This window comes from Grus americana, chromosome 19 (genome assembly GCF_028858705.1).
Source record: "Grus americana isolate bGruAme1 chromosome 19, bGruAme1.mat, whole genome shotgun sequence".
Lineage (NCBI taxonomy): Eukaryota > Metazoa > Chordata > Aves > Gruiformes > Gruidae > Grus > Grus americana.
This window is the reverse complement of record NC_072870.1, coordinates 7724919-7797007: the sequence shown is the minus strand read 5'-3', so window position 1 is coordinate 7797007 and position 72089 is coordinate 7724919. Positions and strand designations below refer to the sequence as shown.

The 72089-nt window shown below is 41.3% G+C and overlaps 1 protein-coding gene across 1 annotated transcript; it reads right to left on the bottom strand.

Moving 5' to 3' along the window:
- Window positions 1–37581: 37581 nt before the first annotated feature.
- MYL10 (myosin light chain 10) lies at window positions 37582–59792 on the bottom strand. Its single transcript, XM_054847925.1, has 7 exons — window positions 59551–59792; window positions 51721–51807; window positions 48822–48897; window positions 47263–47367; window positions 43654–43732; window positions 38589–38637; window positions 37582–37825 (listed from the first exon to the last, which is right to left on the bottom strand). The coding sequence occupies exons 1-7, from the start codon at window positions 59551–59553 to the stop codon at window positions 37727–37729; spliced, it is 498 nt and encodes a 165-aa protein (XP_054703900.1). The 5' UTR covers window positions 59554–59792; the 3' UTR covers window positions 37582–37726.
- Between the last annotated feature and the right edge of the window lie 12297 nt (window positions 59793–72089).

Genomic DNA, 72089 nt, shown 5'->3' with positions numbered 1-72089 from the left:
AGTGTCAACCCCAGGAGAAGATAAAGGGCTGGTTTTGGTGGATGTCCCTCACAGGAAAAGTCTGGGATACCCTTTATTATGTATAAGCTTTGCTGAACTCAGTCGCCCCTGGGTAAAGAGCAGAAAAAAAAAAAGAATAAAAGTAAGAACCTCCGGGGGTGCGGTCCCAGTCCCCCTGACACGTACAAAACAGCAAGAGATGTACACCTCAAGGGGGCTAGCCAGGACGAGCAGGACTGGCCACCACAGGGTACAACAGAGCAACACCTTCCTTTTCCAGTGGCAGACCATGAAAACTAGCTTGTGCCAACTCACCTCACACGCTCACTTATTTCGCCTGCCTGCCTCCCTCGGCAGCTCCCTTCCTGTTCCTCGGGAGCAATCAGCCAGGTGAAAGGAGCACATTTTTTAGAGAGTCCCCTGCTAAAATACCAACAGTGCATTCTGGCTGCATTTCAGATCAACTTCCTTTCCACCTCTCACCCCCAGCCTTTGAAACACTAAGGAATAATGATTCACTTGCAGACACCTTTGGATTTCCATTATTAAACACTTATTCCTGTCTGTCCGTGGAGTGGTACAGAAATTACTGCAAGTACACACACACCCCAAGACACTCACACACTTCCGCAAGAGACACCTCTACTAGGAGGCACACGAACTGGATGGGAGAGCAGAGGGCTGCAGACTGTGGCAATTACTCAGAATAACAGAATGTGAGCCTTGGGCTTTCAAGGGGAGCAATTTTGCATTGGTGCAGCATTTTCCATTGTGGCTGAGAAGGAAATCAGTTGGAAAACCAAATAAATCGTCAAGGCCCCATCTGCACAGCCTCAACAAGGCTCTCGGGGCAGGACTTCTACCAGGTAGATGAGAATCTCCTGGAGTCTCCTGTGCTGCTGCGACTACAAAGCAGCTTTGGAGCCCACAGCGGTGCCAAGCAATCGGCAGAGCATCGCTGGAGCCTTGGTGACAAGCAGCTGATCAATGGAGCAGCACTACTGCCTGTATCATTGCCAGGCAATTACTGGAGCTGCACTCGGCAGTATTACTGCAAGGTGCTCTATGGAGCGGCACTGGTATTTGTATTGCTGCCATTTCACCAGCAAAGTGGCACTGGAGTCTGTCTCCCTGACAGCTGATCAATAAGGAGGAATATAATAATCATAATGTGGTGTTTTACAGGATATGAGCCTTTAACCCAAGGACCTCGAATCCCTTTTCAAGATGTTCATTAAGCTACAAATTCCACACACATGGAGATGATCACAAATACGCAGATCACCAAGGTACTGCAAACTCATCTTTGCTCCTGTTGTATAGACGGGTGATCTGAGATGCCATGGACGGTTACACGTCCTGGTTTAATTCCCAGCGACACTAAGGGCAGGTTGAAAATAGGTCCTCAATACAGAAAGTCTAAACCAGGATGGATTCTCCAAAAGGCTTTCCAGAAAACCCAGCTAGAAATATCACAATGAAAGCTAAAACATGCTGAAAATAAAAACACACCTGACACCAGGCTTGCAGGTCATTCTTTTTAAATCCTGAGAAGTCCATGACAGACTTCAGCACACAAACAGAAATGGGGAATGCCTTAGTGAAAGCCAGCACCACCGATGCCTCAGCAGGGCCACAGTCTCACCTTCTCTCTGTTCCCTCACCACGAAAGTATCCTCCGACTTCAAAGAGAAATAAAATTCTGGTGTATAAACTCCCAGTGCTGCACCATCCAAATCTTTCACGGTGCTTTTTCCAGCAAGTCTGTCAAAGAGCTTGGCTAAGGTATTATTTTCCTGAGCTTCCAATTCAGTATCACCATGCCTAAGCAAGCTGCTCAGCTCAACAATTCTTGTTTCAAAGTTATAGAGGCCAAGCCTAGCTAATCTTTCTTTATAATTCATTCCCCAAATCCCTGAATAACTTTGGTTGCCCTACGCTGCCCCTTCTGCATTCTCAAATGTGCGGCACGCTTCCCATAATAAGGTAACTAAAACCGCACACAATAGCCTACGTGTTTTATTTCATGTTCCCCACTGATTAATGCTGAATGCTTCCACACAGTATATCCACACGCTTTACGCTTAATGCTTCTATATATATATATAGTGCAATAACTTCGTTGCTTTTACTTTACAGCTGCCAATTTGTGCAGATGGCCATAGTGTATTAGTCACCACCAACACTCCACTCCCCTCCTCCTCCTCCCAACAGTCTTGTTCTCGGTCAGTGTTTCACATGGCATTTCCTTTCAAGGTATCTATGGCTATTTTTGGCCCGAGAGTTCCTGGTATATTAAACGCAATGAGCCACATCCTCAGCTGGTGTAAATCTGCACAGCCCTAATTCAGTCAGTGGAGCTCTGCCAATTCACATGAGTGGAAAGAGTCCCATAAATCAGTTATCAAACCAATACATTAAGGCCGCTTACTTAAACCGCTTCTGCGTTGTTTTTTATTTATTTACAGATAACCCATGGCATGTAAGGATGATGGTCCTGCACCACAAAGCCCACAAAGTATGGGCTGACTTGACCGGGAATAAGGACAGACACAGACAGGTCAGCTCAACTTACCATCGCACCACCACACTCAAGCGCTACTCTGAAATTAGTGAAAAACCTTTTCTGTTTGGTCTCCTTTAGCCTGAGCAGCAATTTGTTTCGAGCCTAGAATGGGCAAAGACCATTTTTATATATGAGGGAAACAAAAGTGCAACTAAAATTGACCCTTGCCACACCTCCCCATCCTGAAGTGTTTCCTGGCTGTGACATCCTCTATTTTCTGTCCAAAAGCCAATTGTTAACCAGTCTCTACCCGGGCTTTCCAGAGCAGTTTGTTTCATACAAAGTCTTCCCAAACGCTTGATAATCTGGCTCAGCAGCAGCTCCACGTACCGTGGTTACAGCCTTGAGACACTGGAGAGGAACAAGGCACAATGGAAAAAACCCAACCTCTTAGACTCCTGCCTCAGTTCCTTAATGTTTTGAGGTGAATGATTGAGGCTCTAAGAAAAAGCCTCCTGACAACAAGATCTATTAGTGTATGGAATAATCTTCCAAGGGAAGTGATGGAAACATTGCTGCTTGGCACACTGCTAGTGTTTGTCCAGACTAGTTTTTAAATATACAATCCTGAGCTGGCAGAGGAGAAGTCTAGCCGAGGTAGTTGCTCTTATCTATCTCCATATTCCAGGATAAATCAGGTCATCTCCTTTGTTGTAGTCTAAAAATTGAGGAATGCACTTAAAACAATTCATGCAGTTTTAATCAGCTATGATCTCCCTTTTATGATCCACATGGGTTGTATCTTATTAAATTAGATATATCTAGCTGTTTCTTTTTAATCATCGAGTTTTTCTAATATAAGGCAGCAGCACTGTCTAGCACAGCTGGCATGAACCAGGGCTGTGAACACCTTCAGGTCTCTTTTTGGCTATGCCCCAGGCTCCCAAGCAAGTAAATAAACCCATAAAATAAAATATAATATAATAAAATAAAAATCACTCCCTAATTTGTTTTTGTCACTCAGAGAGCCTGGGACTGACTTTCAGAGGATACGAGTGGTCATGGCTCTGGTCAAAGTCACTAGTTGAGGGGATGTGGGGTAAATTTATGAAAATGAGGAAAGGACACAAAGGCATTTAGATACCACAGCACTTTATGTGGTATAAAACCACAAAAAAAGACCCATACTACAAGACAAATTCAGATTGAAAAGCACTGCATCCTGCAACAGAGATTGGGAATTCTGTGAGTGTAAACGATAGCTATAATGCTCCAAACTGGAAAGCAAGACCAAGTCCTGCAGTCCAGTCTCCTGACTGACAGCTAGAGAATTTTGCTTTCAGAAAGATCAGTAGCCAAAAAAAAAAAAAAAAGGAACTATGAACATATGATATTAGGGATTATACACATGATGTCAGTAAAAGCAATGACTGGAGGCCCCTTCTACGTTGTTCGTGCATCAGCCAGCTGGATACGACACAGAAGGAACACAAGAACATAGCAAATTTCTGCCCTTTGCCCTCCCAAGGACTTTGCATGCAATCCTAGGCGTGATACATGACCATACAACAAAAATGAATGCTGAAGGGTATGTAGATACGATTTTCTTTGTTTTGTACAGCAACCAGCACTGCGAGGCCCTGATACTGAACAAGGCCTCTTGGGAAGGATTTGTACCCATCACCCTCCGGCACAAAGAAACCTCAATATGATATATCACTAACTCATTTGGCTGCCCTTAAAAAATTTGCCCCAACAGAGGAAACTTCAGGTAGGAGGCTCTATGAGATTTTGTCCATTTGTTATACTCTAACTTATTCCTTGCATTCACTGGAAAGAACATTTTAGTGATACAAAATTGTTTGAGAAGCAATAAATATACATTCAGATGAGTGTAAAAAACCAATAAATAAGATACAGAGCAGCCACTCCAGCAACCATAAATTTAGCCATATTTTTCCTTCCGAGGCCTCTATATCAGATCTTATCTCCTGTAGGAGACTAGTTTTCTTTCCTTCAACTCCCAAATGCTCATCTATTGTTTTGAAAATGAAAAGCCTGACAGCAGAACAGGACGTCCTTTTAAGAACATGTCTGATACTAGAAAGTCACAGTAACTCTGGTATTGCTTAAGATTCAAACCACTGTTACTTACTTCAGAGTCTGCACCGTTACTCAGTATGTTGTACAAAACTGAGTAAGTATGTTAAATTTGGGCAAACTGTGACTGAAGAGGGTGTAGCAGGTCAGAATACAGACAAGATGCAATGGATTTAATAGAGGGCACAGTCACATTTGGGGGCACTGAATAGTTTTCTTGAGGAGGATTGAAGAATCGAAAATAATGCATGTTTTCTTGAGCAGTTGTTTTGTAATTACTCCTAAGGTTGGTATGGGTTTGTGAGCTTCTTATAAGTACGACGGCAATGGGACTTTGTCAAGCATATTAAAGCAGATGAAAATCTTTTGGTTATTATCAATTCTACTCCACAGATGCTCCTTGTGCAAAATAACTCATTCTTAACTTGATACTCAGAAGGACAAATTTACTAGTCTCACCATTGAAGACATACTCACTGGTGTTTGCAAGCATTGCCTGCTCCTATTTTCTATCTGGAGCACCACTGGGTTTAGCAAAGTAGTTTTACCCCTAAAAGGTATACATATGGATCTTAAAGTTCTCTGGAAAGCCAAAGCTATTGGGGGCTTCCTGAACTACTTGTTATCGCTTTGAAGCATCTGGCTCGTGGTCAGCTGTTTCATGTTACTAACTTCTACATTTGTTTCTGAAGAAATTAGCACAGCTTCCTTCAATGCTACATTCTGCAGCGGTTTTGGTTTTGATTGTAACATCTCGTTGTTCATCTTGAAATCAAAGTCATTTATGGAAGCTGCAGAATTTTAATGTTCCTCAGACTCAAAAGCATTTGTTTAACCACCACCAGACAAGGAGATGAATAAGAGAGACTGTCTGCTCTTGATTTAGTGGGACCAGATTTTTAGAAGAGCTTAGCAACCAGTGTATGTCTTCAACACACTAACTTCTTTGGACAGCCTAGGTATTTATTACAGTGCTTAAATGAGAACAACTCTCACAAAAACCATGACCTTAGTGAACTGGACAGTTAATACACACTATACATTCCTATATTTCCATCTGAAGGAGGGGATTTATTCATAACTTCAACCTGCAATTTAAAAGCAGCTTTTGATTCTCATTATTTCTGCATCTGTTTCATTGTTCACCCAAAAGGCCCATCTATGCAATTGTTGAGCTACGAGCTGTGTTTAAGAATCACTGCCTAGTACAAAATGATATGCAGGACAAAAACAAAGAGACAGTATCTTCTTAGGTTACTTTTGTTTAAGCCCTACACAGAGAACAGAATAGATTAAAGCAGTGGGAAAATAAGAGATCGAGTCTTGTGATGTGGCATAGGGTGCTCCTTCCAGCCAACTGCACTTCATTTTTCTCCACTGATGCTTCCAAGTGGTTTTCTAGGATACCCCTGAGCAGAACTCATTGTAATAACTGGAGGAAATAAATTAATGGAGAATTACCACAAGGTTCATCTAAGAGAAGTTTTGATAAACAACACTTCCAGGCTGAGATATTCAGTGCTGCCTGAGGAATGTGGACTTTCCCACTCCTGTCGAACTGAATGGGTATCTGTACCTCTGAGTCAAGCTGGGAAGTGGCTGCCACAACCACCAAAAGCAATTCTGGATTTCAGGTGCAGAGATCAAGAAGTGCCTTTAAACTGAAAAATTCTGACAAAGAAAAAGGTGAAACAAAAAGCGTTTGACCTATCCAGCTGGCATCACTAGCAGACTTAGTCTCAGCAAGCAAACTCTTCGGTGAGTTGCAATCTCTGCGCTCTGAGTCAAGAAAATTGCACAATCTTCAGATGGAGAAGAGGAGACAGAAAAATGGACAACAGTGGAATCACAGCCCAAATGCCACCACAGACACAGAGAGATGTCCCACGCACGTGCAAGCCAGAACAGAAGCTTATAAAAATCTAGGCAAATTAAATATTATCATATTGCTTCTATCTAGATTGTTCCTGGGCAAAGCCCCCCCTTGGCAAATGGGCTCACCCCTGAGCATTATTTAAGTCCTTTCCAGACCAAGACTTAGGCAAACCTTAATTGGTGCATGGGCTTTAGGCCGGCTGGCTGTATGGACAAAACATTTTCCACTTGAAATAGTTTTGAAACCGCTGCCGACACCTATGCAGCCACAGATACAGCAGGTACTTCTGTATCTTTAAAAAGCAACACACACACACACCTGGCACTCTGAACTCAGTTTCTACCTCATTTGTACCCATGGGATGCTGGTGAAGTCATCATGATTGCACAGGATAAACGAAGGTTGAAGTTGGCCTGGTTAAATTAGGATTTTTTTTTTTTAAACTGGTATATTCTTCCCATTGCTAAATCTTTTACAGAGGCTACTAAGGTAGAGAGCTGCTGAGCTAATCCTCTTTGACTCCCTGCCATCCTGGCAGGTACAGCAAAGCCTAAGGTAAAGTGGAGCATCAAAAGGAAAATTAATGTCTTCTAACAGCAATTAGAGGAAATTATTTAGATATAAATCTTGTTTTATATCTTCTCATACTTGTTTTTCAATCTTTCCCCTTTGATTTTTTTTTCCTTTCAGGCTTTTCAGAAAGAAACATTTAAAATCCATCCTGTAAACCAGTGGCATAATTAGCTGCATGTTACACCTGGTATTTTACTCTTCTACAGAGTAATTCCTTTGAGCTTTCTTTTTTACTAAGCCCTGAGGTCTCCTGAAACTGAATCTACTTGTTCTCTCATTGCAGGCTGACAGGAGTTTGAAGGGAACCAACACCCGGGCAGGGACTGTGGGGTGCCCTCCCACTAGACTCCCTCAGCTGCTGCAGCGGGTGACCGGAGGTGCCAGGCGCGGGCAGGGCCTCCCATGGCAGGCGAATGCACCTCCCAGTCACCCACACTTGGCCTGCGCCATGAAGCAATGCATGTAACCTAATTGTATTCTGATAACATCAAACAAAGTCTCTCTGATCCAGCACCTGGCAAGTCGCCACTCTATCTGGGGTCCGATCTGACAAGCTTGCCGATTGATCAAATCATTATCTGGTAGTGTAGGTGTATCGTCTAACACGAGCCAAATTCCTTCAGTTGCTTCTTCTCTTTTCTAGAGAGGATACGAGGCTCCAGCAGGCTCCTTCCCCCTGCAGTACATGATTGATGGCTTCAGCAGCATCTTTTACGAAATGCAGAGAGTGGCTCACATTCACCCAAGGGAGGCTATGCTGCTTGCTTCCCAAATGTAGAAGAGTTACTTTGCCCATAGTATTATCATAGAAAAAAAAAAAAAAAAAAAAAGGAAAACAGTTAGCTCTTCTCAGTGGCACAGCAGTCTACATTTCCAGAGACAGCCAGGCACAGCTAAAACTGCAACCCTTCATTTTGAGCAGCTTTGCTTTTATTCCCATGCCAAGAGGGTGAGTAGAGCATGGTGGGATCCAAAGTCTCAGATGGGCATTTCTCAGAGAAAAAGGGTGGCAGTCAACCACACTGCAAAACTTTGCAGACACTACTCGTCATTAAGCTCATGGTGAAGCCATTCAGTTTGTGACATATCCCCCCCAACTAATGAGTCACAAAGGAATGAAGACAACACAGGTGGATGTTTTTGCTAAGAACTCTTTTCCTCCTTTTGTAATCTTCATCCTCAGAGGTAAAGAAAGGGCTTGGCAGGGGCAGGAGATGGTATCCTCATTTTAGCACCACCGATTCAGGTCAGCATTTAATCTGGCCACCTTGTGGTACCTCCCAGAGTCCTATTTCAAAGTAAGCTATCCAAGGTAATTTATTTGGTTTCTATGCTTTATTTTATCCACATAAATAATGAAACAAAGTCCACAGGGAACAGGCACTCCATACTTATCATAATATGTAACTTAGTTCCCCAGAGACTGAGTATGTACAGAACAGCTAATAAATGGTTCAAAAAAAACTGGGTCATTAAATCTTGTTTTATATCTTCTTGTTTCCATCAAAGTATGCAGGAGTGGAAATTCTCTTTCTAAGACAGGCTCCTACTTTTCAGCCAACTGGGAATAGAGCCAGCTGAAAAGAGAGAACCCCACATACAGCACTGACAGCTGTGCACAAAATTCATGAGCTCAAGAGACAGACTGCTGCAGAGACAGGTGTCCAAGATCTAAGTTTAGCTTGAAAGATTAAAACAGCATCTACAAAGAATGCATTTATTCTAATCCTCTCTGTGCTAGGAACTACACATGCATCACTGATCTACACATCCTGGAAACATTTGAGATATGTCTTTCTCCTGTAGGATTTCATCCCATTGTGTTCAGGGATAAAATAGGTTAGTGTTAAGACCACAGAAATGCACAAACCCAGCAGAGAGAGATGTTCCTGCTGTCTGAGGAGGGGTGGCAAGTGGTCAGGATCTACAGTTACAGAGGAGGTAGGAGTCAGGCTTGCGCGGCAGTGACGGCTGCCCACCCTGGCAGCAAGCAACCCCACCCCAGATGTTCTCAACACAATGAGGATGTCTTATGTAAATAAGAGCTGGGAGGCAGATCAGGTGTGGTTCTTGCAAGACAAATGTGCTTGGGAATTATGTATGATTCCATGTTTAGCTACCCTGGTATAAATCCAGAGTAATTCTTTTGATCTTAAAGCAGCACTGCTCTAAATATACATTAAATGGAAGAACATACCCACTATCCTCAGAAGAGCCAAAGGTACAGGAGGACTCAACCTTTCCACCTTCCCAGTGTAGCTACAGGTTTGAGAGAGACTCTCTTCCCCTCGGTGGCATAACTGGGTGAAGAATCAATTTCCTTGTAACAAACCATAGATACAGCACAGCAAATTTTGATGCTTTAAGCTTGTAGTGTCTAAATTAGAGACAGTCTGGGAAGGCAGGAGACCCAGTTTTTACATTCACAAGGAACAAAGGATGAATCACTCAGTATCATGTGATATAGTGCAGTTGCATATATAATTGTCTATCAATACAGATAGAAATTATCATATGTTAATACAAAGAGAATTTGATAATCTGGAGGACATCAAAGTAATGAAGTCAACAATAAGACAGGCTCAATAAATTCACCTCCTTCACTCAATAAGACAAGGGGCAGATGCTCACCTTTGGAAAGCCACAGAGCAAAATTCCTGGGTTGATAATAAAAGATTTATAGATTCTTTTCGCTCTGTGATACAGAACATATTGAACCATAATGCCAGAATTTTTAGAACAATTCTCACTCCCAAAGAAACAAGAATAACAGAGGGCAGGGTAATTTAAAAGGGCAGTCATTCTTTAACCACAGAATTCCTCTATATATCTAATTTCCACAGATTCAAGAAAATTCCCCAGTTTTGTTCAGGGAATGGAATTTCACGGTCATGAAAATTTGCAAATACTTGTTTAATTCAGCACTTTCACAGGGAGACAATGTATCATTTCTAAGATCTCATGGCAAAGCTGCTCCTAAGGCTATCACAGAGATTATTTAGTTGGCGCCAACCAGCACAAAATCATAATACATGGCTGGAACTGCCACGCAATTCTTGCAAGCAGAAGTAATCCCTATCCTTGCATCATCAGCTCTACCAAGCAGGAGGTCATGTGATGGGTGCTCCAGACAACGTGGGGGAGGACAGAAGTAGGGAGGATGTTTTTCATTTATGTATTTAACATATCTTTAATGGGCACCTGAGAACTGAAGCCACAGAGTAACTTTTCTGCAGCCTCTGGGAAAACCTCCTGGTGAATTGGCTGGACAGAGAGGGGATGCAGGGGAGAGGAACAGAGCACAACTGCAGCTGGTAGATAAACCTGCCTACAGAGGTAGTCACAACCACACACAACTGCTGCATTTATAATTTTGAACATCCCCACAGCATGCAGAAAAACCTCTTGTCACTGGGGAAGAACTCCCCCATACCCACTTTACTGATCACTCAAAATTTGGTGACATTCTCCCACCACTCCAGCACCCCAAACACCTAGGAAATAATAATAAGCATCACCCCTGCAAAACCCCTGCGTGGTGGGGAAGCACTGGCTGTCCCTGCCGTGCAGAGCGGGACATAGGGTGCACAGACTAAGCATCTTGCCTCAGATTTCCCCAGTGTGAGTGTGGCAGACTTCCAGAACGTACTGCTTTCACAGCAGGATCAGCTTTCCACGCCGAAGAACGGTTTGGAGGGGGAGCAGTGGGGAACTCCATGGGCTGTACGTCAAAGCCTCTTCCTAGGGCTTTCCCACAAGCAGATGGCAAACTGACTCCCAGTTAGCAACTCATCACAAAATGAAAAACATCTTCCCCTTCCATTCTCATTCAGGGCAGGCTCATGTGTTAACTGTTTAGCTTTGTTTACAGGCTCCTTTGGTTTTTTGCAGATTCTTTCCCTTGTACAATAGCAGATACCAAAAAAAAAAAATTATAAAAACCCATCAGTCCAACACCGAAATTCATGAACATCGCTCGGGTTTCTGACAACCCGAGCATCTTGGCTTTGTTGAGATTCCTCAGTAATTCACAGCTGCTTCTTCCCTCTCCCTGGCTTGCCCCTGGGATCCCAGGCTCTCACAGCCTCACCACAGCTTCAGGACACAACAGGCCAGGCAAGGTCCCATGCCTCACAGCGGTCAGACCCTCCAAGAAGTGGTCTCAGAAGTACGAGATGAAAACTCAAGGGGAAGGAGCACTAACATTTATTTGAAAGGCAGAAAACCAGCCCGGGTAGCAAATCTAACAACTTTGTCCCAGAGTTAAACCCCAAGTTGCTCCACATCAAGAGCAAATGGTTGTTTCTTCCTTCCAAGGCTGGGGACACCACTACCATCCTGCTCCACCCATCCCATGTCAACACAGGAAACCCATATCCAATCCCGCCACCAGACTCATTCTTTTCTCCTCCTACTCAGTAGCATATTACAAGGCCACTAAATTAAAAGGAATGTTCTTTAATTCTTCAGCTTTCAATCCTCCCCTTCCCAAGCACTGCTTCTTCATAGATGTCAAACCAGTTTGACAATATTACAGTTATTTTGGTGTACATGTGGATTTTGGAGCAATATTTAACTAAATTAGATGTATGTGTAAAACATACACAAGAGCGTCTAGATATGAGGTGGGGTGTTATTATATAAAGGCAAGAATAAAGGCGATTTATATTACAGGATACAGATTTGTGCACAGGTATGCTGGTTATAAGTGAACTAATAGCTCAGGCATTTTATGCAGCATTATTCATGACTTTTGTATTAAGCCATCCATATTCTTTTAAATTCTATTTTATGTTACCCATACTATTTTTAATCTGTGCCATTTATGAGGCCTTAGTGGAAGAGGTCTGCTGTTATGTTGTGGTGAAGCCTCTGTAGCGTGGCTACAGACGTGTGTGGTGCAGGACTGCGCCATTATGCTAAGCAGCCAGCCTTGAGCGTATGCTCCAAGTACAAGATCATCATTGCTTCAGACAACGCATAGCGTAGCATTAGCTCAGTGTCCTCATTGTCTGTCTATGTTCCTTGCAAGCAAGAAGTAGCTCACTGGCCAGAGGCCAGTGCTTTTCAAACCAATCTGCAAATGGCCTAATCAGAGCTGTGATCTGTTCTGTATACTCAATTTGTTGAGTCACATCAATTTGTTGAGTTTCCTCTCCCATTAGAAATACATGCAAGTGCCGTTTTCTAAACATATTAACTCTCTTCAGGCTATTTTGTTGTGTAAACAGAGAGACAAGTGACTAGGCATTGCAGTTAAAAAAACGACGTTCATCACGGCCTAAATTCTTTACAACTTCACCAGTTTTGTTATGCTAGCTTTATGTATCTTTGTTTCATGATACCATTTTAAGAATTGTGCTGTGCCCTTTTCCCTCGACAACTCCAGCTTAATTGCAGTTAGAAAATAAAACAATACACTATGCAGGGGAAGGACGCTCTTCAGTTAAATAGAAAGAGTTGCACCTTTTTCAGCAATGCTCAAAGACCCACCCAATACCCAGAACACCAATGGCAATTAACCTTGAGGTTGCTAAAGCCACAATTTACCAGTGGTCCCGCCACGATCCTGGGACCTTTGCTCAATTACAGATCAGAGATCTTCCCACCACTGCCTGTCCTCCAACCCTGTGCTCTCCTGAACCACGTCTGGAGCCAGCACAGGCTCAGGGCACAGTAGCCAACCCACAACAATCCCACCGTTCCCACTTCTCACCACTCCTCCCCAGCTCTGCTTCTCTCTACTGCCCATGGGGAAAGGTAAGCTGGCCTCAAAACAAGTCCTAGGAGGGCCCAACTTGCAAATTAGGAGGGCAATATAACTGGCTTTGCTGCAGGCTGCCAGAAACAACACAGAGACTGGTTAAGGTAACTTCAAGGTCAACATCAAGTACTGCTGTAGACATACCCTTTCTCTTGAATTTTCTGCCAGTATCTTGTCAGCCTCTCCCCATCACTTCTGTGAGGTACAGTCATCTTGATTGCTGTTGTCCATCCCAGAACCGGCTGATTTTGGATAGGGCTCTGTACACGGTGAAGCAAATCATAAAATAGGATTATTCATAGGCTGCTGCTTCACAGGATGTTTTCCATGCTGCCATGCACGGCTTATACAAAGGTAAAGATTTTCAGCTTTCTTCCCTCTGTACAGTAAAAACTTAAGACCAATATTTGTTCCTTTTTGTGTTACAAGATCACAACCAAGCTGCCAATCACCTAGCCAAGAGGGTTATGCAAGAGTCAGGTTTACAGTAAAGTTGTACAAATTTTATAGCACCACAAACACTTTAACTACCATGATGCTTAAAACTCAAGAGCATTTGGAGAACAAGGAGAGTTATTCAAGCTCCACACCATTTTGGCTGCATGTTTTCCAGGTGTATGATTTCACCACATGGAAAAACACAGCCATTGCCAAAGTGAACTCATAAAAACCTTTGATGAGTAAAGTTTGGATAAGCACAAATCATTTGAACCGACAGTTGGTCCAATTCTCAAAGGGGTTTGGCAGACATAATATAATTCGTGGTTTCACACACAGGCCATTTTTCCCCTCCCTTCTCCCCCCCTCCCCCACTCCCCCATCTTCACAAATTCGGAAGATGTTGTTCTAGAAGGTGCACTGGGTTGGGTTTGCTATGTTTTTCTTTTCCCCCGAAGGGTTAGGCACAACGCTATTGCAACTCAAAGCCATTTGGGGCTGTGAGTAAGCTAGCAAACAGGTTTTCCAGAACTGTGTTTAGATAGTTGCATGATCTGCCTAATAGACATTTTAAAAAAAAAAAAAAAAATTAAACTCTAGGTCTCTCACCACCCATTTGCTAGCAGGCAGGTAACATAAGGCAAACGCTTTAACAATCTCTTCCTCTGACACATTTGGACATGTTATTTCAAGATGTGTGGCGTCATTTAAGGCTGTGCCATGAGATAACACAGTATTTACATCTCTAGGCTGGGAGCAATATTGCTACAGCTTTTAGACATTATTGACATAATATTTTCTTTGATAAACAATCTATCAGGAAATTGTCAAAATCATAACTGAGGTAATGCCAGGGACTACGCAATTCTACACGGTCCAAGAGGCAACTAGAAATCACATTAGAGAGCATAAACACAATGAAAATTACTCCTGTTCCAAACAGCTTTTGCTAAACCCTGCTATGGAGAAAAGCATTCATTTACAGATCACAGAGTCTCCTCTCTATCCAAATGGGATGACTGGATAGACAGTGGAGGTATTCCCGATTAACCTCTCCATAAGCAAGAGCAAAACTTGCTTGCTCCTCCAGAACTGGAGTGAAACTCCCATCCAATAGAAAATTTGCCATTTACCAGTAATTAGTAAGTTTGGGATACTCAGATGTATTTGAGCCATAAGAATTCTGCGTTTTGCACTCCACAATACAAATGAGGAACAGGTAGAGATTACACATTTAAATTCTATAGCATGAATTATAGTTCTCAGTAGACTTTATGCACCTCATCTTCAACAAGTCACTATGTCATCTAATACCTATGTGAACAGACTTACAGCAAATAAGTAGGGCTTTCCCCCCATTCATTTTATGATTTTTTTCCACAGTTCAGAATAATTTGTAAACTGATGCTTGCCATTTGTAACTTTCTAACATAGACACCAAATCTAAAATATTCAAATTGCCTAAGAAGAAACTTTGAGTGGTCACATGAGGTGCCTCTGTCCCTTGCTCAGACATATAAAAGAGAATCAGCTGCAGTTCCATAGCACAGATTTTTGAAATTCACTCTACATGCAAGCTTTGCCATATTTCCTTAGAAGCTTTTCCAATGAATGCTCCTGAAAATTCATGCCTGCACATTCACTGGATGGAATAATCAGGGTAAGCATATGCAAAATGAGAGGTAAACTGAATCACCTTTTTGTTTGCTTTTTTGAAATTTTTAGTTTTTGCACAATTTGCCATAATCCTCCCCTTTTCTTTAACCCTCATAAACAAACAGTATCTCCTCCTACAGGAACTCCAGGGATGTGACAGAAGTTGCCCTCATGCAAGTCAAAGGCAAAAAGGAACCAGAAGTATGCACAACAATCTCAGAACATCACCATCTTCTCACATCTGCCTACAGTGAGGTCCAGTTTTCCAAGGAAAACACATGTATACTGGTGTTACAATTGCCCTTCTCTTTCAAAACATCCATGTTTGGGACCTCAGATGTGCCACTTTATCGTGTACATTAACCCCTGGGCCATAGCTGGCGAGGTTGCAAATGACCTGGGCCTTCCCCTCCTTTCCATAGGACCCAATACTGACATACTCCCCTTGACTTCAATCAAGCCCCTAAGTCATAACATGCTTCCATGTTCAGCTTCTTGGTTTGTTTTTAAGTGATCAAGCTCACACAAGTCTAACGATTCCCTTCAGTTTTACAAGCATATTCATGTTTGCTGTCAAACGCATGAGTTAGTTTTCTGCAGGCTATTGCAAGAGAGCAACCATTAATTACTGCAACAGCACAAAATGCCTTTTTATTTAGAAATGTATTTCAAAATGTTTTTGGTGATTATACCATCACTCTCCCAAACTAGGTAGTGACTAGTAAACAGTTTATCTACTCTGATTTTGTAGAAGGTTGGTGTATTTTGATTTCCAATAGAATAATATTTCCTCTGCCCTGCCATTTCCCTTGTGCGTGAACTCATTTTTACCTTTTTTTTTTTTATTATTCTGTGCCTTTAGGGGCTTAATAGAAGATTTCCAAACACAAGGAAGTGTCTTAAAGGGTAAGAGAAATGCACATTTACTCGTTACTGAAGCTTTACAACACAATTTGTTTCAGCAGAGAGAAGCTCAAAAACATGGCTTCCACCAAAAGCCCTTGGGAAAGGCGCTTCCCTTCATGTACTCATGATGGCACCAGAGCCGATTGCTCAGAAGTTTAGTTTGCAGTCGGATACCTCACAACTGCAGCTTTCAGAAAATTCTCAACATTATTAAATGCTACTTAGGATGATACATGCTTTTGATAATCCAACATTTAGCTAAGTTGAGTTCTGAACTCCTTCCAAAAAAGAGTTCTGCCTCTTTCAGAAGAGACCCCAACCTTCCAGCTTTTTAACAAAACAAAAAGTAGTTCAGGAAGCAGAAGTGTAAGTTTCAGTTAAGTAGTTTCCTTCATGAAATGAAATTAATATGTATTATTACATGTAATATATATTCATATATGTATTTATATAGTTGCATTCAAGTATTATATATTAATATACTATACGCATTATATAAATTTTTAATATATATTAGAGAAAAATTCTACGGTCCCCCAGTAAGTTATCCTTTCCAATGAGTCCCATGTTTGCACTCCTGCCAGCTATTTCTTTGGACCCCAGTGAGGACCGTCAATAGGACTTTTCCCAACATGGTAAATCATTACAGGCTCAATCCTTGAGTGACACCAGATTTCACAGATTTAGAAATGACATAAAATCATATTTCTCTAATTAGCTATTAATCAAGCACCAGTGAGTAAACATTTAAACAGCTGAGACCAGATCCCCCTTTTAGAAAATTGCTTCTGCTGACAATTAGTGTTGTAAATTTTTCCTATTGTCCTTTTGCAAGAAGAAAATACTGTTGTTATTGACAACTTCACCTTTTCGTCCCTGGTTATACAGAGGCAATAAAGGACCCTTTATTTTAGCAAAAAGAAAAGGCTCAAAATTTTTCTGTTTCAAGTTTGAAGACTGGTTACTGGGCAACTGAGACACCATTTTCACTGCTGCTTAGAAGGTGAAGGATGACGATAGCCTGGAAATGGTGGTTTTGAGGTGTCAGGTCTCCTACATACTCTGCTGCCCCATGCATTGCTAACTACACACTATTTTATTTATGCAAATCTCTAGCTCAGGTAACTCATTCACCGCTTTTATGGACACTTCTGAGACGTGAGAGTCATGATAACACCTTACATAGCGACAGGCTAAATAAACCAGCAAACTTTATTCAACACATGCTATCACTAATGCCTTCTATGACAATAACCCTGTACTTTTGGCTGGCCAGAGGGTTTTAAGCAACACCATATCGTCCGGTTGCTTTCAATTTCACTTTTTGTTGGTTTGTGTGAAATCCTCAACCCTGACAGCGCACGTACTGGCTTCCTGGGTTTCATTTCCATCCAGTTGTCTTTTTATTTATGAATGAAAGTATCCTTAGGCAGAAGGTGTTGTCCAGATTAGAAGCAGGCAGTTTCTCAGCTGAAACTTTTATCCCCGCCCAAAGAAAACAGGCACATTTGGATCCACAAAAACATTGCCAATTTATGTTGGATTTGTCACTTCAGCTGAAAAAACAAGAGCTATCAGCCTGAAAGTGCTTACACATTTTTGAACTGAAATTAATAAATTAATTTCAATTAACAAGAAAAGATTACAGGCACTTTAATAAAAGGAAGCATTATGTATCAAGTCAAAGAAAATATTTTATTCAACCTGAATTGTTTCCCTTTTTTGGTCCTTTCACTAGTATCATCCTCCTCTTCTGAATCCAGGGGGCTTTTTTTGTCTTTGAAGAAACATTTTCCTTGCAGCTTTTTGGAGCAAATGGTTCAGCTTGGGTTTTTTTCCCCTGCAGCATTTCAACTCCTTCCTGCCCCTTCCAGGACTATTTGTGCCTACCAGTATCAAGACTGGTGTTACTTAGAAACCAGAGGAATTCTTGCTAGCGAGAACACTCTCCCATGTGCTGGCAAGATCAGGAACAATCCAACAGGTTATAAGGCAGGGGTAACACAACGCTGCAGTGGAAGACAGCTTTTGCCCATACCTATCCTGCCAGGACAGGAGCCTGTGAACACACACCATCCTTAGCCAGGAACTTTTTGACTCATTCCACCCAAGCAAATGTTCCTTAACATTAAATTAAAAAAAGGTCAGATCCCCCTCAGCCACTGTCACCCAAGGGTCAGAAACTACTTAAAATCTATAGATGGATCTGAAGGAGTTTAATGGTCTGCAATGACAGATACAGAGACCCTCCAGCTGCATGTCACAAAAATTAGAGGAAGCGCTTTACAAGGAGATGTGGGAAGAGGGATCCCTTCACTGATTCTTCAATTAGAGATCCAGCTAATTACCCGCCAGATAGATGCTAACATGCTCAGAGGGGCTGTTGCATTGAGAGGGGGTGTTTAACACACCCTCCCCAGATACCCGGGACTTATTAGTTGCTGTCCCCAGCCAGTGCTTCACCTTTGATTCCACATGAATGCTCAGACTAAAGATGCCCAGCTCTCAGCTGGGACGCAATACGGACCCATTGGCCATTTCAGCAATGCTCAGGGACATTTCTACTCAATGATTTGCTCTTTTAGCAGCAAGGGACTGGCCAGTCTGCCCAGCTAGGCTCTCTGGCTTAACCAAGGCACCCTCACAACTGCAGCCCTTGAATAGTGAACCTTCCCTTAGAAGCCGCAGTCTCCTGCACAACCATAAAATGCAGCCTCTCCTGGTTGGCACAGACTCCAGACTTGGATAGACAACAGAGAGGGACACGTGTTTGAGGAGGTTTGGCCCACAACGAGTCAAGGAGGGGGAGTACAGACTGCTAATGTCCATTCACAAGCCTTTTCAGCTTGCAACCCATGAGAAAAACACAGGGCATTATTTGCCTCCCAATGCTTCTCTATACCTCTCCACCTCGCTACTGCCTCTCCAGCAGAACTGGTTGGGATTGCTTTCCTGGAAAGAGCTGGGAGATGCACGTCCCCTTTCTGCACACTGCAGCAACCACCTCTGAAAGAAAACAAGCCTCATTTCTGAAACATTAAATGCAGGGACAGTTATAGATGTTCAGAAGCACATGAATGGTTTCTTTAAGGTTTGCGACCCTATGGGAGTATTCTCCAGGAACAGACACTACTACAGAGACTTTGCAACATGGCAGATGTGATCAGACCAGCCATGGTGTAATCACCCTGGCAGGAGCACAACAGAGCACGGAGGAACGTCTGCATGTCAAGCACAGTTTTGGACAAGATTACTTGCAAATCTGATCTGCATAGTCCTACTCATTGCTTCTCAAGAACATCTCTTCATCAGAGAGAAAAAACAAGACAGGCAGAAATTCTAATACAAGAAATATCTCTGGGCTCATTCTTACCACTTCCTCCTGTCCTCCTTATAACCAGCCCATATCTCAGCCACTGCTGCCGTGCAAAGCTGCATCACACCCTGGTTTGTGGGATTACAAGAGACCACGTGTGAACATGAAAAAACCCTCCCAATCTTAATAAACACCTCACCCTCTCACCAAGACATGGTTTGGACTGGCAAATTTTGTCCTGTTAAACTGAGCAACATCAGAAATTACAGTGTGCAAACATTACTCGAGACCACACCCTGGAAGAGCGAAGGGAATGCACGTGCAGCAGCGTGACAGAGCCGGACAGTGGCAGCAAGACAATTTCTATCACATAACAGCTGCAAATTGGAGTTTAACTTGTATAACCAGCTCCTCTACATCACATCAATGACACAAATCTACTACCACCCTGGAATTTGTGCTCTCAGGTCTGCGTTCCTGGGTTGCCAGCATTTAATGCTCAGGTGGAACCTGCAAAAGCTCTTGTAAAATTGATCTTGGCCTGCACGCACAGACCTAAGGTGGTAATTCACCTGGACAACTTGCAAATGGCAGGTTTGAGGACTGGCATGGTGGAATGAAATTTGCTTCATCAGAATCTGCAGGTGATCAAATTCAGATCCCTGTGCACAGTCTGCATGGACCCAAGGAAGTCAAGTGGAGTCACTGAAGATTTGGGACAGAATTTGATTGAGGACAGTACATATTATTATTTCTGGAAGCAGCAAGTTTTGCTGGAATTCTACATAAAGACTAACCTTGCAAACAGGTGTTGTGGGACACAGAAGACACAGGAAAAGCAGCATGGAAAAACTAGCATGTGATCTCTCATACAGATACGATACCCAGAAATACAGAGGTGGATAAGAGCTCTACTACAGGATGCAAGAAACTATTCCAGCCACACCTCATCGCTCACACTCGAAACACCCTCCTTTAGCAAGGTATTGCTGACTAAGCTTAGAAGTTTAAACACCAGCCATCCAGGTAGAGGCCAGTCTGGCTCAATGGCTCCTGATGTACTGTTGACCCAAAGCTAAACTAATTAGTCTGTTTCCTTTTAAAGTGTTCTCAAATGCCACTTGGCCATGTCACTCCACACCAGAGAACTCTGAAGCAGACTAATTACACCAGCAAATGTTTGATTGAAAATTACACTCAAACGACGTAGACTGCAAGAGGTTACCTCCCTCCCAATAAAAAAGGCCTGATTCAGGACTCTGGGGCAGCTCTCCTTTAAAGTCAGTATAATTCTGCAAGTCCAGGAAGCATGGTAATAGAGAAAAAATAAACTTATTTTTGGCACACAGGCCAGACTAATTTTGCTAGCAGTCCCCCTCTGATGCTGATGCAGCCCAAAAGTGGCTGATGAGCCCGTTACAGCCTTGACTAGCTCAGATGTGGGCAGGAGGAGGGAAACACCAGCATTATTCTCCGTTGGCAACAACAGCCCAGAGGCATAGCTCAGTGAGAATGTTAAGTAGCTAAAATGCTAAGCATCGAAGTGAGATTCTGTCCCAAAACTTCCTGTGGGTTACATTTGCACCTCAGTTTCTCTACCTGTAAAATAATAATTACCCAACACACCAGTTCTTGTAGGACTTAATTAGCACTTGTCAACCTCTTAGAGCTCCTCAAGGGAAGAGGAGCTATGCACCACAAAGTACTAATTAATGGAAGAATCCTTTGGAACAAAGTATACGATTCTGTTGTTGTCAGATCTAATACAGTCATAAAAAAACAGGGCTGGAAGGGATATCAAGAAGTAACCTAGGCTGTTCCCCTGCCCTGAGGCATGATCACGTATATCTAAATCGCTCTTGATAGATGAATACCCCTAAATCTTAGGATGCTCAAGCTGCAGATTAAAATAGATAAAGATGGACTCCTATTACATGTACGCTGCACTCTTTGGCTTTCCTGAACACAAATAAATACTCCCTCACGTGTGGCACACGGGGCCTCTCAAGTGCTCTCTGCACTGGCCCAAAAGAGGCTTTACTGCACCCGCAGTGAAAGCGTACTGTGAGATCTACTGATCTTTCCAACTTATTATTATTATAGCTCATGCAATAGAAAGCCCCATTGTAGCACACAATCCCCAAATCTCAACATCGGAATTAATGAGACACACAAAATGTGAAAAAGACTTCCAAACAGGGAATGAAGCAGAGAGGTGTTAAAGCATATACTCATGGTTATGCAGGGCTTCAACAAGAAACAGAAATTTAGTGCAGATCACCCAAGTCTCACCCATGGCTGAATTGCAAGACTTCCCTTCCATAATACCTTCAAATCATTTTTGTTATATTTATCCCCACTTCTTTCCAATCCCAATGGTCAATCTAAAGTACAATTTCACCTAACATATAATTCAGATGTGGCTACTGAAGCATTGCACAGTGTTAAGATTAAAATTTCCTTTTTTTTTTTTTAAAACTAAAGTTAGGTAGGTCAGGCCTGGAACATTAGCTACACAAAGATTTTTGAGAGGGGTTTTTTAAAATGCTTTAATTGTAAAAATGCGTCAGTTCAAGTAGTCCTTCCAAGACATACATGCAAAGTACAGTAGGAGATACCTTTTATTTGATTAACTTCATACAGGAAAGCTTTTGAAACTTATACTTTTTTCATCAGGCTAGTGGATAAAAGCTAAGCCAGGCAACTGATACAGCACTTCAGAAGTTTATTAAATTAACCAATTAAACTGAGGCAGTATACAATATACAGAGGCCAAGGCAAACAATAGAAGGTGGAACGCACTCCTGGGGCTGAGACGATAGTGTTGTGTCAGCATTTCCATTATGAAGCTACTTCAGAGTTATTGTGGGAGGTGTGCAATAAAAAAAAAAGCTTAAACCACTGAATTCAGTCATTCTAAGGGATTCCCAAACATGCCCAGGCGGATGGAAGAGCAAAACATAAACCAGTTTTTCACTAATTTTGTCACTTGAATTAGAAAGCAGGTTTGGCCTGGAGAAACAGGTTGGCACACTGCACAGGAAGCAAAGAAAGGCTGGTTCTCTGGAGCTGCACAGGGCCCAGCATAAGGGAGCCCTGTTCTTGGTTGCTTGAAAATACAACCATAATGAACATGATTAATCAAGTACAGCATGCTTGCACGTTTGTGTCGGCTGAGACAGAGTTTACTCAGTAACAGAAGGTCTTTTGCGGCAATGCTGGCATCTTGTATAGCATCTTACCCTCAATCACAGCGTCCCTACGTGGCAATGTAATGCAAACTGTAAAACAAGACAAATCACAAATACAACAAAGGTGTTTGTATCGGCAGAGTTGAACCACAGAAGCGTACCCGACTTGAAGATTTGTCATCTCTTCAGTGCTAAACACGAACCAAAGTGAATATTTTTCACAATAGGGAGAAATGAATCTGAGCTGAACTCCCCCAAAATTTTAGGTACTCAGAACCAGGTTCAGATCCCATTTTTGAAGGTTGCTCCTTCCCTGTACAAACCATGCAGATTCTTCGGGTAACAGAGAATCAGTGGTTTCACGTTACATTTTGCAGCACATGAAAACCTTTTAATGAGGTGCAAACTTTTTCACACAGCCCCAGAACAACTTGTTGAGAAAAAAAAAAAAGAGACCAATAATGGAAACACTGACACAACATTTACTGTAACAGCACGATCAGCAGCAACTATAATTCTTCTTCAGAAAGTTACACCCACACTGCTTTCTTTGGCCCTATACCTTGTATATTGCCTTGGTCTAACTGGTTAATTTAATAAGCTTCAAAAATATTTAGTTGCCTGGCTCAAAAAGTTGGACACGATTTAAAACCGGGTAGCCTAGTTTGTGACCACAAGTTGTTCTTGGGATAGCATAGCCACAGTTCAATACAGCATCCCAGCTCCGCTCTAAGGACAGTTCTGCTGCGCTCCATTTCCCCTCTGGAAACCTAAGAAATCCAGCTCAGTTCCCAGCAACACAGAGCGGCCACATGGCCCTGAATATGAAAGCAGCTCGACAAATGAAGGTTAAATTGAATTAGCTGAACCCACTTAGTGTTCCAGCTCTGCGACAGAGTTTGAGAGAGGCTGGGGAACGCTGGGAAAGCACACGGGTGTTTTTGAAGAGACTGGATGCCATGGTGGATAAGGACCAGCCTGGGACCCAGGAGACCCACTGCTATTCCTGCCTTTGCCAGTGACCTACCGCATGACCCTGAAGAAGCCACTCCACTTCATATGTTTTTCTTTCCCCTCTTGCCCTTTTTCCTGCTTTGATTATAAAGTTTTTCAAGTGATTGCATCATTCTGTTTGTACAAAATATGTATTTGCATAACATCTCGCACAACAAAGCGAGATCTGGTCACAGCCGGGGCTTCTAGACACAAGAGTTAAAGAAAAATATTAGCAAATTCAATGTATTTAAATGCCCATTATGGTTATTTTGTAACCAACATTTCTTCGTTAAAGATTCTGTTTTGCCAAATGACACAGGATAGAAGAAGGTCCTGTGTGGAAGATGTTGGTTGATGCTATCCCTTGCAGGTAGAACCTGAGGGGCATGCCAGAGGTGGAAAAGGCTAACAGCAAAAATCTAGAGCAGCTGCGTAGCTCTGACAACCTGACAAAGACATTTTTCTATCCTGAGCTCCAGCTTCACTAGATCCCTTCACAGGATGTTGGTGCCTTCAAACTCAAATTCATTTGTTTGGCCTCATGTGGACACACAACTCAATCCTAATCTAATCAAAGACTGTGACTGAAAAAATGCCTTTTGAATCATTCCCAGAGTTAACAAGTAGCAACCAATCTTCCACACCACAGGTTTGCAGCTAACAACTAACCAGAAAGCTGCAAAAGAGGCATCTGAGCCAGCAATAGCATCAGCAGGAGCTGAGCTGGAGCCTCAAGTTCTGGCAGTAGCAGTGGCAGTGCCCCAAGAACAATACTTAGAAGGAGTAAGGCCAGTGGCAGCAGCCCCTCGGGCTGTCCAACAGCTAGGATCCCCATCTCTTTCATTGGGGACAAGTGCAAGATTTCTGGATGCACACAGAAGTCTGGCTTTGCAACCTGGAGGAGGGAGGAAAACCAGCTGCAACCTCAATCCCCTTCCAAAGCACCACATATCTCCTAAAAACAGAGACAGGAGAACAAGACTGGAAGTGCATGCTGTTTAACAGCAGGAGAGAAACAGCAGCAGCATAGATGCTGCTTTCCCATTCCCAAAACTGGGATGTTTGACCACATTTGCATGTTTGTGAACTTAACACGCAAACGGGGTTTGAACGAGGTGATTCCACACAGCCCAAGAAACAATAACGGATATGCAACTTATCATCATCTACCCAGTAATTCCTGTGCATCTTGAAGACTCCTTCTGCAAAGCACCCACCCGTACGGTGCCAAGAATCCCACCAAAGTGCCAGGACTAATCCAAAGAGAATGAGATGGGCAAGTGCAAACCAACTTGCTCAAGAGTTGCTTGAGCTTGCAAGCCAGTGACAGACTTTGGCTTTATTAATCTTCACCTGGTATCCTACATCCCCACCCTTGATTCCTCAGTGTATCTTGCCACGTTGCCAGACAGCACAATTCAACTGAGAGAGTCAGTGCTGACCAGCTCCTGCAGAGCTCAACGGAAGTTCTGCCCCACTTTCTGTGAAACTTGTGATTTAGGTTCTTGCCAGCCAAATCTGTCGCATTTTTTACACCAGCATCATAGCACAACTACTGCATTAATAGCACTCACAGTTCAAGAGTTGTAACACATAATGCTGTGCAACATGCAGGTACTCCAGCTGTCCGGAATAAACCCTTTTGTGTTGAACATTCCTTCTCTACATGCTCCAGCTGAATTTGGATGTTCTCTTCTTGATCTCAGTACCTGGGTTCATTTTGTTTTCTTTTTCTATTTTGAAATTTATAAAATTAAAATGCAAGGGTTTGCCCTTTTAAAGGGAAAAAGAGGCTGGAACAAGTGAAACAGCCTTTCCCTTTAATGATCTGCTGCACAGCCGGCTAGGACAAAGTTGGATATGATGTCAGATTCCTGGTGCTTTAACACAACAGGGCTGTTTCCCCTAAGTATTTCTCTAAGCAGAGCTCAAAGGTTTCCCTCTCCAGCAAACACCTGAGCAGAAATGACTCACCCACTGTGTCGGCAACTGGCACAGATCTCTCAGCCCTAGTGCCAAGCCTACTTATATTGTTGAAATACCAAGAGGGAAATTTTCCTTCTGTGACTTCCAAAAATGTTTGTCCATCTATATTTTGCATTAAAAGTAGCCTTATGCCTGTTTTTGTCAAGGGGGGCAAGAGATGAGTTGGGGCAAAGCATATTTGTAAGACCAGCCATACAGCAAAATTATTTTTTCAAGCTCATGAAACATAATGCATCCAACTCTAATCAAATCACTTTTTATTTTTTCTGCCTGAACTCCTTCAAAAATAATGCATATATGATCATGGTGTGCATGAGCATGCATCTCTAATAACTTTTGAATGAGTTGGTTGCTTTCAGCTCAATTTGATAGAGAGACAGGAGTTTCAGAACTGTCATGTTGCTACAAGTTTCATGAAAATAGGCAACTGGATAGAAAAGACAGATCCAGAGGCTAGAAAGCTGCAGCACGAGTTCACCCAGTGTCAGGCACCAGAAAATGACATTGTAAAGGCACTGACACATGGAATAGCCTCAATGGAAGGTTACAGTCGGCCAAGAGATAGAAAGCCACAGTACACCAAGCACTACCTGAATATTTACTTTGAAGGACATTGTAACAAAAGTCACCAGAAAAAATGAATGGCCTTCGAGATACAGCACTCAAAAGAGCAGACGAGACAGCTAAATACTTCAAAGGAAACCTACAAGCAAAAGTACTATTAATTTTAACTAAATCCTGAGCTGGACACTCCTCTTAGAGCCGTGTAATCATTAATTTCAGAAGAGTGACTTCTGATATACCCCACGGTAAGCCCCAGATCATACAAATCCACTCTTTATTGCCTGAGTAGCACTGTTTAAAATCAATAGGATTACTCATAGTGGTAAAGTTAAGCACCTGTGAAAGTGCAAGATTGAGGCCTAAGGCCTGGTCTAGGCACAGCCTTTGTACTTGAAGAACTGGTTCACTTAAAGGTTTGTTTTGTTTTTGGTTTTATTTTTAAAGAAAACAACAGAATAATTAAAGCCATACAACCACTTTAAAGTGGACACGTTTTTATTACTATAACGGGAACTTCCAACAACACAGCCGTTCCCAGGTCAGCGATGCTGCTCCAACTCCACTCACACTGTAGGGAGTTGTGTCAATGCCATTAAGAGCAGCCCCAAGGGAGATGCCAGCCCACTCTGTCTACTCAAAGCTCTCCAGGTAATTCATCCACAGAAAACACCTGATGGAACAAGCAGCATGGACAAACCCATGTTTGAAGGCCATTTGGTTTAGTCTGGAGTGTGTCAAAAAGTAGGATAATTCCTCCCCCCACCTAATCTTCCTGTCCTCTGTGTGTGTACACCCACGGGGGAGGGGAACCAACACACACCTGAAAAACTTTAGAGCTCAGAATTAATGTGAAAAAGGTCAAGATCACCTCACAAGATGATGACGCAAAAGGAGTGCCCCTTCTAAGGGAAACACCCCAGACTTTAGGAGATGCTAGGAGGAAGAGGGGGTGGAACAGTGAACTAACATGTTTGGATTGCTAAAAGGTTAAAAAAATTGTCACACTTTCAAAGAAGATGAAAAAGACAAAAGACATTAAGAGTAAACAGGAAATTTGGGAAATCTATTTCACTCAAAGTAGCAAACATCTGGAATAAATTGTCAAGAACTTAAGACCATCAAAGCAAAGTATTAATGAGGTTAAAAGGCAGCTAGACTGGAGGAGGAGACTGAAGAATACAGTGACAAAGGAGAGAGGTGGAGCAGAGATAAACCTAGAGGCAACAGGCTCATTAGCCTAAAGGCTTTGTTTCTCTCTCAGCCCAATATTTCCTTATCCTCTCATTGCTCTAGGGTTAAAAAGTTTTGTTGTTTTTTTTTTTTTTCCTGCAGCTTTTTGGTTTATGGAAAGGCAACAAAACTCTTTTTTTCCCTAGGGATTCCATGCTGGGATCTGTGATATGGTAATTCATTGCTGAGCCTCCAAATTTCTAAGTTTAACTCAGAAAAGTACAAGAAAACTGAATACATACTACTCCTTCCACCAAATAGAGCCTTCTGAAGTCTGGAGTCCTCATTCCTCCATTTCACACTTCAAATTAAGAATAATTCTTACTTTTGTTACAGAATGTTTCTGAAAGAAGAAAAACGTCATCCTTTTAATCAAAAGGATTTAGTAAACATCTCCATGGATTCAAGAGCTGGTTTTTAAAAGACTCATTTGTTTTAAAGTAATTCAAACCAGGCTAAACAACACCTTTAAAGATGACAAAAAACAGTAGGCATAAATGAATAAGGAGTCTAAAAAGGAAATACTTAGCATGACTTATCCCTTAATATCCAGATCCCTTTCTAGAAGGGATAATCAGAAAGCTATGTTGGCCCTTATTCAAAAGAAGGGAACAGTCTTCCATCTCTGCCTGGACTGTTATTAACTATATTGGTTACATTCATGGTCATTAACATCCTTTAAAAGATGATCTTGGGATTTCATTTTCCACCTCCCATTATTGAGCAATGGAATATTCATAAAACAGTAGACTGAAACAACTCAGAAGAAAAAGAAAAGAAAGCCTCCAAGTTCCCATCTCTGCCAGTTAAATTAAACTAAACTGAGGATTCAACATGAAATTGATTCAGGAGCAGCAGTATATATGCACACACATTAAAAAAGCACACTGGGGGGGATATAGAATAATAAAACATGCGCTTGCTTGTCCTCTGTTCTAATAACCACATGCAAACTTCAGCCAAGCCTGACAGAGTGGGAGAGGTTTCAAAGATAGGAAGTTCCTGTGGGTTTCACAGTATAGGCAGCTGGGTAAAGGATGAAGATGCACTTAAGAGCCTCACCAAAGTAAAGTGCTTATTAGACATAAGAGAATCCACACCAACCTTCATTACTCGTCTAATAGCACAGGGCCCGCTCATGCTGTTTGTTATCAGCCAAGCACCCACATCTAAGGAGTCAAAGTTTTATTGGGAACATCTGCTCTTGTCTTTGCAAAAGGCAGCTGAAGCACCACTTCAGCCTTGACTGCTTCTCCATTAGCTGATCCCAAATCCCTATCTGCACCTTTCCAGCCCAAGAGGAGCCTACAGGGCTGTTGTGGAGCCACCCCACACTGGCAGGGGCACAGGGAGGACCAGCTGACACTTGCCCACAGAGAGCCCGTGTTGCCCCACAGCACTGGGGTTTTATTTTTAACCCGAAGCAAAAGAAGTATGCCTTGGTACTTGCAAGGAGCAATGAATGTGACAAGAAGAGTTTTAAATGACTGCATGCATTCAAGTTACCCAAATCCATTGGTGAATTTAGCTACCAACTAACACAGTGGTCATGAGAAGAGGGGGGTCTGCTCCAGGAGCCAGTTCAGACCTAGTTCCTCACTTCAGAAGTCTGAAGTGTCCTTTGGGCCATCCCTCACTAGACTGAATATAAAGAAAGCACTGAAACCCCAATTCTTCACTTCAGCACTTAGATGCCATGAATATCCACAGCAGTTAAACTGGCCAAGGCCTCTTATTTTTCTCCCAGTTCTAACATGGAGAATCAGACCATGGAGAATTGAGAATCTAACATGGAGAACTGAAGCACTCCATTTTTCTCCACTGTTTTTACCTTGCCATTAAAATATAACTAGAGGAAACCATCTAGAAAAAAACAGGATTAAAAGTTTGCTCTGTCAGCCAGGTATGTGGACGGGCAACCTGGCCAGACCCTGATGGTGAGAGCACACTGCCCTGCACCTCAGTCCCCAGGCCTTAACCAATACCAGCCAGGCACAAAACACAGGAGACCTTTAATACTAAAAGCAGGCAGTTGTTTTTTCAGTGACTGAGGGGTGCTTTAATGAGCACACTGTGTTGTAGTGGCTGGAAAAAGGTGATAAGCTTTATATGTTATATGAAAAGCCAGGGGGTTACTTTATATAATCAGACACAGCTGACTAAACAGGGCACTGAAAGTCATTCACAGCCAAGGTAAGACAAAACAAAACAACAAAACCCTCACAACCTTCCTGTCCCACCTCCCCCAAAGAACCAGTTCCCTAGGCACAAACCAAGGGTTGATCTGAGGCCTCAAACTCTCAAATTAATATGCTGCTCAGAAAAAAAAACACTGGCTTACCTTGGCATGCCAAGGCCTCACCTCCATGTTGGTGGTGCAGAGACCCAGTCTGTGCATAGCTGCAGAGCAGTCCCTGTGACTGAGGCCAGAGCCTTCCCTCTCTCTCCTCCTGCCCCTCCTCTGCCAGTGCTTCCTGGGGGCAGAGAGCCCCTTAGCAGTAATCCCCCACAGCTGTGGGAGCACTCAGAGCCGCCCTCCTGGCCCCACACAGGTGCAGGGAGGTTCCAGGTGTCAGCCACGCTGGGGAAGGGCCCTGAGCAGCAGACCTCAGCTTGGGGCTGTAGCACTACATGGGAAGGTGAAACTCTGCCGGCATTTGCAGAGCAGGGCTGCCGTGACCACCGCGCTTCACCGGTGAGGCCATGGCTAAGGGAAAGCTTGGCTCCCCAGGCCCAGCTGAGCTGCACATACCACCAGCGGCCAGGCTGCAAGAGGCTGGGGTGTTTGCCCTGCTCTAGTTAGCACGCTTGCATGCATGTACGTGTTTAACCCAGGAACAAAGCTAAACTCTTCCATCTTTTCCAGGAAAAACAGGGCAGCCGCAGGATTTCAACGTTACCTGCGTGCTGCTGTTTGTACAAACTTGGGTGAACTATAACACCAATTTAAAAAGAAATCACTGATATTTCCTTAAGGCTTTTCACAATTCCAGACAAAATATGGATACTTGTACTGCTTCAGCACTTGATTCACACCAGTATTATTTTTCCAAGCATTAAATTCCGTCACAGCCTTTACACCCTTGGCCCAGTTGGGAGGGCAGAGATCCTTGCTGAAACTAGCTAATTCCTGTTCTAGAAATAACTTTCTGGCTGCTATTTAAACTGCATCCTTTTTATATATGATAGCTTAAAGGCAGTAGCTTACCAGTAAATTAATGGAGATTCATCTCTTTCTGGCCTGTTGGGGGAAGCTCCGAACCCTGCTGTCACTGTAATGAACTTTCTACTCACCAGAGCTGTGGTGGTACTCGCAGCTTCCAAAACTGAAAGGAAGAGGTAGGAGAAGTAAGGTTACCTGCCATCCTCTCCAGTTTTTGGTAAAACAACATCTTTTTGAACCATGTGAGCCTGTGACACCCTGAGCAACGCCAGTCTTCAGTACAGCGGGGGTGGGTTCAAGCAGGAGGCCATAACCCATACAAAGCAGGAGTCAAAAGGCTTTCAGTAACACTGTGCAAGTCAGGTAAAGGAGAAGCAGCTTCCTCCCTTCCTGAGTGTGCGGTGTGATGCAGTTTATCTGTGCTTTACAGGTATATACAAACCAGCTGCTGCTTGAGCTTGGCTCACAGCTATCCAAATAACCACATTTCTTCTCCAGAGATGGCTTTTTTTTATTCTCTCCAGTAGTGAAAAAGAGAAAAGCTGTAGCACCTGCGGCACATACCTGACCAAGCCTATCAGGAGATTTGTTGGGAGTCAGCTCACATGCACAGCTTTGCAGAATCAGCATCTGGAACAGCAAAGTAACCAACAGCTCCTGGTCAACAGAAGACATGGCTGGTCCTAACTCTCCCTACTTGCTACATCACCTCAGCCAACACAGTTCATACCTTACTTGTTCCCTCCAGCCCTCTGGCTGTTTGGATCTCCTTTCACTCGTGTACATAGGTTCTCTTACCCTGTAAAAGGGCAAGCTACTGTCTTCTCACCATTATAACAAAAAATTTCTGCCTGGCCTAGCATCTGAGCTCTGTATTCCAAAACCTGAGCTTGCTAGTATATTTTGCAAAAAACCCAGATGTTCCTTGGGTCAAAAGGCACATTAAGCAATCATTTAAACTGAAAGGGCCTTAACAAATGGCAGCATTTGCCCAGATAAGGACCGAAGAAGGTACTGCCATGCTTGACCTTAAATACCCGAGTTAGCATTCCTAGGCCCTGCTTCATAATCAGCAGAGTCAGACAGATGCTTGCAGAGGCTGAATCAGAGGGGAGATGAACTTAAGTGCCCTGAAATGCCTATTCAAGGACCTCTCCCTTCAGTCACTGAAGAGAAGTCCTGCAGAGATAAGCCTCCTTGAATATACACTAGATTTAAGTGGCCGAAGTTAAGTCAATACACATGAAAATTCCCCAACTTTTATATAACTAACAAAAATTTCCAGGCTTGCATGTCAGAAAGTATTATTTCAAATTTTGTGCTCACATGTGCTTGAAGGATCAAACATCTGGCTTCTTCAATGCAAAACCCCTCTTACACCTTCCAAAGTCCTGAGTTTGGAAAAGGGCATAAGAACATGTTGAAAGACAAGGGACTGCAGATACTGCAGTTGTACAGACAGTTCTGCAGAGCATCAACACGTGCAGTTGTGATCCCCAGCCACATCATCAGAGCTGTGGGAGCTGGAGTCTTCTCTGGTGCAAGCCATGGGCTTGTCTCTAGGAATCCAGGTGGATTTGCTCTTGCATATAAACCAGCTTTGCTGAAGTTGGTTTTCCCCCATCCATAGTGGGAAATACACTCTCATTGGGTATAAGCTTTATCATAGGATGACTTAGAGAGATGTGTCTGTCTGTGGTTCATGGATAACATCTTGCCAATGACCACCTGAATTTAAATAGACCAATGGGGAAATGAAGCAAGGCCCACAGGTGAGAAACTTTTCCAGTATAGTTGCCTACAGGCAGGTTAAAGAGCAGTGACCTAGCATACAGTTAAAAAAATGTCCAACATGAATTATCACTGCTAAAATCAGAAGGCATTTCAAGGATGACAAGGGAGAAGGAAGAGGAGGAGAAGACTGTCCTAGGGTCAGACACTGTCAGTATTAATAATTTGGAGGGCAAAACAGAGAACGCTTATACAAAATTTGTGGATGATGGACAGTAAACTAAGGCGATTTATGTGGAGTTTGGAGGACAGGGATAGAATTCAGAACAGCCTTAAATTGAAGGGGAGATAGAAAATCAACAAGAATGAATTGAAGATCAGTGCAGATTGTTACATGTTAGAAGAAAGGCACGAGTAAAATTTGGAGAGTAATTGGTTAGGCAGAAGTTCCTCAGGAAAGGATCTGAGGTTCAAAGTGCAGCACAGATTGATCATATGTCAACCCAGTAAAAGGCATGTGGCATTGGGGCTGTATGAGCAATGCTGACATACATAACACCACAGATTTATTGAAGTTGGAAGGCACCACTGGAGATAGTCTAGACCAGACCTCCTGCTCAGCACAGCATTGGCTACAGTAAGTTTTCCAGGACCATATCCAGGTGGGTTTGGGATGTCTCCAGCGATGGAGACTCCATGACCTATCTGGGCAACCTGTTCCAATATTTGACCACCATCACAGTGAAAAAATTTAAATGGAATTTCCTGCATTTCAATTTGTGCCCATTGCCTCTCATCCTGTCAGTGGACACCACTGGGAAGAGTATAGATTTGTTGTATTCAGTCCCAGCATCCAGGTCATTAATGAAAATGTTAAACAGTATTGGCATTACATTTTCACATAGAAAAACTCATACTTCAGACAATCTGCACCTTGTTAACATTAGTGAAAACTGAAGGCATGTCCTTAGATAACCCATGCTGGCACATTACCAAGGTAACAGAGGCAGAGGGGAATCAGATCCAAGGAAGTTTCTGGGATAGACAGAACAGGCTACAGTGGGATCAGAAGCAAGCAGTTACTAAGACAGACAGGTCTGGAATAAACTTTTCCCCACATTCCCAAGAAACATACATAACCTTCACTGCTGCTGAATCACAGGGAGCTTTTTTGGTTTGTTTGGTTTTTTTACAGATAACCAGCCTCTGAAATAATTATTCCATCTGGCTGGTGCTGGAATTTTGCGTCCAACTTGGCATACCATGTTTTAAGAAAAATATGCACAAATTTAAGGTAATCCTAAAGAGAGCAAGAAGAATTATAAGTGTAGAAAAGATTGCTGAGAGGAAAAGTTGGAAAAAGCATGTTGGAAAAAAGAAAACTAAACAGTCTTCCAGTGTGCTAACATTCATTACAAAGAGGATGCAAAGGATGAAATTGGCTTAATTTGCAGACAGAAAGATTTAGGTTAGATGGTAGGGGGAAAAAAAAATGCATAAATGCAAGGCTAGCTTTGGACTTGAGGCTACCTAGAAAGTTTAGACAGGTCAGACAAACATTTCTAACAACGATCCTGCCTCCAAGCAGAACAACAAGCTGGGGGAAACGCATGAGAACCTTTCTCTGCCTTTTATGACAGTGCATTTCAAAGGCTGCTCTACCCATTCACAGAGGTTTACAGGATTAAACCTTTAAGAGTTAATAAAACATATTATCAATTCTACACTGTTTCTTTGTTTTTTCCCATCCAAATAGTAATTGTTTGTGAAAGGGCTGACACCAAAGAGCAACTGCCAGGGTTCATGCAAGTTCAATTCCCATCTGATCATTTTAATGATGCTTGGTAAGAATCTGTTTTTGTGGAATTAACCTCAGCTCTTTGTTCCCTTTAGTTATTTGAATTTACATCCAAAACCCATAAGCACAGTTCTATGTCCCCAAATGAAAATGGAGATTGAAATGAAATTGGGATTGATAAAGTCTTAGAACAAGCCTGTAATATTTTCATTATATTTATCTGAACATCTGTCCTTCCCCCTTATACAAGGGGAGGGTTACAGCTCCAAATTCTCTTGCATGATGGTCCAAGAGTCCAAAGTGCAGAAGTCCAAATGAACAACAAGCTTGGTGGTGAACCCCAACCCAAAGATCTCTTCAAGCAGTGTGTCATAGGCACATATCTGCTGCACTGCCCTTGAAGTACAGTAATTCCGGGGAAGCAGACAGGAAAAAAAAGGAGAAATGGATTTTGAACAAAGAGGAAAGTGCACCAAGACGAAGGAGCAGCAGCACTGCAAAAAAATTGAAGGCAAACAGGTAGAGTCTCATGTAACTTGGGGCTTTATATAGCCCACAAACCACTTGAGAGTGTCATGAGAGCTCTGGTGCATGAACATTTGGTAGCTGCTGGAGGACCACACAGCCTGCACCCTGGTTTGGTCCCCATCACTAACTGGCAGGAATTTGGACTAAATTTCAAGCAGAGCCTTTGGTTTCGCTTCCTCCAAAAAAGCTATGTAGGTTGCTCAAGGTAAGTAGGGGCAATCAAGTGATTTGCTTCAAAATTGCACAGCCCCAAACCAAATTGCTCATCTAGACAAAGCCTAGCTCAACTTAACCTGCACTAAGGTGGTCCTGTTTTCCATCCTCCCCACAGCTTCATGCTCCTGTCCCATCTGCACCTGCTAGGGAGCAGCAGGGCATGGTAACATGGCCCACAGGAAAGCAGCCTCACCAATATCCAATCAAGGCAAGCCCAAAGATGGTAGTCAGGTTCCAGATCATCATGCAAGTCTATGATGATGAGGCAGGTCCAAGATCAAGCTGAAAAGTCAAGCTGCAGATCAGGGTTACATCCAGTGACAGTTACTAGAGTCATACACAATTCAGTGATTGCTAAGTAGGTCCACAGTGCTATGGAAGATCCTAAGAGTAACGTATGTTCAAAAGCATAGCTCAAGAAACATTTGAAGGCCCTGGGCTGAGCTTAAATGGGGCTTTTGGGCCCACAGACAGCAGGTGGGGGTGGAGGTTCCAGGTGAGACTTGTCAAGGCCATTAAGGCCTGTTAGTGCACTCAGGGCCCTGATAATTGCAGACAGGCAAGAAAATTTAGGGAGCTGATGTGACTGAAGAGCAAGAAGGTTTCTTCTCAGTCAGCACTTGATGTGTATGTATGAGCTCTAGTGCTGACGGACGGATGGACGGACGGAAGGAAGGAGTGAGTGTGCGTGCGTGCGTGCGTGCGTGCGTGCAGCCAGGGGAAGGGGAGAATGTGGAACTGCTCAGACCAGATTTCCATCAGCCTAAGATGCCACAGAGCTGCCCTTGAAGAAGTCATGTAACTAGGCAGTAACAGATGAAAAGGACCCATGAAAAAGTGCGTATGCTTTGGTGCAAAAATGTGACCTCATCTTTCAAGAGCACTATCCTCAAAGTTTTTGCCTACCAGCTTGCATGAGGAAAAATAAACCTCTCTAGATTGAAGGCCAAAAGTAAGCCTGTATGCCATTTTATCTAGTCTTCAGTCTCATTGTGAAATCTTTAAACAGTGCAAAAATCATAAGCACCATCTGACATCTGATGCCTGCGTGACTTCAGCTCATATTATTGGAACAGTCAGTACTCATTTGCTTGGGTACACGGTTTTGTGGAGCTCATATAAGGTAGCATTAGACTTTGCACGAGCGTTTGTGCCATACAAGAGCATCTTCCAGCCCCATCACTCAAGCAGTTTCCAAATGAAGTCTGTAAATGAAACATCCATTTTGCAGCCCTCTCCCATAAGCAGCTCCTTTCTTTGCTGAGAAGTGCTATCACTTGTTTGGGTCTGCAATAAATCATCTTTTCTACTGTGTCACCAAAAATCCTCTACCTCCATGACCTCCCATTGCCTATCTACAATTCCATCCCATAAGCAGTGGTCATACACCTATGGAGAAAAACACATTCCGGGGAGAAAAGAGCCATCGTATGAAACAGATGTAAGAATTGCGCTTGTACAGGAAAGCTCAACTTCTGGTGAATAAGCCATGAGGTGGTAAAAGAGGTCCTGTAGACTCTTGCGTTGCATGAAGTTTTACTAGTCCCCAAAGCCCAGTCAAGCTGCACAACTTGGTGGGAGGGATGGGTCTGGGTGACCATGCATTGTTTCAAACGTTACAGGAATGTACAGCAAGAAATGCTAAAGCCCTCTCCACATCTTCAGCAAGTTTCATTCAAGCAAAGGGTGAATTTTGCTTCTAGCTGTGTCCACTAATATTTTTAAGAGAGATAATTACTGGTAGATACAATTGGGAATCGCCTATCTATACTAGAAAAACATTGCTGTTCCAGGAATATGCATAGTGCTTCTGGACGTAGGGGCGAGGGGTGAGATTTATTATATCAACTCTGTGTCTGCTAAGACCCTTCTTATTCCAGGTGCTGTATGTTACTGAAGTGCACTGAGTGCAGGGTTTTACTGGAACAACAGAAAATGCAGGTGAAGGTGAATGTCACATCCCCAAGTCATGCAGATGTTACAGCTTTTTCTTGTAATTTCTTCCCCTCCTGATGAGGGCAGAATTTGACATCTTGCCATCAAGTTCTCTTTCTACAAAGACTAAGTTGGAAACAGAAAATAAGAGGCTTGTTACTTCCTCTCAATGTCTGTGGGACTGTGGTGCCAACAACACTGATGCAAAAGGAAACCATTTCCATTAGTTGTTAAAACAGCAGAAGCTTGTTTTACTTTGGCTGCAACATCCTTCTGACTCCCACGCAGGAAGTATTCATGCAATATTCCACATAGGCAGAATATGTCCAGTTCCTAGAAGTCCAAATACAAGAAACTCTAGCCCATTTTAGAAACTACACTGATCTTGGATTATAAAAGTGAGAGGTAGTCTGCTTTCATGTGTAACCCTGGCCTACAGTTCCTGCATTCTTTTCTCATCTTTGTCTCTAGAGTTTCAACAATCTTTGGCAAACACATCCTTCCAGTGTGTGCCTCACCTGTAAAACAGGGCTCATGACCAGCAGGTGAAAGATTAGGCATTATTGTTATTTCATGGTCAACCTCCTACACATAATAAAGGCACCTCTGAAGGGGGAAATTCGTTATTACTGGTTTCTAAGTGCACCTAGGTAAATTTTACTATGAGAAAAATAGCCATTATTCCACTATTTCTGTTCTTTTGCATCAAAGCAAATGGGTCAAGTGGCTTATGAAACTGGCCACATCACTGAGATGGAGAGGGCACACTGCATATTCACAAGAGCTTAAGATTGTTTTATTTACACTTTCATTGCTAGGGGCTGTGAAATGGAACAGAATTCTATTTACCAAACACACTTCCTGGTGCATTAAGTTAGAGGATTTCTCAATTAATACATGGAGCTTATGTATAAAATACAAGAGGTTAAGCAACACTGCAGTGCCCAATGGACCATCTGGTGAACATTAGGATTGTCAATAAATCACGAAAGCACCAGTTCATCAAGAAAATTCCATTTCAAACCACTGACAGAAAAAAAGAAAGGATGGGAAAAAACTCACAAAATTGGTATTTTCATCTTTTATAAAAACAGGAGCATTAAATAACTTTAATCTAATTTCAATTGTTTTATTGGTTCTCTTCTGATGACCACATGGCTTCACATACTGAATGTTTAGCCCTTTGTCTTGCACACAAAAGCATTATGAAATAACTTGGTGCATCATCACAGGAGAAGCTCATCTCTTTCCTCTTAGTCTTTCTCCTCACCATGGGTGATAACGTAACAGAGGTTCTTATAGTCAAGATTACCAGAGACATCTGGAGGGAAAGCAGCAAACATCTGGTTGATCTGCCAAGCAAACAGGAGATAAGTGTTACAAACATAGGACTGTGGGACAACAACATGTACTGCTTCTCATTTTCAACCCAGTTCAGCTCCCTTCTGCCTTGATCTGTTAACCACTATGGAAAATTTTTCTTTAGCTTCAGTAAAATTGAAATAGGAATTAGGACACACCTAGTTAACACAGTCCCACTAGAATCCCAACAAGTTCCCTGTCAAAAAGAGCTCTCCCTGAAATCCAGGTGAGCCTTGGCCAAATAAGGTACTTCAGTCTGCATGCCAGTCTGTTCTTGCCACGAACCAACTCCACTCAATCTCCTCTTCTGAAAATAAAGTCTCTCTAAATTCCTCCCAGCCAGCAGAGTCCATGTTCAGTCTCACACAAACCACAAAGTTAGTACCTCATTTCAGAACTCATTTCAGATTTCAAACAAAATAACTCTCAAGAAATGGAAACCAGATCACAGTCCCCACCCAAACCCACTTGAACTCTAGTAAATTCATTGTCCAGCTCACCATAGGAAAGAACAGCAAGAGATAGGCCACGCTTAAACTTGGATGGAAGTCCAAAGAATCTGTTTGACTTCGATTTAGCCATGGAGCTATTCAGAAGAGATGCTTTGAATTGTTCCTAATTGCTAGAGCTGGCATCAAACTTCTCTCAGTCTGGATTTCAGCTGAATTCATGCATTTAAAGAGGGGCAAATACTTATTGCTGAATAGTAGCTGGAGATAGATTTCTATTATGAATAAAGAAGAAGGTCCTTACCTCTTCTTGACTGAACCGGTCTGCCTGTGTCATAAGCATTTCTTTGATGCTGTTCAAATAAAACGAAATAACCTGATTAAAGGGTGGTAATGGCACATGACAATTCAGATGGCAAGATCTCTCCTGAAGTTGCATGAAAGAAAATCTGTGTGACTGCATAAATTAGAGCTGTTAATCCTTACATGATATTGTAAGAGATTTTCTGTGGGCACCCATCAGTGTCAATGCCTCGCTCTGCCAACTTATTTTGCTTTTGTGACATTTTATAGAGGTTTAAAATTGTTTAAGGTTATTACTCTAATTGAAATACAGCAATTTTGTATGCTTATCTTAACCTAAAATGGTAGGTTTTCTCACTTGCTGTTTAAAGTTTGGATCACTTAACAAAACCAAAAGAAAGAATATTTTCTGTAAAATCTGAGGATGAAAGGAACAGAGCATGAAATGAGAAAGAGGACTTGAAAGAGAACTCCAACAGCTATTCCGAATCATCATCTGAGAATCCCTTTATTTGCATGCAGTCATTCCCAGAGGAGACTGTGAAACTGCATGAGACCTGTTGTATTTCACGGTACAATGTCTTGATCTGGAGTTACAGCACTGTAACAAGGAGCTTATCCCACACACAATCTGCATCCTATGCAATTACATCAAAGAGAATATTTTTGGGACAGACTCTCAGCTGATTTACCCTCTGTTTTCAAACCCTTTGTGGAAAGTCAGTCGAGCATGTAATTTTTTTACCTAAGTTTATAGGTGAATAGAAAAGCCAGGAAGAATGATTACGGTTTCTAGTCTCACCTCTTTAGATAAAATGTCTTTATATTTCACCCAGTTACTCGTGCTGAGGGCAGTACATGCACAATGTGCTAGAACACCCACCAGTATAAACTCAGTTATATCACAATAAACATCCCTTTCACTTGCACTAATAATTTCCCCTTCCTGTAGAAGAATTTCTATATTAATCTCAAAGAGTTTGCATTCACACTGAAGAGGCAGAGTTGTCTTCTTTTGTTACTACCAAAGGTATTTATAGATTATCAGGATTTTTTTCTAGAGCAGTAAAACAGATAGATGAGCAGTCTGTTGTACAAAAACAAAACCTGAAACAAGTATAGAAATCTGTTTTAGTTTGTAGATTTGAAGAAAAGGCTGCTTTTTTTGAAGGATTTGTTGTGGGGAGAGCAATAGCTTTTCCGGAAACAGCCCTTTCTGCTTTTTAAAGTGAATATTTAAAACTAACTATTTATAATAGAAATCATGCCTGCACAGGAACACTTCCATATGAGCAAAATTCACCTACTGTGGATGCAGATGTGCAGGCAAAATAGTAAAGCTTTCCTTTCTGCTCCCTACACCATGCATCTCGAGTGAAAAAAGTCACACAGATAAAAGTGCAGTTTTGATGGCAAAGCTACAACTGTACTTCCTCATATCTCTGACACACATATTTTTTTCCAGTAAAAGGCTACAACAAAGACATATCCCAATTTGCATAAGAGGCATATACACTTCTGAATCTCTTTCTTGTTGATGTGAAGTGCTCATTTGGAAGGACAGAAAGGGAAAACTGAAAAAAGTAGTTTCTGGGTATTGAATAAGGATCTTACCCAGAAGGATGAGAGTAAAAATATCCATGCAATTTTGGGGAAATACTCTGAAGTCACAGAGGGAGTTTAAGCTATTGTATATATTTTCCTTGCATTACTTTACTATTCTCTTTACTTACCAAAGTCTTTCTTCATTTCTTTCTCTCATATTGCTGTTTCTGTTTTGTTGTCCTGGCCATTTGTTATGTGACTGCATATTTTTAAGTGGAATTCTCAAATGATCAGTGGGTGCAAGAGAAGAGAGATCATTCTCATCAGCATGAATTGATTATTGGATATATGTGCACTGGGGCAAATGGCATTAGCAAATGTAAATAGGACGCATGATCCAGGAAGAAGCTTGGTGAATAGAAGGAAGCACTCACAGCAATTTTGTCAGAAGTCACAAATAAACTTCATCACAAACAGGACTGAATTAAAAAGAGATCTGGGCACTATGTGTCTTCTATTCACATGCTTAAAGTATTTAGGGGAAAAGAAAAGATCAAATATCTAATTATAATCTTCTGATGCACAGCCCAGTAGGCTCTGGCACACTCATAAGGAAGAAGGACTCAGTTAAGGATCTATGCACATTTTCCATTATTTATTTTATAGGGAAACGAACACTCATGATTTCCAAAGCTAGAGATTATGCACTTATTTCTTTGTGTGTCTTGTTTTCTTTTTTAAAGACTATTTGCTTCTCTTAAAAAAACCCCACAAAAAACCCCAAACAAAGTCTTCTGGGCAAAAAAAGAGTATCTATTTACCTTGAAGTAGGAGTCTAAATCTTCTCTCTTGTCCTGGCTGACATCAGTTCCTTCTACAGTTACAAGTACCTTGTTGCATTCTTATATTTTCAAAACCTTTTTTTAAATTATCTGTGAAATCTCTGGGACATTTTTGTTTCCCACTGGGTTTGCCCTTTCTACAGAGGTCTCTTGGAGAAAACCAGGTGAGTTGAAATGAGCAGTGCACCACAACTATGACAAGAAACATCACTAGCTCAGCCAAACTAATCTCCAAAGGTCCAGAATGCATGTAAACTCCCTGGGTCCTTTTTCATCTGGTACAAATCTGAAAAGTTTTGTTGGCATCAGCATTAAACACAGTTGATGTTGGCCTGACTCACTTTGTCTGATGAATGGCATTTAGGACTGAATCATCTAACCTTTCCAAACACTATGCCAGTTTACACCAGCTGAGAATGTGACCTAAAGCATTTTCTGTTTTTGACATCATGCTATAGGAAGGATTTTATGTGTGGTATAATGATGCAGACAAACAAAGTCTGTCACTGAATTTGGAAGTAAGTTATAAACTCCTGGAGCTTCTGGAAAGGTTAGAAGACTCCATCCCAGCTACCATCAGATGGACTAAGTGAGTCATTTCCAGACTAGAGGTGAAAACACGCAGAGGGAAGAGACATAAAAATCCCCAGAAGGATGTTAACTCCATGAACATAAAAAGAAGTTCTGATTAAAAGGTCAGCATGGCTGGGTTTGGAGAGAAGCATTCCAGGATTTTTTAATATGGAGAAATATTATTTATTAACATTAACTGTCATATTGAAATGGCTGTATGAGCCAACATAAAAATTATTTCAAAACCTTCAAATGTCTAAATTTTGGAAGCATATGAATAGAAGTTAAACCTCAAAGACATTCACAGAATTGATTTAATGGTTTGTTCTGTAATGATCAACATTACCCTCGGGTCTAATAAGTAAACATTATGCTCTGTTGTGGTGATGAACTAAAACAATTGTCTAATGTTAGCAGTGCAGTGGGGGTGGGGACAAGGTTGACCTTTTGCATCAAGGAAAAATAAAAGTATTTCTCTCTCATCTTCATGTTGGAGTGTGATACCACATTCCTAATTTGCCCCAAACTCCAACTGGCTTCCAGCATCCAAGGAATGTAGAACTGGACACAGGGTGGCAAGCTGCAGATTTTGTATGCAGTATACTGTTACAGATAGTGGTGGGAAATATAACATTTCATGGGTTTTGTATTATCAGAAGGTTGTATTTCATGGTTGTGATTTCATTACCGTGTGATCTGGCCTATTTGGCAATAGGCTACATTTTATTCTGATTATTTGAGTCACTTCTGATGTATTTCTCTGACTGTTCTTCCCAAGCTGTTTGGATAATGTTAACCCCAAAATAATCAGAACAACTGTTAGCCCCCAGTTCCTTCTGATTGATTGCTACATCCACTTGTGTTTTAATTAATTTGGAAGTTCTTTAGTGAAAATACTGTCTCTTTGCTATAATTTTGCATATTGCTTACCATAATAGGAGTCTCATGCCCACTGAAGTACTGTCATAGAAAAGCATATTGGTAATGGAAGGAACTATTGTACCTGAATTTTGTATTTTCAACTAACTATCATGAGACATTGATAATTGCAGATAATGTCATGGAAAACTCTACCTTAGAGGTTCTGGTAAGAGGTTTAGTTTTCATTTAACTTATCAGAACATTAACAGAATTAGGTGATGCAAATACAATTTTGTAACTCATGGTTCCCTAATAAATTTCCTATACATATTAAGCTTTATAAAATCTATCTGAAATGGCTGCTGCAGTAGAAGTATAGACCCTGAATTCACCATGGAATTTAAGCATGTGCATAAATCTAGACAAAGCATTTCACTGGAGCCATGGGTCAGACCTCCTCATCCACTGCCCTGATTTGATATCATTTATCTCATTTACCTGTAGGCCTGCTTACACCATTCTGGCAGTGCAATGAGGGTTTACATTTGTGCAATTAGCACTTAAAGTCCTTTTACCCTGCTTTGTTGGTGTAACAGGTTATGAATACAAATTAGGTCCTGCCTCCTTATTTAAAAAATAGTCATATTGACCATAATTGCCATATTATTAATAGTATTATTTGGTTTGGCTCCCACCATAGCTAGTGAAATTTTACAGCAAATTATTGTCTAGAATCAGAAGGCTCCAACAGTAAACACATAAAAAGGAAAATGTCCTCACTAAAACCATGTCCTGGAGTTAATTAAATTGATCACTTTTTTTTTAAAGGGGACTAGCTTTCCCATTTTAGTCAAGCACTCTGACTGAGAGTTAGGCACCAGACATTCATTTTAATTTTACATATGGAGTTAATCTACAGAGAATCATGTGTTGATTTATATCCAGACCTTCAAAAAAGGCTATCTAATGGCCTACATGTGATTATATTTCCGTTGCCTCTTGCAATGTCTGAAGACAATAACATCTCTTTTTGGTATACAAATACATTCATACAATAGTCCAGTCTTTTAACTCTGGCTTACAAAGCGAAATGTTTCTCTGCCTGACAGTTCCTCTGGCTCTTAAAATACTGTGAAAAATATATCTTTTAAGCAGTTCTTTAAACTTGTGCTGCTATTATTATTATTATTATTATTATTATTATTATTATTATTATTATTTTAAAAGGATTTGAAATAAACTTACTAGTCTGCCTTTATGTGGCCTTTTCCTTCTGGGTCGAAAATCTTAAAAGCATTCAGAATGGTTTCTTCTGGGTCCGTGCCTAAAATTAATGAAATATAATTTAGAAGCCTGAATGTATTTCTATAGCTGCCGAATACTTGCTAAGTAATTGCATTCACTTGAAAACAGTGCAAAATGGAGAATTCTGCAGTTGTAGGTTTGAAGACAAAGGTTCCTTAAGTTGGCAGCATTTGTCATGTCAGATAAACAATAGAGGTGAATAGTTCAATGCTCAGAAGCTTAAAAATAATAACTCATATCTATTCTATGTCTGCAGGAGAGAAAACTTCCAGGAACTGGTCTCCAATATCAGTACCCAGAGGATTAGTGGCTTTCAGAAATGAAAATATAACAAACTGTTTCCCTCGCTGGCTTCCTTTAATCTTGTACTGTACGTTCCTTGTAAAAACACTTTTTGATGTTACTCGTTCTTCACTATATAGAGAAGAGGTTATTTCTCTCACTAAAGGAAACAGAGCTGATCATAAAATCAGAATGTCGATGGAATGTGATGGAAACAGGATGATCAATGTAAAATGGTGATCTGCAGTTACATTCTGTAGTGCACTTCCACTTAAGTATCTCTTCATTAAGTGTTACTTACAGAAACAGGATGGCTTAAAGCACTAGACTATGGCTCCAAGATTTTGCTTCTGCTTTTAGCTGGGCCACAGACTTTTGGTATGACTTTAATTTCCTTGCTCCTCTGTTCCCAGCAGTAAAATGATAGTAATAGTGTTCCTTTTCTTCCATCCTTTATCTGTCCCATCTATTTAGACTGGAAAAAATTTGGGTCAGGGACTAGCTTTCTCAGCCCCTAAATCTTGGCTGGGGTTTCTGACTGTTCTGTAATACTGCAGATTCTGAGTATATTCACAGTCAGTTTCAACCCACACCAAAGGATACGCTATATACTCTGTTTCTGACAATTGCCCAGTATTTCAAAATATTATGGTAATATATGTAACACAAATCATTATTTATAACTGTAGGAAACCAAATTTACAAGCAGGTGGACTGACCCATGGACAAATGAAGCTACTTAGGATGCTGAAATGTTGAACGCGTGATTAAAGAAAGGTAATAACATGAAGAATTGCAGTTTCAAAGTTTGTTTGAAAGTTTGGCAGAGGTAGAACCATAATAGAACCCAGCCAAGGTTCCCTGCTGTAATGACTACATACACTCCTGATGCCACCTTAGTTTTCTTTGTTTAAAAGGTTTCACAAGAATTAGTAGTAGCATCTTAGCAGACATAATAGTGAATAAACCTAAGGCTATATGGCCTTCTTGTCAGGCACTGGCCATGTATACTTTTTTGCCAAGCTGTAGGCAATGTATTCGAACTGCAATGAATATATGATCAATACAAAGAGCATTGATATTTAATGAGTGTTTTGATTGTCCCATGAAGAGAAACGTCTTCCAGCTCCGAGGAAAGGTCTGCATTTTAAGTAGTCACCACTGTGTGGGGGATTTTTTTTTCCTTACTGTGTTTTACATTTTCTACTCTGTCATATCCTTGGACTTTGGCTTTGAAGAGAAGCAATGCAGCAGGCATTCTTTATTGATTAGCTGGTAAATAAAGTGGTTTCTTTGATGTGCGGCATCTCTGTTTTCTGTACAAATTGTATTATTCTGACTCCCTGTAGAAACAGCTCCATGTGGTTGGCATTAACATAAACCGAGTTTTGTTAGCTGTTCATCTGGCATCATAATCTCAATATACAAAGCTAAAGCTCGTCCTGAAAATCCCAGTTTCCCCTTTATGACAGAAATCAATTATAGCACAACAAATTTTACTTAGAAAGCACCTTTCACCAAATTCTCTGAGTGGTACTTAGCTAATAAAGAGTGTTGCAAAATTGCCATATCCACTTCCTCTAGCCCTTTCTCCCTTTCTAATTGCACTACAAAGGCTCTTCATCCCAATTAGTTTTGATTGGGAATGTGCAGTCTTTTGGCTCTGCTTCCTTTGCATGACAAACCCAACCAGAAGGGCATGACAAGCACAGCTGTGATTTTCCCTTCACCAAATGGAAATTAAAAAAACACTCCTCCTCTGCTAGTGGCCAACAGGAAACCTGCAGACAAGAGGGGTATGCTTTATCATTCACCTTCCTGTGCTGGCTCTCATTTTAGGCCACACAATTGGCAGGGCTGGATTCTTTGCCAGCTTCAGCAACCGTAAGAGACAAGAGGAAAGAGGGGAAAGGAAGAAGAGCTCATTACCATGCTCTGTGTGATCATAAGCATCACAAATAGACAGGAACGGGTAGCAGGGCACCCCACAAGAACTAGTCACGTATCCGAGAAGGAAGATTATGGAGAAGGGCACTACCTACTCTGCAAGATGCTATCTGGAATGTAAAGGTGGAGATACCACTGTGATCAGACAGACTGATGTCTGGGTAATAAAATCCCCTCCTCAGTGTCAGTCTACAGCCTTCTCCATCACCTCTTCAGCTTCCCAGACATGCCGTGTTCCTTAGCAATAGTGTATTTCTTTGAGGACTAGCTACATGAATTCTTTCTTTCAGACCTCTCTAATTTCCATTCCAAGCATAGAAAGCCCTTCACTGAAATTGTGCTCAACAGTATAAAGGCAGAGTCCAGCAGCAATACAATAAATGTTTTTAAAAAGATGAGATCAGATTTTTCCATTTTCCTATTCATTAGTTATTTTAACAGACTTCTGGAATGTGCTTGGATAAGGCCAACCTTGCTTTGAAGGTCAAGGCTTTCACCTATCTCTAATGCATATAGGAAGATAACTAGAGGTTTCTCTTGGCCTCACACTCCTTCTCTTGCAGTTTCTAGCCATTAACGGTATAAGAAATAACAACTAAATTACTAGCTCCCACAACAAATTTAGTACCCACATTTTCTGAACTCCCTCTAGTGATCCCTATATATTCTGTGGCAATGGGCAAAATCCCTCTCCCTTATCATTGTAAATCCACTGAGATTAAATTATTTCAGTCTATCCACTCCATTAAGAGCTATTCAGCAAAATCTTCATTCAATGGCAAAATCACTCTTGTCCTAAAATGAAACCAAGGCTGGGCCACTGGGTTACAGCTAATACAGAAAATGAGGGAAGGCCATGTTGCTCCTTCATGCCCTATAACTGCAAGGATGATGCAGAGGTCATGTTTGCATAATGAACCACAGGAGTGCAGAAAGTTTTTTTGTAGAAATACTGAAAATACTTTTAAACCAGCTAACACTGGGAGTGATACCACTATAGCAACAGACTTCTGCCAAGGAACCTACTGACAGTGAATAACTCATCTGCACTGCGCTCCAGGCTGCTGTGATTTCATTACTTTCTGGACCTCAGCTTACCACTTTCTTGTTAGCTTATGTAAGCTGAAATCACACCTTTGAATTGTCCTCTGGACCGTCCCTCCGCCTTGTCTTACTTCAGCTCTGTCTGCAAAAATGGAGATCACTCCTTGCCTTTAAGCATTGTTCTGTGGATACATTATTATAATTTGCAAGGGGCTGAGATATTTCAGTGCTGAGGATCTTTGACAGATACCTCTCCAACCCCCCAGAGGTACTTACCTTTCAGCTTTTCCCCAAACATCGTAAGGAAGACAGTGAAGTTAATAGGACCTGGCGCCTCCTTCACCATGTCTTCAAGCTCCTCATTCTTGACATTCAGACGACCTGCAGCAGAGATCATTTTTCATAATAAATCACAAATTGTGTTTCAAAAAATGATTCCCATTCATCTCCTCCCACTGGGGAGCTCAGGGCTCTGTGCAACTTTGCTAATAACATGGTAGAACACAACTCCAGAATACCCCAGTGTAAAACAAATTGGCAGAGCTGGCTCTAAGATCAAAGGGTGACTGAAGGAGTAAGAGGGATAAATAACATGGACGTGGCCAGCAGTGGACAAAAGTGCACTTCCAAATAAACTGTTTTTCTTTTTCGTTTTTGGGGTTTTTTTACCTCAGGTGAAATACAGGCCCATTGATATTAATATAGCAGAGTTCAAAGTGACTGAAGTGAATCCAAGGTCTCAGTCTTTGCCCTCCTGTATATTGAGATGCCTTTCTGAGCAGAGGGCAGATGGATGAGTTGAGTAGTCCTATCCCTTCCCCATCCTTGTGTAGTTCTATTGATGAGAATTTAGATCTTAGCAACCCTCCCCAAACTGAGTGGTAATTTGCTGTGACTGCACTTTATAGGCATTGAGGGCTTCACTGAACAGGAAAGATACCAGAACTTGGCCTTAAGAAATAAATATTTCAGGATAACAGTAGCTACAGGCCAAAGTTTGCAAACCTCATTGTCACAATAAAGAGTTCAGGAGCTTCTGCTCTTTGCACTGACTCTGCTGGCGTCTGATTCCACCCCAGGGAGCACTAAAGATTCTTATCAAACTCTTTTTAATAAGATCCAGATGGCAAAACCCCAAATGCCTACATCACTGTTAAGCCTCAAATGTTGCAACAAGGATACAACTCCAGGTTTGGGATAATGAACATTTTGATTTTTCCTTTCCTTGGGAAGATTTTCTTTAAGCTGCTTGATATTATCAGGATTGTGATGCACATGGAATGGACAATACCTAATCTGATGACATGCACATTCTACCCCGCATAAATGCACAACAGCACAGAACCTCACATGAAGAATTCTTCCTGCTTTTGTGTGGGCAGAGGGGCAGCTAGTCCATGACGACAACGTTAATTGTTAGATATTGCATGGCTCCTAGATGAAAAAGGTGCTGCTTGTGAAGCCTGGATTCAGAGGCAAATCAGAAATGCCTGGTATGGACCCCTGCTTGGGTGGGCTTTTTATGAAATAGTTGCAGGGGAGGGATCAGTGCCTTTGGAGAGCTGCCAGCTGCACAGCTCTCTTGCACCCGCCAGTGAGTCCCAGAGAGACCTTCATTTCACTTCTGAAAGAGGCTGCTCAGGAGACTTTCCAGCTGCAGCTATGTAGTAAGATAGCAACTACCATAAAGGAGGAAGATCAAACTGAACAGGTTTCCTTTTGCCTCCTGTGTATCTCATTACTGTCTCCACTGTAATTCTAATACAAACTTTTCTTATGTGCTTGAAATTTAAACTGCCTTTCTTTTAAGTATTTAATTATTACTACCAGTTTACCTAGTGCAGCAAACGTGTCTCTCAAGTCTGCTTTGTCAATAAAGCCATCCCTGTTCTGATCCATGATGGTAAAAGCCTGTTGGAAGAAAAAGGAAAATTTATTGCCATTGCCATGTTGCACTGGACAGTGCTACAATCACACATACCAGTCCAGGGGGTATTATGTTCGTGCTGTAAAAAAGAATATTTAACTTCCTTTGATTCATCCACATCATGCCCCATCATTGCACTTTTCTCACTTTCAGCACATTACCGTATCTTGGCAAGGGGCTTAATTAAACCCACCCAAACTTCTTCTTACTAAATTAATGCTCAGTGCAGCATGTAGCTGGGCTGAAGCCAATGCTGGCAGCTCCAGCCATTCAGGCCTTAACCCATAAATGTTTGAATTAGGGAGGCTTTAGTTAGGGAGGATTAGTCAGTGGTTACTCTGTGTGTTTTGTACCTTTCCCATACCTCATTCCTTTGTGCAGCTATCATATTCTGTAAAACATTTAATTACTGTAGATATCTCTCTGGTATCAAGATAAAGGCAAATTCTTCTGGGTCTTAAAATGATTCATCATACAGAGATAGCTGAATTTTCAAAAGTACAGAGAAATGTAGGTTTCATAATATTATTTATTCAAAGTTTGTTTCCCTTTCCAATAAATTGTATCCTTCAGACTGTACTCTGTGCTCTGACTGACCTTGATGTGTTGACCTTAAATACTTCTTGTCAGGCAAAATTTAACTTTTGATAGAAAAAACCCAGTTATTTTTCTGTTTTCAGCCAACACAGAATTTATGTACTCTAACCATTTTTTACCAAGCCAGCTAACTGCCAATCTATCTATTTACCTATTCGCATGTCTGTCTATTTTCTGCCATCACACTTCTAATGTTTCATTGATTTTGAAAGATTTTAATGACCTGAATTTCCCCTGGTCATACTATGGGGAATACTAGTAGAACCAGGCATGTCTCTGAAGCTGGTTATCTGTCTGACATGCATATCAATATGAAAGCATATCTTTACAATGACCAGGAATTATTCTTACTTCAGTATTATTATGAAAGACAATGTTCTCCTGAGAATACAGCTAGTCCATTGCAGCTACGGTAACTTGCAGAATTTGAAAGTCTACTGCTCTACAGGGTGCACTTCCTTCCATGATTGCATTATATCAACATACCTTCATGCAGTTTTACCTCAAGTTTCTTACAAAGCCCCACTGCTCACATTCCAGTTTGCCCATGTGATTACTTGCAGCATGCACGTTCATAACCCTTCATTTACCTGCCAAACCATCACCTTATACAAAATTAAGCCCAACTCTTTAAAGTTGGTTTCTCTCTTTTTTTTTTTTTTTTTTTTGGGGGGGGGGGAGGGGGGCTTGCTTTAAATGGTGATCCCCACAATTTGGAAGCAAAACCGAAGAAAAGATGAAGAGCAAAGCAGAGCCCAGCAAACTCACAGACACAGGAAGAGTGTTAGGTATGTATTGTAATGGGTGAACTTAAAATAACGTAATAACAGCAATGCTGAAACGTCTTCTGTTGACCTGGTTGAAAACTCTAGATAAAAATGTCCTGATCAAAACCAGCTTTTCAGAAATACTTGTCCCAAGTATGCAGTTTTTAGACACAACATGGTTTTCGTTTTCACTGGACTACTCCACTGCCTCATGCTTTTTGCCATTATTCTGCCACCATCCTCCCAGAAATGCTCCTAGTATTATCTTATTTAAAGTAGATCAAATATAGCATTCTGACCGGTTCCTCTTTTTGTTGGTACATCTTCAAACAGAAGTCCTTGGAGAAAATAAAACTGGAGGTTCATAGGATACAGTGAAGAGGTGGGAAAAGAGTGTTAAACATGTTCCTATTAACTGAGGGGAAAGGTTAGTGGTTTCAATGCATTTACCTGGGCCATATTCACAAGCCTTTGCACAGGTTTTTAGACTCATTCACCACTGAGCTTTACTTGTGGGAAACCTCATGAAAAATAAAGTTGAAAGCCATGTGCACAAAACGAAACAGTAGCTATTTATCACACTGGAAATTGCTTTGGAGATTTGACTTAGCAAAAAATGGGGAAAAAATTAATAATTTAAAATTACAAACCAGTTCAAAATGTGATGGCCTCACAGACATTCTAGAATGTCCACTCAGAAAAAGAGCATAAACTCATCAAATTATCTGTCTTTAACATGCTTCAGCTTTTATGCCAGCCCATTAGATTTGCCTCCTCACAGGTAACTGGTCAAAGAATCTACAATGCATGGTAATACCAAATTCTTTGGGAGCTAAAAGATGCTTACGTAGTTAATCTCAACATGTTGTTTTATTTTATTGGCATTTATGGAGAAAGTCAGCTGAGGGCTTCTTGGTATTTTTGTTTCTAGTTTGTGGGCAGTATTAGAAGGGCACAGAAGAATATTTTCTATTGCTGTTGTGGAACAGTCCACTAATTAAAGCCCTGGTTCAATAAGGCATCTCTATTCAGGATAATACTTGAGCATATAAGACTATTCTTATTTAAAATGCCACTTAACTTTAAACATGTGCTCAAGTGTTTTCCTGAAGCAGGGCTAAAGTGGATGAGATGATAATTTTCCTTTATTTTGGGGAGGGGGCTTGTGGGCTTTTCAAATAAGTCTAGAGCTTGAAACAGGAGACTGAAGAGAGTGAGAGAGGGACAGAAATAAGGAAAGAAAGAATGAAAGAAAGAATGAAGAAAAGAACAAACAAACGCACAAGGAAAATGATATACCAGCCAAAACCACAGAGATGATTCAGAAAACAACTGTGTGTTCTATTAAAGCAGATGGAGAATGGAATAAGGATTACAAACAAAACCTATGTTATTCATTAGCAATGACAGGAGACTATAGAGAACAGCAGAATAGTGACCAACCTCTTTGAACTCCTGGATCTGGGTTTGTTCAAACATAGAGAATACATTGGAACCACCTTCTATCTTCTTCTTTGCCTTTTTTGGAGCCTGTAATACAAATAAGAAGATCAAATAATATTACTTTGTGTTAAGCACACATGAAAACAAATTCCATCTTTAACAGAAGGCAAAATATATACAGTCAAGTAAGACAGGAGGATTGTGTTTTGTTATGACAAGGTTTTTAATTCAATCCATTTTATATATATTTATATATAAATGAGATAAAAAAACGCTGCTTTAATAACAGATGAAGCTCTCACTGAGGCTTTTTGCCATTCCCTTGCTCTGGCCTGGAACCTAACAGGCCAGATAAACAAGGACAGCTTGTCACCATGCTGCCTTAAAAAATGTGAGGGACCCAAAGTGTGACTCTGAAGATCACAGCTGGCTCCCTGCTTGTAGAGTCACCTGTGCCAGACCATTTGATGCAGGAGATTACTCCCCCTTCTGCACTGGCTTTTCAGAGAGTGAAAAGTTCCTTTCAGAAAACTTCCTTTCAGAAGGAGTGACGTAAGCTTATAGTCTCACTCGGATGTGTAAGCTAAAATTCCCAACCTGTTGTTCTCAAGAAACACAAGTGATTCAGGTAAGTGGCTACAGGTACTCCTTCTTCCCAGTTGCCATGCAGGGACAGGCAGCCCGACCCAAAATGAGGCCCTGCGTGAAGACTCAGTTCAGGAACTATAAAGGGAAATTATATAATTTCCTACTCTCACAGAAATGTTTAGAAGTCTGCTGTCTGGACCAACACTGATGGAACAGATTCTGCCTATGTAGGAACACCTTCTACACTTGGAGGACAGTCTATATTCTTGCACCAACCTATGACACTACATTACATTGCCTTACTAGCCCATATAATTTTAATATTCAAGATAGTCATCTTAAATAAAAGGGCGGGCCTGCTTTTATCACTACTCTGTAGTATGAAGGCTGAGACAGATAAACATTGGGCAAAGAGCTACAATGATATCTATGAATCTAATGCTCACTAAAAATCAGTCAGAACTAGACTTCATTATATGTCTTTGAATAAGGGCCCAACCAGCTTGCCTAAGACAATACAGTTCTTGTTCTGCAGTAAAGAATAAAATCTGTGATTCCTAAAGATTATAGAAATGTTTTAACCACAGCATTATCCTTACTTGGGGCAAGATAATGAGCTACATTGCCTTTTGAATTTTCTTCCAGACAGATTATTTTTTCTCTATCATTTTTACTTTTAAACTTCATCATCATAGTCCCACCTGGTTCTCATGTCATGAAAAATTAGTCTTACTTAGTTTGGGTTATTCCGAATGAAACAGAAGGCAACTTCTACTGTCTCCTTTCATGAAAATAAAAAAGCCTGTGAAAGTTCAAATTCAATACTGATTTCAAATATCCTGAGGAGCAGAGCAGCTCAAGGAAATATTCCCACTTGACTCTGTTTGAAGCATACATTGTCTGACCAATTTAATTTGCCAGGCAGATTTCCACACTCAGCCACCCAAGTTAGATCCCGAGTTGAAAATTAGGGCTATGGTAGGCACTCACCCACATACCCACACTCCAGACCTGTCAAGATCCAATCAGCTAATGCAAAGCACTAAAATCTGGAAATAGGAATGGAAATTAAAAGAACAATGTATTTGTAGTGAGGATAAAAATAAGGATAGAATGCCACCACAGGCACGCAAAAAAAAGTGAATAAGTGGAATGTTTAATGAATGTAGAAATACTGATTTTGGAATAAACAGATTCCCTCCTCCTCCTCCACATGAAATAAGTGTTATTTTGAGCAGTAATGGGCAATTTTCCATGTAACGTGAGGTGCCTGCTGGAGGTTTTCAACACTTCCAGATCGAATGGAAATATTAAGAACAATCCTACGTATTTACATGTATTTGTTCCCTGAGGTAAAAAGAAAGCAGATGTTACCCAGCGGAATGTATTGCAAGCCGTCTGGGGGAACTGACCACAGGGCACAAAGCTGGCCTCAGCATTTTTGAACAGGGTAGTAGAACTGGTTCTCCTGTGCTCGTGTGGCTGGTCTTTATGAAGACAAAACATGCTTTACCATTCTCATGCTCTGCTCTGCTGTGACCAAATACAGCATCCATATTCAGGATAATAAATACTCCGCAGGCTAGCAAACAATCTGCATCTTTTTATGCTAGCACCACAATGAAGGACAGTGGGCTCCAGCTCCAGGTTTTTTTAACTTTAAATGCCAAACACTGGCAGTACCTCCATTATTCCTCAGTTTAATGGGTTCCCTGTGCCCTAAGGCTTTAAGCAAGGATTGTAGCTATAAGAAAGGATCAGATAACCCCAAAAGCTGTGATATAGTATCTATTGGAAACAGACCAGCAACACAAAAAACACCCAAAAGTTTCTTTACTTTAGTGAAGTCCTATGCAAGGCAAAAAAATTGAAGACTAGTTACCTAGAAAACAATCACCATACTAAGAGAAATTCATCCTAGCATGATATTTGTCAGTGTTACTCTCTGGTTAGTCATCTCCAGGGATGATAAAGGCAATCAGTGCCCATGTCGCTCAATCTATCTTTAGTTTTTCTGCTGAAGCTCTGGGTGTGGATCCTGTTTATGATCTGCTCACTTGTGGAATGGGGCTGAGACTACCAATACATTTCAGAGGGGCCAATGAACAGCTGTTAGACAGGAATGGCTTTCCATCACCAGTTTCAGGCTAAGTCTTTTGGCATCAAACGTATAGAACATCTTGGATTATCAGTATACAGTATGGGGAATGTAATTTATCTGATCTGAAAAGCTAGAAAATTCATAATCACCAAAAGAAGCTGCACCCTGATTTTGCATGACTGGTGGGCAGGCAGGAGCTATGAAGAGGAAGGCTGAGAGATAAGTTGGTGAAGCAGGAACAGAATATTGTCACTGCCTTCTGGTGGGTGAGTCAAATTAAAAGGCAGCTCTAGGAGAACAGAAACTGGTCTGTGCTGCTGTCTGACAACTGCAAATACTCCAGAATTTTTTAATTAATAGAATCAGGATTCTGAATCTGGAGTATCTCTCTGAAAGAACGGCATAGTAAAAAGAGCAACACAGAATTGAGCAAACGTGGTTTCTAAACTGTCGAGAATTTAGTAGGTGACCTACAGAGAGGCAAGTGGGTGACTGACACATCACTTCTGTCTGCCTTGATTTCCCCATTTGTAAAATGCAAAGTGTGCCAAGCTACACTTTGTGAAGATAGCTGCTCTATCTTTGCAACATTACTTGGGACTGACATACAAAACGTGCCAGATGAGAAACTGAAGAGCTGAGGGTCCCCTGGGCTCAGATTCCGAAGCTTCAATAGCACAGCAGTGGGAAGAATGTTGCAACAACTGAACAAGCCTATTAATATTCCTGCCTGAGTGTTTTAATCATCCCATTGTGAAGAAAAAAACACTTCACTGTAGAAGAGAAACCACAGGCTTGTCGCATATCACTCATTTGTCTTACTAGTGTTAGCACTCTTTCAATTAGCCTGGATTTTAAAAGGTTGAGGGTATTGTTGTTTGGTTTTGGTTTGTTTTAGAAGCTTTAAATGAAAAAATGGAGCCACACCAAAAGCTGGTCCCAAGAAAACACTGTTGAACCAGGCATTTTCTGTGAGCTGAGCTTCCCTCACTGAGGTTCTTTATATTTCTCCTCTCTGGCAGTGTCAGGGAGCCAGAGAGAACAAGGATAGTGCAGTGACACAGGCAGACAGATACAATGAGTGTGCGCTGCCTTTGCTCTCTGTATATAAGAATAGGGATTCTTTTTTTTTATCTGTTGTAGAGGGGAGCATATGTTCAAGTGAATCAGAGTGAAGAAATCTCTGATTTCAGGGTGACCAAAGAGAAAAGGGGACAGGGAATCAGTTTATATCTCTACATGCAAAGGAGGAAGGAGCTGAAAATACTTGGTTCTTACTTCAAACCGTGAGGCATTGTTTACCCTGATAAATTCATAAAAGGCTGGTGCTAGAGTAGGTTCATGACACCAGAGATACAAAGGAAGTGACACTGGATTGTTGCAGAACTTTATCATCTCAGCCACTTCAATGAATTTCTCAGACAACCCGGAAAAGTATGGTAAAACAGACAAGTTGCTGCAAGACAAAGAAAGGTACAGCTCCATAACTGGCGCTGCTCTGCACTGACTGCTCAGGTGCACACTTCCACCCTTCAGTAAGTATGAAGTAACCGACCTCCACTTAGTGTTTTCTGAAGAGCGAGAATGTCTCCACAGGCAAAATGGGCAGCACTGCCAGAAGCCACATTTTTTATTCGGTTTGGGGTTCCCTGTTTATTCCATCATGCCTTAAATCACTCAGAAAATACTCTAAATAACAAAAGATGACACAGTTTGATATTCCTGACAGCCAGTTAAAACACAAGCTGAAGCGCTTCCCCACTCAGCAACTTAATGTGTCTTCTTTTAATATTTTGTCAAAGAAGACACCAGTGGGTAAGCAGGTCTCCTGGGAGTCTTTCAGAGAAAAACAGTGGTGTACACTATTAAGAGCCTGATTCTGTTGTCTTGTACCCTTATGTGTTCATTCAGCTCAAGGCAAACTAGACATAAGATACTACCAGCTTTAAATTGCACCGTTTCACATTTTATACTTCCTTCCTCTGCAACTACATCCGTGACTACAGAAAAGACAGAATCATCCATCATCTTGCTCAGATTCTGTCCCCTACTGTGATCCACAGTATGATGTTAACTCTGAGTTACTATTACTTTTTCATCCATCACACTCTCTCCTTGTTTTTCATCCACTCTGGGATCTCAGTGCTGACATTTCCTGTCTTTGAATTTTTGTTATCATTGAATCCAGCTTCTGAATCTGAAGTTACATCTCAGGCCCATCCAAAGGATTTTTGCAGCACTGGACAGGATTTTTGTTGATTATTGTCTCACAAGTTTGCTCTGCTGAGATAATTTGCACTGCATCTGCACCCAAGATCCCAGCTATGGACAAGCCGCCTTTTTTTAGCACGGTTTAGGTCCTTTTCATGGCAGGTGAGCAGCATAAGGCCAACCCAAGTGCATGCCTTTGAGGGAACAGTCTAGAGGAGTAAGCAACATAAACTGCTCTAAGGGCACAATTTGCATTTCAAACAGGCAACAGCCTCAGATCATTCAAATAAAAACCCACATTATCAGAACTGAGAAACAGAAGATCTTTTTATTACCTACTCTGCACTCACAAACAGATCCCTCCCTTCTCATCCTCACTCCATTTTATATGTAGTCCCAGCCTCCCACACACCCACACAGACACACACACCTTTGATCCCTGCTAGATACAAAAATCTCTTGGACCGCATCCTCCCTGCTTCACACTCCCGTACACTAAAGCATTCTCCTTTACCCCACATAACATCCCTTCCCAATCACAGACTCCTTTTTTCTCTTGCACAGATAGATAGAATGCATTATCTCCCAAAATTTATCTCGGAACAGCAAATAACCTGTCCAACCGCAGACTGCTCGACCTCTATGACCCAAAATTCGCCAGCAGCTTTCCCCACCCAACAGATTTTCTTCTCTGGCATATACATGTCCTCCTCTTTCATGTAAACAGTTGAACAATCCCTCTCTACCTACACAGCCCTCTATGCTCACAGACACGCACATATGTACACACACATGCATGTGCAGATGCATACACAAACACTTCAACAGTTAAACAACCGGCCACATTTTCAGCTAGTGAAATCAGCATTGCTCCACTGAGGTCAGTTCTTGTTTCGGTACAGGTGGTACATTCCAGACAGTTCAGCAGGCTGCAAAATACATTTGATCAGAATGCAATCTATTTTTGGGTACGCAGATCCCTTCAGCATACAGAATTTGCTACAAGGTGTCACTCGAACTGAATAAACACAGGAATGTTTCGGGAATAAGAAAAAGACTTCCCTCTCCTTCCTTCCGCCTCTCTTCTTCCCTTCCTTCCCTCCATCAGCACAGAGCATGCAGGGAGACATCACAGACCCAACTTCACTGAAATGCCCTGGAATTAACAGAGAGCCGTAGACAGTTCTCAGAACTCCATTCCACAGCACTTGTGTGGTCTGCTCTTGTTAGAAGAATTATCTCCCTGAACCCTGCCTCTCTCACTCTCATCAGCCCTGTATGTCAGAGCCTAGTAGCACTGGCTGACTTGTAATTATTTTTTACTATGCTGCTTTGTCTGCACTAATCCTTTGAAAGTAGCTTTACTGCACCTCTGAAATATTATGATGCTATAAAACCTCTGTAATATTTATAAATCCCTTAAGACATCATAAAGAGAGAAAAAAACCTCCCCACAGAGTTCATCTAGCATAATTACATATACATTTCCCTCTGATTAATAAAAAATGATCACTTCCTTATGTAAAGATATTCTTCAGCTTTCTTTCATTAAGGCTATTTTTTTCTTTCCATTTTAAATCTGTTTCATGTGTCCCTGTATAGTAAGGTACCTCAGAAGATATTTTCCCAAAACAAAAGACACAATGAAAAGAACCACCACAGAGAATTGTCAGTTGAACTGGGAGCGAGGAGACAGAACAGTCTCTCACAATATTTTCACATCTCCTAACTTAAGCAATTTCACCACAGAATGTCCTGAAATATCTTCAAACATCAAGCAATGTGGTGTGTCATCGAACTAAATAGGAGAGAAGAAAACTGATAAATAAAAAAAGAAGGGAAAAAGAAAACCAAAGACCCAGCATGCTCCCCACCCCACAAACAGGCTGGCTTAGACTTTAGTGAAGCTGATTAAAGGGAAACCTGTAAATCCACAACTGAAGAGGCACAATCAGTACAAGGCACTGCTCACTTCTAAAACAGTGGTGAAGAACATGATTAGTGGCTTGCATGCTCATTGTGAAACCACTGACACTGGGTTTGCACTGACTGAAACCGGAACCTAGTTTTATGCGTGGATTTTAGAAATTACTTTGAATGTGGTTTTATCCTGCTCAGAACAGTGCTTGGATCACATTCATCACCTGCTTAAATGGGATCAGGTTTGAACTAAGCTTTGAGAAAGCTTTTCATATACAACTCCCTCTCCGGTGTTACCCAGAATCAAATATTTCATAGCCCCAGGGAGCCACTGAGCAGCATTATTTTAAGACAGCCTGAAAAAGACCTGCAAAAAGGAGAAAAATAAGGAAAGAGAACATCACCAGCTTTTGTTTTTAATATTGTTGTAGTCACTCCTCTGAATTTGCAAAAGACAAAGATAGAGCCTGATCTGCCTACTGTTCTTGAGGTAGGAGTTCTCCTTTCCTCCCTGGAATCACATCAAGTGCACCTTTGGTGCAGAGGTGGCTGTTGGAGTCCCAGAGCTAAAAGCCAACAGCAAGCAGGGCAAAGGCAAGACACAGATATTTCTGCAGTACTTCATATTTCTCCCTGCAGTCTCAAGAGCAACACAGTTACAATTATAGAGATATCCCTTTCCCTCACTCCTCATCATAACATAGCAGACCTTAGCACTAATTAACACCAGCCATGCCAGCCATTGCTGCCCTAGTGTATTAGTCTTGGAAAGAGATGCATGAGCTCTTCCCTTCAGCAAGTGCATCTGCGTTCCCTTACTCATTTGTTAAACACATGCAGGAAAGTCCTTGGAAGTTCACAGCTATGGGATATATCTTCATTCTGGATGTGATACTAAGTATGAGATTTCATGGGGACCACTGTGATGAATACTGCTCTGTTTGAATTGTTAGAGTCGGAAAGAAATACAGACAGAGATAAACAGACAGACATGGGAAAGTAAAACCTACCATACTGCTGCTGCTCCTTCCACCCCTTCTCTGCCAACTAGTCAGCCAGCAAACACAATGCCAATTGTCTCTTTATATAGTGTCACCAAGGAATAAAAATATGCCTGTTCCAAGTTTAGACAATAGATGTAAGGTTGGAAAAGTGTAGTAATTGGATCCCAATACCATTCCAAGCATCTGTTCCATGCACGGCTTTTGCTTTCACAGAAATAATGCAGTAGATAAGTAGAGTAGGCAGTTGGGATACAATTGTACAGCACTCACAATAAGCTAGAGCTGAAGGGGCTTTCCCGTGTGCTTCTAAATAAGGAACACAGGGCACACTAAAAAGATTTTAAGTGGACATGGCATCCCAAAAAAGCAGAAAGAGAAACACACTTCTTGAGAAAATGCAGAGGAAACTAGCAATAAATCTAGGCTACTGGGATGTCTGGTAGCTCCAGAGTCTGGTGCATGCATTCAGAACTCCAGAAAAATGACTGAGGTTCTGCAGAGGTGCATCTCTAACTGGGAGGTATGCTGGAAAGCACTGCTCTGCAGATGGCAATAAAGTGACTCAGATCAGGTCTGTTTTCCCTGAATCTGTCACACATGCTTGAAGTCCAGGGGCCAGATCTCAAGCTACTGCAAACTGATGGAGAGTCGTGGACTTCAAAGCATGAAAAAAGAGGTATGTAGTAATGAATATGGTGTTGAGAGCAGGAGAAAACAGAAGGCAGCATAGGAACCACAGGGGCTGTGTCTCCCGGGGAATGCGCATGGACATTTAATGCATACACACTCCACCCAATTCATAAATCATGTTTGGCATTATCCACTGGGCCAAAACATTAACCAGTACAAAATGGCATAATTCCAGAGACATGAAATCATATTTCCTAAAGGTCTAATCTGTGTCTGTGAGAGTATCTATACAGGAACACCAGTGCATTAAAAACAGCACCACAATTGGTTTTTCAGGAACATACACTAGCATCTGAAATACTGGTCTACATCAGTCACACTAACATGGAGTCACAAAATTGCTTAACCAGTCAACTGAACTTTGAGATAGACATACATTTCAGTATTTAGTTGAACAAGGACCTTGTTCTTTCTCCAGGTCCACCCCCTTGCAATGCTGTCATCTCTAATCTTAGATTTGACTGCATGCTCTTCAGGGCAAGGACTGGTTTAGCTGTTGTGAAGTACCTCGAACACCTACAGGAATAATTAAGTAATAAATAAACATAATACAATTCATCTGGCTTTAGCAAAATTGTCATGGATACAAGTTGCAGGTTAGCCTAGTGTTCATTGTTCTGACTTCAGTGACATTATACCAATACCGAGCGTAACACAGCATAAAAATAAATCCCTCAGTCCGTTCGCCTGCAACCGCCTGCTGGATAGCAGACCCAGGTTTGTATACTAGGTTGAGTTTGGTAATCTGAAAAACTTAAAGTAAGGTTTTTGAGGAAAATCTTGCATAATTTAAAAGGTTCATTGTGATAAAGACTTATCATGTTCACAGGGTTAGATCCTGATTCAGCAAAGCTGTTAAGCATCCACTTAACTTTAAGGAAGGAATAGTTCCACTGAAATCAACTTAATAGCTCCCGTACTTACATTGAAGAATACGGTTACTTGTTTTGCAGGATCAGTGCTCTGATCCCAACAAGACAGCCAAATGAGCTTTGCCACTGAGTTCACTGGGCCCAGGATTCCATCCTGTGAATTTTGTGTCCTTTTTTGGAAGAATACTTATCTTTTCATCCAGCCATTTCATGAGTTTGTCCTAACAGCTCTGTTAACAGATGCTTTGCACTGTTTCTTTAGGACTTTTGCTTTCTCTTATCTAGTGTATCATCAATCATCATTATTATCATCAATTTGCTCCTTAGTTTTCTAGCTTGATCTGCAGGCATTTTCCAATAGTGCCTGTATTTTCTACATTGATCTTTGTCTTTTCACAGAATTTCTATATTAAATGAATTCTTCCAAGCTGTTTTTAAATGACATGACATGTTAGGATAAAACCCACACAGTACTGTGTGTTTGTAATGCACGTGTCCTGAGAGACCAGAACCCTCTCTGCTTAGTCTATAAAACAAATCCACAGAGGAATTAAGGGAGACATACATCTTGGCTTTAAAGGTCTGCTTGCTTCTGCAACTGCCTCCAAATTATAGAAAGGCTCCAGACTGGAGAGGGGAGGGAGAGAAGGGGGGAATAACATAAGGACTGAAAAAGAAAGGCTTGAATTTAATTGCCCTAAAAATTTCAATCATTCAATCTGGTAATTAGAGAGCTGGCTGATTCAGAAGGCAATTTCATTTGAAAAAAAATAGAACCCAACAAGATAATTGATGCTAAGTGAATATTTTACCTGAAATATTAAATACCAAACTTAAGTCTGCCTCCAGGGCCCTTTCTGCTACCCCTTTTTGATCTGTCTTTCTACTTCTTTGTATTTTCCTCTCACATGACTCAACAGAACAGGACACTCCTTCAGAGAATCAGATTGTCACAGGTACAGGTTTATTTGAACTCTCTGTGCTGTGAAGGAGACAACATAATGATTTATTAGTAAAGAAAATAATAATAGGAAGTCTCCTGAGATTCAGCCTGGCTGCAAATCTCAGTGAGATATTCCAGTGTTGAGTTTCTGTGTCTGGCCATAAGCAAGGGTTGATGTCCTACCAAGGGTAACAGCTTCCTTTATAAGCTTATCAAGTATAGAGTAACAGGTTTCTTTATGAACTTAACAATACTTACCAGAATGTTTCATGTTTCATTCTGGACTCTCTGATGCTGCAAAATGATACTTAAAGGTAGATCTCTGCAGTCATGCAGAGCACTGTGGATGTCAGTGTCACAGGGGTCTGATTGCAGAGATCTCTTTGCAGGATGCAGAGCAGATCTGGCTTATTGCACACTGTTCAGAAGAAGTAACTGCTAATTCTCTAATATTTAATAGCCTAAAAACAAGGACAACATCTTAAAGGAACGTTGCATGCCTGCAAATTAAGTAGATATTAATTTATACTACATTTTAGTAGATGGAGAAAAGATAAAGAGAATGCATGTTACCTACATTGGCTTCTGATATCATGTGCTGTTCTAACTGCGCATCCGTGTGCCTTTTTCACACAAAATGCTACACTCTATTCCTGTTAGCAATATTAAATTTTCATCTTAAAACACCTTTTTAAGTGAGATTCCACATCTATTACTGCTCAGGAAGACCACATCAAATATATTCAGGTGCCTTTGCAACTGTTATCTTTGAGACCAATCATGAAAATGTTTCTGATCCATACAACATTCACTAAAAAGATGTAGATGACGGGACTTAGTCACAATTCTTGTAGTGAGATGGGATGCCGGATGGGATGTGGCCTCTTCTCCTAGTTCAGTGGGGACAGAAAAAAGCTACTAATGCTGAATATGTTACATAGGAAATGTATAGTAAGTACCTTTGTAAGTATTCCAGCTATTGCAGACTGAGTTTTGAGACCAACTTCGTACCACAACATTACACTTTTTCTGCACACAGGTAGTTTTCCTTCGTGTGTTTGAGTGGCATGCCTTCAAAAGAAGACATGTGACAGTTAATGGTATTTGGGAACTGACACCTTCCATATCTTGCCAATAGGTAGGAACAATCCCCAAACCTTTAGAAGAGATGTATCCCAGCCTTCACACCAAAGGACTCCACTTTCTATGCACTATGGATTGATCTCTGTGTGATATCTAATTTGGTGCTGAGGGTAAAGACAAGGCCAGTCCTTACCTAAAAATAGGACTCAGGTGAGCCCCATCCTGGCACTCTGCATTCTGGCAAAATGTACCTTATGGAAATGCCAACTACTACTGTTCTCTGGCCGTGTCATCTGCTTTCTCATTGCTATGTGCTCCTAACATCCTCTAAGTCACAGATGTTCATTTATTCTACAAGTGGGGAACAGATATACTCAGCAATTTATCCAAATGGAAATAGGAATTAAAAGCAAAGCAGCAAACTGAAGCATTGTCCTGCAAGTCCTGGCAGGTGTGCAAACTGTAGATCAGGAGTATAGACCAAGTGCCTCTCAAGTAGGCACTAAAGTGAGAACACTAGCTTATTCCAGCAAAGCCACCAGCAAGAGCTACCAAGCTGAGGTGGATCTCAAGCCCTCCAGAGAAAATTAGCAACCTCCCTTGAACCACCCGCTTTTCCTTAATCACATTACATTAATGAGGAGCTCTCCTTCTTTTCAGAACCATGATGATTCCCTTTTCCTTTCTCCCTACAGTAGTTTTCTTAGCAGCTGATTAAATCCTTGATACAGAGAACAGGTTACACAGTGCTGCTCAGAAAGCCCATGGGCTAAGCTTGGTCTGACTACTGTATTTTGGACCCTGGCAACAAGGTGAGTCTCAGGAAAGTTAGTCTTATGCTCACTGTATATGGAGCTCCTACAGTTCAGGTACAGAAAAGAAAGAGCTATTACAGATACATTTGCAGAATTTTAAATAAACTAAACAGTGCAAATCCCACAGAGAATCTTCTCTTTCTTTTGAGCGGAGACACATACGCCTATTTCAAAACAGCCAGGGCTGCTGTAACTGTTGAGTTCTGTGCATTTGTTGTTCAGGACACTGAATCCAAACCTTCTTCTCTCCTTCTCTGACTTACCCCTCCCTCTCTGAGAATTCATAGCCACTATCTAATCTGACAAAAACTGTGTTCTCTTTTATACTTGGAGGTCACATTATGTTACTTACAGTGTGTTGCATTATGTCAAAAGGCATAACACAACATAATGAAAAGCAGACTAATATAACTCAACCTGACATCAATGACATAATATGATGTGGCTACTGAAAAATGCACTGTTGTCATTGTTTTGTGTTTTCATCTGATACCTACTTGCTATTCCAGCATGGGGCATTTGTTGCAGAATTTGGAGAAGGTGGTTATGGACTGAGCATGCCTGATTCTGCTGTGGCTCCTATCATTTTTGCACTGAGATCACTTCATTGGCTTTGTCGGGGTTCCTCCTGATTTACTCTAGCAAGAATCAGGCTCTAAAAAATCATCACATAAAATGCAATTACATTAGGAAAGCCATCAAGTTGGAAAACGCAGCTCCTGGGAGTAAGGCAATGACAACACTGTTAAAGTCCCTGTAACCTTAGCTCTGCCCTCTTGGGTAGTAAATGAGCCTGTACTATTTTTCCTGCAGGATGCCATTTCATTTTGTAGAAGTGCGTAGCAAAGCAGCTGTTCAATATTTTTCTTAACTTCATCACGTAGTCTGTGGTCCCATATCTCATTTGCTGCACATCAGCCAAATCCTTTTGTGGGTTAGGTACTTTTCTTCTTCCTGTTTTTATTTGCTTTTGTATTGTTCTAATTACCACAGTATATGTGTATTTCAAAACCAAGGCTGAATCCGTCTTCCCAACACACCCGCAAGGTTGAAATACAGAGTTATTCCTTCCTTGTTCCATAGACAGAGAGCAGAAGCACAAAAGTGCATCTTACTATAAGCCCAATAGGAAGTCTGCAATAAGCAAGGCTAGAGTGCAAGGCAGCAAAATACCAGCCTTTGGCATTAATTCTTTATTTTTCATTCCCTGGCTACTTTATACAGCCCAGTTCCCCAGTGGAAAAAGCAGGCATGAGCCTTATTTGTGAAAACCTCAAACAATAATAATAAATGAAGTCGGAATGTTCTGGTGTGTTATGAATCCCTATGCAACAGCTCTGCCTTGTTCTACATCCAAGAGAACCAAAACAGAAGACCCAACAGTAACCAAAATAATTGAGCTGATGGATTATAATGAAATCTACTGTAATTTCTGCTAGAGTTTTATGGATGAAACAATCAAAAAACATCTCTAGCCACTTCTCCTGTCTAACACAGGCCATATCATTTTATGTATCAGTTGCTGTATCAAGCCCATGTCTTCTGGTTGAGCTAGAACATATATTTAAATGTTTTTGTTGTTGTTGTTACTATCTGATGCTGATAGTAGTTGGCCAAGCCAACTCAAGCCATGGCATCCTCAGTGACAGAATTCAGCCCCCATTGACTTTGAGCCACTCTAGTTAGTGGACTTGCCCTCACGTGCACTTTGTCACATCTGCAGTTAAGCATATCCTCTACACCCACCTTGGACTGCTGGCCACACAAGAGGTGTCATCTGTACATGAATGATTTGGGAGACACTAGAAGCAGTGGGACAGATCACAACATTTTTGCTGCAAGATAGGATTTGATGAGAAAGTAATTAGCTTCTGCTGACAATGCCTGTTCTTTCTGGCAGCAAGATACCCTGCTGAGAAGTTAGGGTTTAACAAAGCAAAGTCAGGAAATGAGAGAGGCAGGAGAAAAGCTGAAGAGCTCTGGGAAAGCAGGTGAGGTTTAGACATCTGCTAACATTTTGGCCAAGCATCTTCACAGAAAGACAAGCTATATTCACTTAAAACTTTCAAAGAATGGAGGGACCAGCCATCCACTTGACAAATGATTCTCCCTGTCAGAAATTTTGCCTGAATATTTCTGTCTTTTATTTAGCTTTTGATGGGGTCTACTATGCCTTTTCCTGTTAGGATAAAATCTACTTTTTAAAATTAATCTGATGCATTTGTAATTTCTGTTTGTATACACATATGTGCATAATTTCTGAAAATGTTTGGAATATGTATGTCGTGGAGCTTCCTAAAATTTCAGGATAAACAATTGGAACTCTTAATCTAAAATCTAACTATATCATAAATATAAGGTTCTTCTTCCTCTGTCAAAAACCGAGCATAGCAAAAGCAAATTTTATTTAAAGAAAACAGTATCTGAATATTGACCCAGTGGCTAAATTCATACCAGGTAATTGTGGTTTAATTGCAGATGAATCTCAGAGTATGTTGGATCACATCATACTGAAGGTTTGGAGACACTTATGTTCCACTGCAGGTTACCACACACACACAAGGGAATAGAAGATAGGCAGCAATACTACCTCAGAGTACAGCACAGATTTTAGGCTATACCATCCATAAGAGCACTAGAAAAAGGACTGCCAAATGAGGGACAACTGAAGAATTTAAATGCAGTGAAAAATGCCAATCACTTTGGAAATTATCAGTATAGTAGCTTGGCATTGCTTTGCAGATGTTGAATGTAGGACATGGTAATAAGTCCATATTCCGCCAGCACAGTAGCTGTAAAAGCTAGGAACCACAAAGGCATTTAACAACTCTTTGTAAGTGTCGCAAGTTCCTAATTCAATCCTTTGGCACTTTTCTAAAAAATCATTATGGGAGAATCATCACATGGCATAGTAACAAGGTCTCCTGTTTGTACTAAAGAAACAACCCATGCTCATAAACTTGGCTTAAACTTATGAAAAGGAGCGCAGCACATAAGAAAGGTGCCATATTCTGACCTCACAAACAATAGCATAAATCCACTGTCACCTCTTAGAATGAGTGGGATTATCTGGGTTCGACCATCATGTGGCTGAGGACAGAATCTGGCATGATATAATTTTTGTTGTATTCATAGAATCATAGAAGGGTTTGGGTTGGAAGGGACCTCTGGATATCATCTAGTTCATAATGCTGGAAACTGTGGTTCCACTGTAGTCCAGGAGCTGTATGTGAAATGTGTGGGAGGGTGGATTGTACTGTCAGTGGAGGCTCAGTTCTCATAGTGGGTGACAGCACATCCTGCCAGCACAGGAAGTCAGGGTGGGACCCAGCCTGGCCAGACAGTGGACACCTGTGAGACAAGCTGAGCACCTCATGTACCAATCTTCTGAAAACAAGCAGACATATTCTCAATGATGGTTAAGCAACTTGAATCATCAGACCGGCTCACTTAGTTCCTAAGTATTTTAGTGATTGTGGATAGAACCTTACAGAATCGGCACCCTAAGCCACATCTGAATGTCTTTGCTCCTGTCTTTGCCGGTCTGTGGTAATCTTTACTCTGAGCTGAGACTAATCAAGTTCTTTTAACTTAGGACCCCCCAAGCTATCCTCATTCTGTTGGATGAATTATACTGTTGTGACATGTCTCGACCTGCTGTTCGACTCAGTTAGGTAGCTAACCCATTTTACATTCCTGGCACTTCAAAACACAGACATTAGTTATGTATGCATGCAAGCCAACCCCAATGTACTCAGAAATGCAACACAAAATCCCATGGTAGTTTGGAAATACACAGTACAGTCACTCAAACAGGAGGAAATGCAAATGCCACATTCAGAGATATTGTCATATTCCAATATACTCCATACAAGTACTCCAAAATCATGAGTCAACATCCCAAAAGTCATGTTTTAGAGGACATAAGGTTTGAAAAATAATAATAAATTGTAAGAATTACATCTCAGGTGGGCTGAATCACTCCTTGAGGTACTTGTCTTCCTCCCTTGTCTGTGAAGGAAATATCTTTAACTTGAGCTTTTTTGGTTTAAAAATATATGAAAGAAATCTGGGCCATGAACTCAACATCTTGGCCATACAAAGAGACTCCCTAAAGCACAAAGTTAGATATCAAACCATAAGAACAGACAAAACTGAAATGCTCTGGCTGCACAGAGAGTTGAACTTGTGTAAGAAACAAATTTGACCCACATCACGCTTTTCAGTAGGAGTCAAGACAAAGACTTCTAGAAGCCAAAATCTCTCCTGAAAGGAAGAACAGCAAACTACTTATGGCTCCTCCTTTACTAGTTAGTTGGTCAGAGTATGCACGTGGTGATACTGCTCTACAGACTGTCTGTTGTACCCACTGCAGGCATGCTCCTGCTGAAGAAAACAAATGCAGGAGAGTACTGCTGTTGGCTTATCTCTTCCACTGAATCTCAGGCAGCTGTAAGGTCAGCTCAAGCCAGGTTCCTGCAAAGGGGTGAAACTAAGCATGCAATCTGTCCTCAAAATGAACTTGGGTCAGGCACTTCCATGACGCTGCTCGGCATAATTGTGGGTGGACATCATGTACCACCTCATTGAAAAAGTACAGAGCAATGCAGTGAGGAAAAAGTCCATTGGGAAGGGAAAAATGTTGGGAATATAAACTGGAAGACACTTACTATTAATAACTGTGGCTCCCAGTCAATCCTCAGCCTAACTTCCATGAACAAATGGCATATAAGTAATAGTAGCAACTGCAGACGTAGAGCTACTGGCCTTCTACAGCTAGCCAAAAACTTAACAAGTTCCTCAGAAGACGGAATTAAGGAATATCCACTTTTTTCTAGTTTTAATTTTCTTATGGGGAGTGAGTAATGCTCCCTCACTAATGACAGACATTGAACTCATGCTGTATTAGAAGGAAAAATGCATAATAACCCAGGAAATTCTGGATGTTCACTTTCAAACATAAGGATGCCATTCAGAACTCATAGATCACTTGTATGCATCAGTCACAGAGACCACAGAAGAAAACAAAGTCCCTCAGGAAAGATTCTGCTGTGAACTCCTGGCCTAAGGTTCTTCTCAAATATGCCAGGTGGAAGGAAATCCAATTTTCATTAACCTCATTAAACTAGACACTCTTTTGCCTACTGAGTGCATACTTCAGTGAGGCAGGTAAATGTACAGTCTGTTTAGACCCTATTTTAACCTACTGTTTAATGTGTTTATATATGGTCAAGTCCTTTTCACTCATTTAGCCATTGTAGTTGTGCACTATGGAGAAACTCATGTAGATAAATGCAGGTTAGTGAAGAGAGGTCATTTGCATTTTGGTACTCGTCAGTGTGACATGAAAACGGTTAATGTGCAAGGAGGCATCAGCTGCATGTCATTCTGTATTTTGCTTTTAGTATTTATAATTTTTTTTGTGTACAGAAACACACAAATATTCAAGGCTAATAGAGGTGCAGAGAGAAGTAACTTTAACAAATCCAGTCATCACTCCACACTTGCGGCTTAGTCCTGGACAGTTTTTCTGCTTCTTACCAGTAAGCTGACAAGCCTTGGAAGATAAGGACTCCCTGTAGACAAGCTATGGGTAGATTACTCCTATGTTACCCTACTCCAGCCTTTAGGTCAATGAACATGTTATGTATCCTGAGATTTCAGTAGGAGCTCTTGGATATTCAGGGGTTTTTTAATCAACTCACTTATCTACTTGACAGAATGTACAATTTAAGTTTCTCATGTATAAGATAGGCTGTCTAGGTGTCCTGCAACGTTAAGAGGCTAAAAAAAACCTACCCCAGAGCTCTTCAAGTAGCTCTTTCTCATTGTAAACCATGCTTGACTTCCTGATTTGTTTGAGGAAAAAGCCACTGAGTGTGTAGACGTCTTTTATCCCTCTTAGCCACAATTCCTTTGAGAAATCCAACAGCGAAGGTGGATACAATTATTGTAAATAATGTTGGATAGAACCCAGAGCAGATGAAGGTAGGAGGATACAGCTCAACAAGAACAGAAGTGGTTTCTAATGAGAGAGGGAATATTTCACTCTCAGCATGGCTATTATTATGTCCTACACATTAATTCAGCCAAGAAGTCTTGAAGTAGCAAAATGAGTTTCTCTTCACTAAAGTGTCAGGCACTGGCATGGTTGCCTTCATTTCAAGTCTTACAGTTAATACTTTCCTGATTCCTCACTGAAGAAGTATATGATAAGTTAAATCCTGTGAGGCACTGGGCACCTAATGAGGTCTCAAAACTTGCACTGAAGGCAAATATTCCAGTCTAGTCCATTTAAACCAGTACTTATTTCACTTTCAGTTTTATTTTGATTATTTTCTCTATTTTTACTAGAATTGTGGGACAGGATTTATTTTCTTGAAAAATAAGCCCTAATAATTCTAGCAGAGGTATGAACTCTTCAGTCCTGGGAGACCAACTGTTTGATAGTTTCTTATTCCTTTCCCTACAGTTCTCGTGGAACCATCCACTTTGCCCTGATCTGTCCATTTTGTTGGTGAGCAACCAGCACACGAGCTAGTTTAATGGTTTAACTTAAAATACTCTATCTTTCTTTAAATCCCTGCCTCTTCATGGTTCTTTAATTTTCTAGACATTCCTGACCTGCACAGGTGGAGGTCACTAGTCCTTCCAGCAAAATGTGAATAACTTCCTTTTCTTCTTCCCTGCTGATGTCCTGCAAGGACTGCAGGGCAGAATTATTGTGCTGTTTATAAGGATCTCTTTTCATACTGCTTCCCAGATCTAGAGCTGACAGAAAAAGAAGAGAAGGAAGACAGGAAGAATGAGAGGGATTATTTTCATGCTGAGATTGATACCCATGAGTAACTTCTTTGGTGTGGCACTCTAAGGCCTCCATCTCCATATAGAAACTTTGCATTCCCAGACCAGCTAAAATCCTGAAAGTTTAAAGTTGAATCCTGTTAAGGTTACATTCAGGAGTTACTCTTTAAGTCAAATACAGCCAGACTATTTGGTTCCCTAAAGGATCTAACTATAAATCAAATATCCTTGTGACACATATATCCTTGTCCCACACTCAATTTTCTGTATATTTTTCTTGTCATTTGGCTTGCACATACATTTGCAGCTCACTCTGGCAGAAACTGTTATTTATTCTTCAGCTGTACAGCACCTAATACAATGGAACTGAGCCCACGACCGCACTTTCTAGGTGCTATTGCAAGGCTGATAAATAAATAACTGCAATTAGCAGTACAAACTGCTTTTAGGCAGCATACTACTGAAAATGAGAGCAACATTCAGGGAAGGGCTGAGTGCCTGCAGTTCTCATTGACTCTGGCCCAAGCTGTGGTAGCTCAGCAGCTCTCAGCATCTCTGAGGATTTATTCTGCAGCATGTTTGCTTTTGCCTCCAGTGTGCAATGTGAGGAAGCCAGTAGTGTGACTGAAAACCACAGCTCCCAGCCACTTCTCCCCTCAGTGTTGAGTGAGAGAGTGAAAGCTTGCAGACTAGCCGTTACCTTTCTCATGCGGGTGTCGCAGTGGGAATAAAAACAAAACATGGAGCTGAATTTATTTCTAGCCAACGGAAATTTCATATTGAGGGTTACAGGCGTCCTGTGCCTCTTAAAAGCAAGTAATAAAATGCTGCTCTCAATTACAAATTGTATTTACATTTTAAACCCCCATATGGTTTCATGAGGTAGAGGGAGGTTTCGAATGCATTAGCAGCAGCACTGTGCCATGATTAGTTACAATTTTTTGCTCTTTGCAATGAACAATTAATGCCTCCACCTTTTTTTCTGTCTTGCAAACTAACCCTGTGGCTATGCCAGGTCAATAGTCAGTAGACAAGACACTACTCCTGCCTAATGCTGTGAACCAAAATAAGCAAAGGCATTGAAATGACCATCTCTAAAAAGCCTCCTGTAACAGGATTCACACTAACTATAAATTCAATAACAATTGATTTTTTTTATGTAACTTCCTGGGCTAAACTTTTCCAAATGTAGGGACATTTAACAAGAAAATGCAAAAACACATGCAAATGTGCAGAGCTGCATCTTTCTGTGCTACAAAAATCAAATTCCCTTCTCCCTGTCCTCAAGCAGTGATAAAGGCAAAGCAATCATTGTCTTAAATGATGCACAGGTCTTGT

Bases quoted from the DNA above. Each gene is read 5' to 3' on its own strand.
- MYL10 (XM_054847925.1), bottom strand. The intron at 43,733-47,262 runs GTAAGTACCTCT...CATTAATTTTAG, and splicing joins GTTTGGGGAAAAGCTGAAAG to GCACGGACCCAGAAGAAACC. The intron at 38,638-43,653 runs GTAAGTTTATTT...TTATTTGAACAG, and splicing joins GGCCACATAAAGGCAGACTA to CATCAAAGAAATGCTTATGA.